The 63,042-nt window shown below is 38.1% G+C and overlaps 2 protein-coding genes across 2 annotated transcripts; both read right to left on the reverse strand.

Annotated features, from left to right (window-relative positions):
- Positions 1-42,342: 42,342 nt before the first annotated feature.
- Positions 42,343-46,622, reverse strand: LOC112823186 (myelin P2 protein). The gene is made up of 4 exons (XM_025870772.2): positions 46,535-46,622; positions 44,494-44,666; positions 43,842-43,943; positions 42,343-42,587 (listed from the first exon to the last, which is right to left on the reverse strand). Exons 1-4 carry the CDS (start codon positions 46,605-46,607, stop codon positions 42,537-42,539), a joined length of 399 nt encoding a protein of 132 aa, XP_025726557.1. The 5' UTR covers positions 46,608-46,622; the 3' UTR covers positions 42,343-42,536.
- Positions 46,623-57,026: 10,404 nt separating this feature from the next.
- LOC112823185 (fatty acid-binding protein 9-like) lies at positions 57,027-60,441 on the reverse strand. Its single transcript, XM_025870770.2, has 4 exons — positions 60,350-60,441; positions 57,906-58,078; positions 57,306-57,407; positions 57,027-57,143 (listed from the first exon to the last, which is right to left on the reverse strand). Exons 1-4 carry the CDS (start codon positions 60,420-60,422, stop codon positions 57,093-57,095), a joined length of 399 nt encoding a protein of 132 aa, XP_025726555.1. The 5' UTR covers positions 60,423-60,441; the 3' UTR covers positions 57,027-57,092.
- Between the last annotated feature and the right edge of the window lie 2,601 nt (positions 60,442-63,042).

Raw genomic sequence — 63,042 nt, forward strand, 5'->3', positions numbered from 1 at the left:
AAAAACAAACAAACAACTTTCCACCAAGAATCATATACTTATCAAAACTGTCCTTCAAGAGTGAAGGAGAAATTAAAACATTCCCAGATAAACAAAAGCTGAGGAGGTTTGCTACCACTAGAACTGACCTGCAAAAAATGCTCAAGGGAGTCCTGCAGGGTGAAAAAAAACCACGTTAGACTATAACTTGAAGCTGTGTAAAGAAATAAAGATTGCAGTAAAGGTTAAAAATGGACAGTTATAAAAACTAGTATTATTGTAACTTTGATTTGTAACTTTATATTTTGTTTTTTACATAATTTAACAGACTAATGCAGTAAAAAAATAATTGTTTTGGGACACACAGTACATAAAGATGTAGTTTTGTGATATCAACAACTGAAGGGTTGGGGACGGACCTATAAAGAAACAGAGATCTAGGGCGCCTGGGTGGCTCAGTGGGTGAAACATCCAACTCTTGGTTTCAGCTCAGATCATGATCTCAGGGTCATGAAATTGAGTCCTGCATCAGGCTCAGTGCTCAGCAGGGAGTCAGCTTGAGATTCTCTCTTTCTCTGCCCCTCCCCTGCTCATGCACACATGAACTCTCTCTCTCTAAAATAAATAAATCTTTAAAAAAGAATAAAGAAGCAGAATTTTTGTATGTTATTGAACTTAAGTTAGGATAAATTCAGGTTAGACTTATAAGATTAAAATGTTAAATGTAACTGTCGTGGTAACCACAAAGATAGCTATAGAATATACACAGAAGGAAAGGAGAAGGGAATTAAAATATTTCTCTATGAAACAATCAACTAATCATAAAAGAAGACAGTGATGCAGGAAATGTGGAGGAAATGCTATAAGGCATATAGAAAACAAATAATAAAATGACAAGTCTCTTCTTAGTAATTATTTTAAATGTAAATGAATTAAACTCTTCAAATAAAAGAAATTGGCAGAATGGATTAAAATAAATAGCCATGATTCAATTATATGTTGTCTATGTGGAATTCACTTTAAATCCAAGGAAACAAATAGGTTAAAATTGAAATAATATGAAAAGATATTTTGTGTAAATGATAATGGAAAGATATATGCATTTGAACATTATTCAGCATTAAAAAGGAAGGAAATTCTGACACATGCTACAACATGGATGAATCTTAAGGACATTTTGCTAAGAAATAAGCTAATCAGAGAAAGACAAGTATCATATAAATCCACTTACAGGAGGTACTTCAAGGAGTCAAAATCAGAGACAGAAAGTAGAATTATGGTTGCCAGGGACTGAGAGGAGGGAGGAATGGTGAGTTATTATTCAATGAGTATTGAGTGTCACTTCTGCTAGATGACAAGAGTTCCGGAGCTGGATGGTGGTGAGGTTGCACAACAGTATGGATGTAGTTAATGCCACTGAATTGTCCATTTAAAAATGGTTAAGATGGTAAATTTACTGTTATATGTATTTTACCACAATGAAAGAATTAAAAGAAATACTCTGATTTTTTTTTCTTAACCCTTCTGCAGATAACTTGTACTGAAGGTTTTAGTGGTAGATGTAGTAGCAGGTTGAACGGGTTGTGCCCTGACCCCGAGACAAATTTGTAATAGAAGCTTTTCTGAACATATCTTATCAGCTTTTTGAGTGAATATTTTGCTCTTTTCCATAAATTGTGAGGGCCCAGGGGGAGAATAGTTGATATTTCTGGTTAACTTTGGCTCTACTTATGTGACATTTTCTTGCTTCTTGAAAAAAAATTGCTGGAATTAATGGTTAAAACGTGCTTTTAAAAAAATCAACCATGAAACTTTTGCTGTGTACTTTATATGTAAAGAATGGAATTAAGGAAATAACCAGAGACAGAATCCTTGCCCTTGGGGAACACATATTGAGCTGGTGTATGGTTTTAATCAGAGGTCTTCAGTTTCAGTGACAGAAACCCAATTCAAGCAGACTTAAGGAAAATAGGGAATTGATTGTTCAGTTCCCTGTGGACATCCCCTCTGCTCTTAACCCTCCCATTCTCACTGGCTTGACTGCTGATTTCTAGCACCTGTGACTCTTTGCCTGCAGGCTTTTTTGGCCTTTTATAGGAAAGGCTAGAAGTGCGCTAGAATTAACAATTAGGAGCATTCGTCAACCAGTGACAGAAATTGGTGAATAAACATGCTTCTTAGGCAGGTTAACTGAAGCATGTGTTCTATATAGGGTCCCAGAGTGCCCCGATAGGATGAGTTCCAGTTGCCTAAAATGGCAGCTTGCTTGATATTGCAAAATTTATTGGCTTTTTTTCCTCTTCCCTACCTCACTTCCCTACTCCCCTACTAGTATTTTCTGGGATCAATCTCTAAATAAATCATTTACAATATAATCCCTATCTCAGAAGACTAGTTCTGGGTGAACTCACATTAAAATAATTGGCTTAAGTGAGAAGTCCAGTTGTAAACTTCAGGCACTACTGGATCCAGGGGTTTGAATGATGTCATTGAGAGTGTATTTCTCTCGTTTGGCTCTTCAGTCCTTTACCTCTCATTCTTACCTACCAGATGTAGGCCATATTCCCTCAGACACACCAACCCCAAAGGAGCTATTCTTCCTTTATTCTGAGAGGCATGAATTCATTGACCTGAAATTAGTCCATACATAACTCTAACTTAATCATAATGAGGAAAGGGATGAAATACACTGACTAGATTATACCTGGGTCATGTATCTAACTCTGGAGCCGGAATAGAGTCAGGCAAATGTATGTCACATTCCCTGCAAATGGAGAGATTGGTTTTCCAAGGGAAAACCAGGTCACTGTTTACAGAGAAAAAGATAATGGATAATAGAAAGATAAAACTTACAAGGAAGCAAGCTATTTATATTTAATGACAAAGTACAAAGCAAATATAGATCTCAAATATGTGACCTTAACAGGGAGGATTATTAGGGTTTGGGAATGGCACCAGGCAGGGGAAGGGAGAGAGTGCTAATTCTTATTAACCAATTGTTTTGGACTGAATTGTATCCTGCCTGACCGACTACCACTTCAGATTTTGAAATCCTATCTCTAATGTGATGGTATTTGTGGATGGGGCCTGTGGGAGGTAATTAGGTTTAGATAAGTTCAAGAGGTTGAGGCCCTCATGATGTGACTGGTACCAGAAACTTCTCTCTCTCTCTCTCTTTCAATCTTGTTCTTGCTCTCTCTCTCTCTCTCTCTCTCAATGTTTAGAATACTTTTAAGGATAGTACTCATGTGATGGAGCTTGTGGAATCCACAAAATACTTTAATGTATTTCTTATCTCTCCCTGTCTTATGTATGGAATTGAGAAAACTGAAGGCTGTTTCCCCTAACAACCTGATGACCCCCTTTGGTGCCTGTCCCTCTCGATTAGACAGAGCAATATCTTTGCTGATAATGTTATTTTATGAATGTTTGTGTACTCCCAAAGTCCATATGCTGAAATCCTAACCCCCAAGATGATGGTATTAGGAGATGAGGCCTTTGTGAGGTGCATAAGTTATGAGGGCAGAGGTCTCATGGATAGCATTGGTGTCTTCATAAAAGAGCCCCGAGAAAGCCCCCGGGCCCTTTTTGCCATGGGAAGGCATGCTCAGAAGACATTGGTCTATGTGTAAGGGGGTTCTCCCCAGACACCACATCTGCCTGTGCCATGATCTTGGACTTCCAGCCTCCAGAACTGTGAGAAATAAATGTTTCTTGTTTATAAGCCACCCATTTTATGGTATTTTGTCATAGCAGCCTGAGCAGACTAAGAAAGTATATCAAATTTCCTAGCATCAGAAGTTGATCAGTCGCTTATCTGTTAAATGGGGACACTAATACCACCTGATAAATTTATTGTAATACATATGGAATTACCTTATGCATTTTCATAGAAGAGTTGTCATGCCTTGTATCCAAAGACAGAGATAACTATTAAAAACACAAGTAGAAAATCTGTTTCAAGGCAAAAAGTAGACATACAATGTGCTTACTGCAAGAGTAAAATAATTGCCATGATATGAATTCACATTCGACTTAGAACTTCTTGGTTGTCAGGGCAAATGGGGAAGACAGTAAAGATTTAATATAGTATTTATTATCAAAGTGATCTTCAAGGGAGATTGTATGTCTGGGTATTTGTGGGTATGTGTATGCTTGTGTTTCCTAAGCCCCGAGTCAGCTCTGTGTGCTGATTATTCTGCTGGGCAACTGGGCAATGTTTTTATTGTTTTTCAACAGTTTTTGCAGGTTTGGTTTTATATATTTAAACTATCTTCCTGCATTGTTTCTGAGCCATAGTCCCATTCTTGCACAGTCCATACACATCCACGTTAATGTGGTCGATTGCTTGGTGTCTTTCCCCAAATGCAGAAATATGTGTTATTTGGCTATTCTGTTAGGGGAAAAGGTAATTTAGACCAAGTATTCGAGATAGCCAATAGTCTATTTAGATCCAAAGAGAGACATTAGGATAATCGGAAAGGTAGATACTCATGGTCTAAGTACCACTTAGTACCATTTTATTCATATAGACCTTTTTTGGGTTTTTTTTGTTTGTTTGTTTTTAAGTATGGAATAGCTAAAATGGCATAGCAGAAGATTATAAAATCTCAAATTATAGTTTGGAGTATTGATCTTTTCTACCAATATTTCTATGTACTTTCTGTGTATATAGGGAGGACAAGATGTGTATTGGGGAAGGAAAGGATCTGGAATTGGACAGACCTGCGTTCAAATCATGGCTCTGTCATTTATGAACTGCGTGAACTTAGGGTCTGTAACATTCTCAGATCTCTGAGCCTCAGTAGCCCGCCTTGTCAAGATGGTTTGACAACACCTCTCACGAATTTGTGAGGTTTAAATGAGATGATGAATTTATAGCACCTGATAGTACACAGCTCAATAAATATTTTTAAATGAATGGGCCCTTTTAGAATATGATTATGATGATGGCAATGATGATTTTTTTTAAGAGACAAATATTGGCTGAAGAACAGAAAGAGAATAATAATTAAATAGTAAATTTCAACAGATCCACAAGAATTTGGTTTGTTATCTTCAAAAATGTTTTTTTAAGTAAGAAGAGACTATAAGAAGTCTAATTTAACTCAGAATGCTTGGCATAGTCCCACTCATCAAAGTCAGTCTGACAATTCATTTGCTACTTTGCAGCAATTAAAATGAATTAGAATGATTAATTTTGCTCAAAAAGAAGCAAGTACACAATCATAAAGAAAGTTCCCTTTGTGGGAAAACAATGTAACCTTGGCTTCCTTGTCCCTCTTGGACATAGAAAATATGTTTTTGGTGGCTCTGGGCCATTTTACTTTATTCCTTATAGGGAAGAAATCTGAACTAGGAAATCTTTTCAAAAATTCTGGCCTTTCTTTTAGTAGCTAAAACACACTTGTGGTGTATTTCTTCTCAAATATCTGATACAGATATTAGGCAAATCCATCGCTTTAAGAAGAGAGTAACAAAGTCATTCAGAAAAGTCTGATAGTAAAAGACCAAAGGCAACCCAAACAAATACAAAAAACAAAAAGAAAGAAAGAAAGAGAGAAAGGATTGTCATATTTATAAGTCAAATGAATTAAATAAGGCAATGGAGGGAATTTTATAGTGTTAAACATTATGATGCACAATGAAGATACGTGTGTACCGATTAACATAGCATTGCATAAATCATAAGTTTAAAACTACCTGAACTGCAGGGTGCCTGGGTGGCTCAGATGGTTGAGCGTCTGCCTTCGGCTCAGGTCATGATCCCACGGTCCTGGGATCGAGTCCCGCGTCGGGCTCCCTGCTCCTTGGGAGCCTGCTTCTCCCTCTGCCTCTCTCTCTCTCTGCCTCTCTGTCTGTCTCTCATGAATGAATAAAATCTTTAAAAAAAAAAAATAACAGTATTGTTAAAAAAAAAAAAAAAACTACCAGAACTGCATGGAGAAATGGATGGAGATACAGTAGCAGTAGGCTCTTGTAGCACATGGCCAATCAACTCATCAAAAAACATGTAAGGCTATGAAAAACCTAAGTCCATAAAACAATCACAAAAGTTGACCATCAATTTTGCTACAAAGAAAATCACGATAAGTTCCCAGAGGTAGAAAGAGTACAGAGAACATTATTTGATCAGATTGTAATAAAATAAGAAATTAATCACAAAACAAAACAAAAATACTAATACAATAATCCTCATAGTCTGAAAATTAATATAAAACTCAGACAAAAGAGGAAATCAAACCCCACATTAAAGAATCTCTATAAAATACTATTAATAAAACTATATGCACCTGAAGCTATGGGATAGTTCTAAAAGTGTTTAGGGAAAAATTGCCTTAAAAATTATGTTGATAGGGGTGCCTGTGTGGCTCATTCGTTAAGTGTCTGCCTTCGGCTCAGGTCATGATCCTGGGGTCCTGGGATAGAGCCCCGCATCAGGCTCCCTGCTCTGCAGGAAGCCTGTGTCTCCCTCTCCCACTCCCTGCTGTGTTCCCTCTCTCGCTGTGTCTCTCTCTGTCAAATAAATAAATAAAATCTTTAAAAAAAATTATGTTGATAAACAAGTTAAAATGAACAAGTGAATCATGTAGCTAATTCAAGAAATTTTAAAAATAAAATAAGAAACTTGAAACAAGAAGAAAAGATTATTAATAAATGAGAAATCAATAAAATACTTGAAAATGGGAAAATTAACAAGTCAAAGCTCTGGTTATTTCCAAAAATAAGACAAACTAGTACTTAATAGTTTCAATAGTTAGATTAAAAATGATTAGATAAGAAATAAAAATGGCAATATGGGGCACCTGGGTGGCTCAGCTGGTTGTGTCTGACTCTTGGTTTCAGCGGAGGTCCTGATCTCAGGGTCATGAGATAGAGTCCAGCATCGAGCCCCACACTGGGCTCCGCACTCAGCATGGAATCTGCCGAAGACTCTCTTTGCACCTTCCCCCACTAAAATAAATAAATAAATATTAAAAAAAAAGACAGTATAACTGCAAACACAAAAAGAATATATATCATTAGAAATATTATGCTTAATTTTGTGAAAATACATTTTTAAAACTGAAGTGAATGGATAAACAAGGAAAAGAGAAACTACTAAAACTGGACCTCATAAAAAAAGAAACTCTAAAAGACCAGTTATAGAAAACAGAGAAAATTGTCAAAAAGTAATACCTTACTTCACACCCCTCTCATGCACAAAATGGTATTTGGCGCAGACATTTAGGAAACAGATACCCCCAAAGATAGGGAGACAGTTTTGGAACATGGAAAAAAGATGGAAAACCTCCAAAATCTTTTCATAAAGTCAACATAATACTTATAACCTGACAAAGAAAGATCTGAATAATCTCATAATTATTAAATGGAAAATGCTATTTACAAGTCTTCCATAAAATTTCCCATAAAGAAAAAATTCAGTTTCAAATAGTTCTACTGGCAAGTTCTACCAATGACTGAAGCAGCACATGACAGACATCTAACAAAAACATTTGTAGAGCATGAGAAATAGGGAACATCTCCCAATTTGTGAGATTAGCATATCCTTTACACAAAACCCCAAACAGTACAGGAAATATGTATTTTAGATCAAGGTCACTCATGAATTCACATGTATAACCTTAAACCATTTAAATACAACAACGTGTCTCTCTCTGTGTATAGGAAACACCCCAACCCTCCACCCCTGCGCTTGTCAAAAGTTTGTGTTAGACTGCTTCACTTTTATGAAAGACCTACATTCGTACCTGTTTTCCCCAAATGAAATAAATCCAAAGAGGAGTTTTTGCTTTTTTCTTAAAAAAGCTGAAAAGTGAAAATAGCATTCAGCCTGTGTTTTGCAGTGAGCTGTTATAGAGACAGCTTGCACTTGAGCAGTGAGAGTGACCTGCCAATGTCCTTTCCTGGGAACTACACTCAGCATCTCAGTATCAATCAAGCTGCCTTAGCTTTAAACTAGGTCTGTGGGCATCTGTGCTTTATTTTGACTTATTTTATACATCCTTTAGCAAGATGCACCCTAAGGTAGCAAAAAAGCCTAAGAGAGATTATTTTGGGGGTCTGGGAATGCTCAGACATTTTTCCATATGAATTGCTGGTAATTGCTTCTTTGCTTTACACCATTTTGGCTTACAGAGGTTTCATAGGAATCTTTGACTCTCAGATAGCAGGGGAAAACCATATATACATATACCCACAATTGACCTTGAACAACTTAGGGGTTAGGGGCACCAAACCCGTGTGCAATTAAAAATCTGCATATAATTCTTGACTCCTTAAAAATTAATAGCCTACTGTTGACCGGTAGCCTTATTGATAACATAAACAATTAACATATATTTTGTATGTTATATGTATTACATACTGTATTCTTACAATAAAATAGGCTAGAGAGAAGAAAGTGTTACTGTGGTGCCTGGGTGACTCAGTCTTTTAAGTGTCTGACTCTTGATTTCGGCTCAGGTCATGATCTCATGGTGGTGGGATCAAGCCCAGGGGTCGAGCTCCACACTCAGTGGGGAGTCTGCTCAGGATTCTCCCTCCTCTTCCTCTGCCCCTCCCCCTGCTCATGCACTCTCTCTCTCGCTCTCAAATAAATAAGTATTTTTTAAAAAGAAAACATTACTAAGAAAATCACAAGGAAGAGAAAATACACTTACAGTACTGTATTTATTGGAAAAATTCACGTGTAAAGTGGACCCGTGCAGTTCGAACCCATGTTGTTCAAGAACCAACTGTATTTAAAGCATCACTGATAAGTCAGTTTCATCCAAGGAATGCAAAGTTGGTTTAACAGTAGAAACTTAATTGATTTAATTCACACCTTAATAGATGATCATATCATCATATGCAAAAAAATATGTTTAATAAAATTCAGTATCCAGTCATGATTTAAAAAGATGAAGAAGAAGGAAAAGAAAAAGCTCTTAGTAAGCCAGGAATGGGGAGGAAACTTTCTTAACCAAATAAAGGGTCTCCAGAAAACCTGTAGCCAAAACCCTAAATAATGGTGACATATTGAAACCATTCCCTTTAACATCAAGAATAAAGTAAGGATACCTTCTACTGCTACTATTCTTCCTCAACATTCTCTGCTGGTTGTCCCAGACAATGCAGAGTGTAAGAAAAAGATATTAACAAGCACCCAGATTAGAAAGGATGAAGGGACAGACCGTATGATAGTCTACGAGACCATGCAGTATCTGGTCCTACTCTGACTTCATTTCTCTGTGTCCTGCCCAGCCTTGCTGCCCTATTGCTGTCTTTCAAAGAAGCCAGTCAAGCTCCTGCCTCAGACCCTTTTTACTTGCTGTTCTCTCTGCTTACAGCGCTACTCCAAAGTTCTCCAAGGACTCACTCCTTCAGATCCTTGCAGAAATGTCTATTTCTCATGGTGGCTTTTTTGGACCACCGTATTTAAAAATTAAACCCTTCTCTCTTCCTCTTCCTTCCAGCATTCCCCTTCTCTCTTTCTTACTTTATTTCTCCAAAGCACTTCTTGCCATCTAATGGCTGTATGTTTTATTTGTTTATTGTCTATCTCGCCCTAATAGAATATAAATTCCATTTCACTGGGGATTTATTTTTTTCTTTTTTATTCACTGTTGAATCCCCAGGATCTTAAAGAGTGCCTGGAACAGAGGAGGCATTTAATAAATATTTATTGAATAAATGAATAAAATCTATGTAGGAGACTCTAAAGATTCTATTATTAGAGTGATTAAGAGCTTAGAAAAGTTGCTTAAAACAAAATCAATATGGAAAGTTACTTGAATTACTCTACAACACAAATCAGCTAGAAAACAATTTGAAAAAAATATTTTTTATAAAAGTAACAACACATTTTAGGGCTTGTAAGGTAAAAACTGTAAACTATTGTTAAAAGCATAAACAATGTAAATAAATGGATAAATATATCATGTCCCTGGATAGAGACTAGTATGATAGATTTCATCGTTCCTCAAACTGATCTTCAGATTTGAAGCAATTCCAAAACAATTCCAACGGGATTCTTTTAAAAGAAATATGACAAAGTCCTTTTAAAATATAAATGGAAGACAAAAGGGCAATGAATAACCATTTATCACAAAGAAGAGGAAGACTGAGGACTTTCTGTTAGGGGCGCCTGGGTGATGTAGTCAGTTGAGCATCCAATTCTCGGTTTCGGCTCAGGTCATGATCTCAGGGTCCTTAGATTGGCCTCTTGTGCTCAGCGTGGAGTCTGCTTGAAATTCTCTCTCCCTCTCCCTCTGCCCCTTCCCCTACCCCCGGGCACTCTCTCTCTCTCTCTCTCTTTCAGATAAGTAAATCTTTAAAAAAAAGAAATCATTTTGAAGCTATTGTAATTAAGACAGTTTGATATCAGTCAGATAAGGGAGAGGCGAGTAGAAAAACAGAACTGTGGAGAGCTCACACATATTTAGAAAATGGATCTATTAATGTAGATCAGCGAGTCAAGGATGTACTTAATTTTAATGTAGTTGAATTTATCAATATTTTCCTGATAATATTTGTGCTTCTTCTTTCTAAAGAAGTCCTTTAAGATTGTAATAATAAAGGTATTCTCCTAAATTATCTTCTAAAAGTTTTATATTTTTTCCTTATATTTATATCTTCAGCCTATTTGAAAGAGATTTTGTGCATGATGTAAGATAGGGTCCATTTTTAATTTGTTCATTTGTTTGTTTTTCTGCAAGGGAGAATTAATTGTTCCAGTCGGTCTTTGCCTAACTGATTTGCAGCGCCCATTCTGTTGTAGTTAAGGTTTCCACATATGTGTGGGGCTGTTCCCTGGGCTCTCCATTCTGGTTTACAGAAATATGAAAGATGAAGAACCTATAGGGTTTTACACTAAGTGAAATAAGTCAGACAGAGAGAGACAGATACCACATGACTTCACTTATATGTGGAATCTAAAAAGCAAAACAAACGAACAAACCAAACAGAAACAGACCCATAACTACAGAGAACAAACTGGGGGCTGCCAGAGGGGGGTGTGGTGGGGGAATGACAAAATAGGTAAAGGGGATGAAGAGGGAAGAAGAAGAAGAAAAAAAAAATGTGAAGATTCCCTACCCCATTAGTCATAGAAATGCAAATTAAAACTATTTCCTCTCCACTAAGTTGTCAGAATTAAAAAGGTGGATAATATCTGGTGTTTACACAGATATGAAACAACCGACATGTTCACCCATTGCTGGTGAGGGTTTAAACTGATAAAATTATTTTTAGAGAAGTTTGGTATTGCCTAGTAGTTTTGAACTTTCTGACCCAGCAATTCAATTCCTAGGTATCTTCAGAAGAACTCTCCCACATGTACACCAGGACACATATACAAGAATGTTCACAACAACATTGATTGCTAACTAAAAACCAGGAAATAAACCAAACACCTGTCCCCAGTTGCCTGACTAAATATATTCATCGATACCATGGAAGACACATAGCGGTGAAACCGAATTAACTCCAGTTACATGAATCAACACGGAGAAATCTCAGAAATGCACCATGAGTGAAAGAAGCAGTCACCAAAGAATACATAAAGTATGAAGAATAGGTCATTTAGGGACATATACAGTACTCATGAAACTATAAAGAAAGGCAAGGAGATGATTAATTTTAAAATGCAGAATGATGGTTCTCTCTGGGTGGATTGGGGTGAGAGGGAGATGAGATCAAGGGGTTTTAACCTGTATGATGGGAACATGGCTTTTTAAAAATTACTTATTCTTGGGCGCCTGGGTGGCTCAGTTGGTTGGGCGACTGCCTTCGGCTCAGGTCGTGATCCCGGGGTTCCGGGATCGAGTCCCGCATCGGGCTCCCTGCTCGGCGGGGAGCCTGCTTCTCCCTCTGACCCTCCCCGCTCTCATGTACTCTCTCTCTCATTCTGGCTCTCTCAAATAAATAAATCTTTAAAAAAATATAAAATAAATAAATAAAAATTACTTATTCTTTATACCTATAAGATATGATTTTTCACATACACGTGATATGTTTGACAATAAACACTTTCAAAAAGGAAATGACTATAATACAATATAATAAATGCTACCTAAGAATTATTTTTTAAAAGGTATCATGGAAGGAGATTAGAATAATGGAACAGTTGCTAAGAAAGAAAATCAAGGTTTGCAGTGGGCATGGTGAGCCAGGACTATCAGGGCTAAGGGAGTTGGATGGTTTTGTGGTTTGTGCCAGGACACTGAGAGCCAAGTGACCCGCCCTGCTCACAGGACAACGGACTGGGTAGTCAGAGGACACAGGACCCCAGGTAGTCCTAATGATGCTCTGGCAATTTTATTACCTAATTTTTGCGTGTGTGGCCTTCCAGAGGAAGACCATTTATCCTTCCGTGTGCACTTATTATTAAACTATCACTCTTTCTTTATTTCAACATAATTTCAAAACAAGCTAAAAGTCTCACGTTCACAGAATCATCTTCACTCATTACATTTTCATTTGCTGGCTTTAGATAAAACCACCTTAAAGTTTTCCAACAAACATCTCCAAAGTATACCATAAAATTAGTTCTTTCTTATATTGCCACAAAATGTGGAGAATCTTGATTTTTGTTGTTGTTAACACAAAGTTACTTCCTCATCATCCCTAAATTTAGTCATTTATCGCTTGGCTTAGTCCTTGCAGTAAGTAAAGTCAGTTCCTCCCCATTCCCTTGAGACTGCAGTAAACTTAGTTTGATCTGTATCAGAGGACTATTTAACTTAAAGATTTCCTTCTCAAATTAAAAAAAAAAAAGTTTACAAAATCTCAGTTGTTTTTCTCTCTCCAAAGACAGGTTCAATTTGGTACTGGATCCGTTTTTGTTTTTTGTAAATAATCTGCGTGCCTCAACACTGTCGATTAAGACAGTTAGTTGGTACTAGTTTTTACACATCAGCTTCTCCAGCGTTCTCCAACACTGTGCCCTGAAGAAGAGGATATGACATCATAGTTCTATCTCCCTCTGTCCTGGCAACCTGTCACTCTCATCCAAATCATGTGGTACAAGGCTGTCCATCTGACTTCACTTATCTGCCATCCACTACTGCGGGAATAGCCCGATTGTATTGGACTACATTTATGAACCATGAGTTCTAATGATACCGGAACCATCCTGGTGATTCAGCTTCAGGCCTTCGTTGTTTGCTTGATTTCATTCAGAAGCAGGGTACAGATGCTGTGGATACTGACTGTCAGCTCCTTAGAGCTTTTTTCTGAATTCACATAGTCTTAGCCTCTTATTTTTCTGGGAACTCTTTTGGGATAGAATGAGCAGAATAAACAACAAGGAACGGAGCTAAGCCCACATTCTGATTCTGAGAAAACCCTTCCCCTGTGGCAAGAATTCAGGCATGGGGGCAGAGTGGGGAGGAGAAAGAAAGAAGCAAATTGTTCTACCAGCTCTCTACAATTTTGAAGAAAATGAGATATTAGCAGAAAAAGAGATTCCTTTAGCACATTGGTACATTTTCAGCTGAGGATTCAGGCTATCTCTCTCTCTTTTTTTTAAGATTTTATTTATTTATTTGACACAGAGAGACACAGCGAGAGAGGGAACACAAGCAGGGGGAGTGGGAGAGGGAGAAGCAGGCTTCCCGCTGAGCAGGGAGCCCGGTGGGGGGCTTAACGACTGAGCCACCCAGGCGCCCCCAGGCTATCTCTTCATGGCAGATTAGCTGATGTATTTACTGAATCTCCAGCATCCATATTTAGCCACTTACAATAATAGTCTTTGTAGCATGGACATCATCACGGTCCCAGGAAAATCTGGAAGGAAACTTGAATTGGTCAAGTGATAAAATCTACTCTGAAAAAGGACAACTTCTCTTCATGATTTCCTTCATTTGATGCTAAAAACATGAATAGGTGATTTTAGTCTCTGGGGCTATTTACAAATAGGCTATGTCCAAAGCATTTAAGGAACAATCAATGTGTGTTTAGCAGGAATTACATATTGCTGCTGGTAGAAATACACTACAAAAAAAAAAAAAAAAGTCTCTGATATTGCATTGCTAGGAACCCTATCAAAAATTATTATGAACTAATGCAATGGAAAAAATGTAAACCAGGCATGAAAAATAAATTCATTCCATTGGTAGGTCCTATATTAAATCCAGAGAAGTCTAAATAAAATCAGGCAATGAACATGATGAAAAATGAAATTTATCCAATGCATAAGAACCAAACTACAAACTTCCAAGTAGAAATCTTAGAATATGAAAGGCAGTGACTTACTTTCTTAAAGCTCAGTTTTTGGAGCTTTTAAAATAATAAAATAAAGACTGATTTTATTACCTTATACTCTATTAAATTAAAAAACAAAATTATCTGCCATTTTTCTTAAATGAACAAAACCAATGTCATACTTATTACCACATGCTACTCTGTGGAATTCCTTAGAGATTCCAGTTTTAAAGTGCTTTTAATTCCTTTTTCGTTTAGTTTTCTTGGAAGTTTGTATTTGGGGGAAAATGTAAGACAGGAGGCGTTTAAGAAACATTTACTGAGCGGCCACTAGTCAAATGAAATCATAGGTTCCAATGCTAGATTAGACACAGAGGTTAGAGACGAGGGCACAGGAAAAGGGAGTAGAAAGGAATGGATGTGGTTAGAAAGGGGAGGGGACACTGATAAGTATGGGCCCTAGACGTAAGCATTGTGAAGCGACGATCATTTTCAAAGGTTATTTGAATTCCTAAAAAGTTGGTTAAGGACAGTATGCGGCCCCCTGTGCCCTAATAAAGCCAGCTCTCTCCCCTACTTCCCTTCTCCCCTGGGAAATTATGGTATGCACTGTCTTTTTTTCATTTTACTATTTTTGAACAATAACAAAAAGCACTGGGGGTGTGTTTTGATTCTGCAGCTGCCGGAGCATTGTTCTTGTCCACTTGATGTGATGATGGATACTGAGTTCAATTGCCGTGATCGTGATGACATCTGGCAGGCAGCTTTAGAGAGACCTCTGGGCTATGCGTGACACAGGACATGTTTTTCTGAACCAAAGGGAAGCACGTCAAGGTTTTGTTACCTCACCTTTTGAAAAAATGTCCTGTCGTGGATACAGAGAATGACTGGAACTAAAAAAAATGTATATTGAAAGAGCTATGGGCTATTTGATTACAAGACACAGAGTAGTGGAGGGTAGTTGTCACAGGGAAACAGAGAAACTGACTTGTGGCATTGTTGTAAAAAAAAAAAAGAAAAAAAATCCAAAGGAAATGGAATTACTCTCTGGTGTTGCCGTGAAATGAGACAGATGAAGGAAATCTTAAAAATACTTAATAAGGTGTAAGAACTCGAGGCTTTTCTTCATTTGGGAAGGCAATATTGATCTATTTTTTTCGAAATGGTAGGAAAAGAAGAAGGACCCCAAACCTCTTCCACATTTCCTAGATTTATTTTTGGTATTGGCGTGGAAATCAGCCAATCCACATTCCAGATAGAGCTGGCGGGAGCAAGGACTCACCTCACACATGGGACTGCTAAAAGAATTTTTAAATGCCAGATATCTCATCTTCCCCCAAATATCTCTCCCACCAAGTGTAAATCCCCAATATTAGTATTAATAATGAATTAGATAGGTATGTCGTCTCTGTACGGTCACTTGACCCCTCTCTAATCAGTTTATCCCAAGAAAATGATTTCTAGGAGAAAACAGGACATTATCAAGCCCCGTGGAGAAGTTAGGCCCTGGGCCAAAGGGTGATCTCAGTGCGTGCCTAGGAAGAGAGCAGTGGTTCCTGAGGGCACTGGGTGGGGGGATCCGTGAACGCTACCAACATTGTTTTGCATAGTTTCAGTTCCTCCATCGCTCTCTAGTAAATTATAAATTTTGGAATTCTGTATTATTCCAGTCTTTTGTTGTTTTCTTTTTTGTTGTTATAGATATTGATTTTTTTTATTTTTATTTGATTACAGGTGACACAGTGTTACATTAGTTTCAGATGTACAACATAGTGATTCAGTATCTGTACACATTATGCTATGCTCACAAGAATAGCTCCCATCTAGGGACGCCTGGCTGGCTCAGTCGTTAAGCGTCTGCCTTCGGCTCAGGTCATGATCCCAGGGTCCTGGGATCGAGCCCCGCATCGGGCTCCCTGCTCGGCGGGAAGCATGCTTCTCCCTCTCCTTCTCCCACTGCTTCTGTTCCCTCTCTCTCTGTGTCTCTCTCTGTCCAATAAATAAATAAAAAAAATCTTAAAAAAAAAAAGAATAGCTCCCATCTGTCCCCACACAACACTATTACATTATCATGGATTATATTCCCTAAGCTGTGCCTTTTATTCCCATGAGTCACTCATTCCACAACAGGAAGCTTGTATCTCCTACTCTCCTTCACCCATTTTGCCCGTCCCTCACCCATCTCCCCTCTGGCAATCATCAGCTTGTTCTCTGTATGCAGAGGTTTGATTCTGCTTTTTGTTTGTTTATTCATTTGCTTTTTTAGAGCACATATGTTTTCACTCCTATGTGGAATGAAATCGTGTGGTATTTGTCTTTCTCACTCTGGCCTATTTCACTTAGCTAACACCCTCTAGGTCCATCCATGTTGTTGCAAATGGCACAGTCTCGTGCTTTTTTATGGCTGTGTGATATTCCACTGTGTGTGTGTGTGTGTGTGTGTGTGTGTGTGTGTGTGTACACCACATACATACATACACCTTATCCATTCATCTGTTGATGAACACTCAGTTTGCTTCCTTATCTTGGCTTTGTAAATGCTGCAATAAACAAAGGGGTGCATATATCTTTTCAAATTGGTGTTTTCGTTTTCTTTGGGTAAATACCTACTAATGGAATTATTGAGTCATATGGTTTTTCTATTTTTAATTTTGTGAGAAACTTCCTCCTGTTTTCTACAGTGGCTGTACCAATTTGCATTCCCACCAGCAGTGCACAAGGGTTCATTTTTTTTCCACATCCTCAGGAACACTTGTAATTTTTTGCCTTTTTAATTTTAGCTACTCTGGCAGGTATAAGGTGATACGTCATTCTGGCTTTTATTTGCATCTCCCTGATGGTTAGTGATGTTGAATATCTTTTCATGGGTCTATTTGCCATCTGTATGTCTTCTTTGAAAAAATGTCTATTCAGGTCCTCTGCCCATTTTTAATCAGATTATTTGTTTTTATTTGGTGTAGAGTTATATAAGTTCTTTATATATTTTGGATATTAACCCCGGATCTAATATATCATTTGCAAATATCTTCTCCCATTCAGTAGGTTGTCTTTTAGTTTTGTTGATGGTTTCCTTTGCTGTACAAAAGCTTTTTATTTTTATGTGGTCTTAATAGTTTGTTTTTGTTTTTGTTTCCCTTGCCTCAGGAGACATATCTAGAAAAATGTTGCTAAGGTAGATGTCAGAGAAATTACTGCCTGTGTTCTCTTCTTTTCTGGTTTCAGGTCTCACATTTAGGTCTTTAATCCTTTTTGAGTTTATTTTTGTGTAAGTTGTAAGAAAGTGGTTCAGTTTCATTCTTTTGGATATAGTTGTCCATTTTTCCCAGCACCATTTATTGAAGAGACTTCTTCCCATTGTATATTTATTCCTTCTTTGTCAGAGATTAATTGACCATATACTTATGGGTTTATTTCTGGGTTTTCTATTGTGTTCTATTGATCTTTTTGTCTATTTTTGTGCCAGTAACATACTGTTTTGATTACTGCAGCTTTGTAGTATATCTTGAAATCTGGAATTGTGATACCTCCAGTTTTGTTTTTCTTTCTTAAGATAGCTTTGGCTATTTGAGGTCTTTTGTGGTTCCATACATATTTTAGGATTATTTGTTCTAATTTTGCAAAAAAAAAAAAAAAAAGCCCTTGATATTTTGCTAGGGATTGCACTGAATTTGTAGATTGTTTTCAGTACTATGGATATCTTAACAATATTCTCTAATCCATGAGTATGGAATTTCACTTGTTTGTATCCTCTTCAATTTCCTTCATCAGTGTTTTATAGTTTCCAGAGTACAGATCTCTCACCTCTTTGGTTAAGTTTATTCCTAGGTATTTTGGGTGGGCGCAATTGTAAATGGAATTGTTTTCTTAATTTCTTTTTATGCTACTTCATTATTGGTATATAGAAACACTACCATATATTACTCCAGTCTAAGAAGGAAAAATTTCTCATCAAGTTTTGCTCCTGGGAAATGAAATCTAGGCTTTATCAGGGGGGATAGTAAAGAAATCACACAGCGCTATTTTAGATCCTGAAAAAAGCATTCCTGAGCTTGAGTTTCCATTCAGATAAGAAGTGGCCAAGAGCCAGTTCATTGGTTCTACACTAAAAACCCCCAGGTCATGGAAAATCTCCAGTAATGACAGTTTCTTCCTGCACATTATCAGGTATGGGCTCCACCCTGCTTTCTGTTCAAATGGCTTAGTTGCTAAAAACACACACACATACACACAGACCCCAAAACAAAACAAAACAAAACAAAAACTAAAAAGGAACCTGTGAAAAGCATTTGCTTGCCTTCTCATTAGGCCTTAATTGTGTATCTAAAATGAGGCCAGGGCATGAAATTCCCCTAGGTGGGAGTATTATAGTGGAGCTAGATGGTGAGGTAGTGAACAGGTGCATAGGTGAGGTATTGAAATGGTATTGAGAATTTTATGAGTGTAATCATGCATATATATATATATATTTGTATATATATATATACACACACATACATGTATGTCTGTATATACATATGTATATATAGTACATGCTCTTTCTGTGGGAATGAGTTCATATTTTTCATCAGCTTCTCAAATAGAACCATGATCCAATGAAGGTTAAGAACTATCATAGAAGATTTAAAATTTTGAGCAAGTGACTGCTCTGAGGAGAAAGGACGGTAAAGGGAAAATTTATAATGGACAGTTTAATAATGTCATCTGGTGCAACACTAAATAAAATGACACTAGAATGTACAATTGTCATTAGTTTGTGGCATATCGCCAATATGCACAGTCCCTTGGCTCCTGTGTGGTATACAGAACTACATCTTGATGTAATTTGCACAATGTGGGGCATTTAGGGGAATGGATGCTGATTAGATGCCTTACTTAAGGACACTTCTCTTAGCAGGAGTTAGGAGTGTTCTTAAAGATGGTGGGGTCCGAATAGTGTATTTTAAGGGAAGAACTTTGGATGAAATAAAAATTCCTACTCCTTTCACGTTAGTTTAAATGACTGCCTGTCTGATGCCTCGCACTAAAATATAAATGAATTATAGAATTTCTAGCCACTTAACTCCTCCCAGACCTGTTCATTTGTGTTGGTTTTGATGATTAAAAGAAAGCTGGTATAGTTTTAGCAGAAGGTGCAATAAGCATATTGGTCAAATCCTGAATAAAGTTACTTATAATATCATCCTCCCATCTTTCCCCTGGTGTAGCATTTAATATTCTAACATAACAACATTTCGTGATTATTATACCCTTTAACAGAGGTTAAACGGGAAAATAATATGAGGACAGATATGAAATTACTTATTATCTATGTTTGTAAAACCACTTAATAGAAAACACCAGTGGCTTACTTTTTATTTACATTACTTTTCATTTACATTGCTTTTCATTTAAAAGGGAAAAATAAAAATTTTGGGAGTTAACAATTATTTAGTAATGTAAGTTTTATTCTAAGTAATTATTTCCAATTAAATTGTTCTATACATGTGAAATAAAACAGAGATTCTGTGGGTAGCATGGGTATTAGAAATTCACTTCAAAATACGCAAGTTTGAAAAGAAAACCAATTTTATCTAGACAGTCAACTTGACAAATCGGGGTTTGTTGACTAATTTAATAAATAAGCCAGAAGAATTAAAAATAACAATATTTTGAACATTTTACTATAATGCCATCTCTTATTCAATAATTAAAAGCATCATTAATGCTGAATGGATGTTTTTAACAACTGTATTTTATAAGCATTTCTTTATCAGAAAATATAGCTTAGTTTTTTCCAACTACTTTTATCAAAAGCTTTAAGACCTAAATACTGTGTAGATAAAAGTGTTTACTTAGCAGTTATTGCATGATGATGATATGCACTACCATTCAATGGCAACATACCTTAGCTACTTAGTTTCCCAAGATAAATGTGTTTTCCCAACAATTCTTCATTTAAAGAAAATCCACACACATAAGCCTATCAAAAGATAAGCAAGGAGCCAATTATGACCACTACTGTTAACTGTATTTGGCTCTCACATTTTATCCTATGTGCAGAGTGAATAGAGTAATATGGTTGAATCAAATGCTAAATAAGTAACAAGTTATTAAAGAATTGGGGGGGATTGAGTGGCTGAGATGACATTAAGATAAAGGTATTAGAGCTTAAAGAGTTGGGGGGGGGGAATGCCTCTTGTCTAGTAAAAAGTGGCAGAAGGTTTCTAGCTTTGCAAGATCTGGGTCAGCCGTAAGACTAAACTCCCACATACTTGTAGTTTCAAATATAGGAATAATTATATATAGTGCTTTAAATTTTAAGAGTGCTTTCAAGCACGTTGTTGCATTTGACCCTCACAATGGGCTTTAGGCATTTTGAGGACAGGGTCTATATTTTGTTCGCTGCTGTTTTCACTGTGCCTCATATAATGTAAGTACTCTGTAATTTCTGAATGGATAAATGAAAGAAAGGTAAAGTGATTGGTCAAGACCACCAGTGTGTAGAGGAACTTGGGTTCACTCTTGGTTTTCTGATTCCAAATCCCTTGTCCCTTTTATAATTTTAGTTTGCTTTCTTTTTTCTACTGAGAAATAGTCAAATCTCTGTTGTGTTCGTTTTCCATTTCTTTCAGATTTCAAAACAAAATCTTATGAGTTCTTTAGAATTCATAACCTCTCATTTAATAGTCAAGTTAGGTAGTTTAAATCAGGTGTCAACAAACTTTCTCCATAAAGGGTCAGTTAGTATTTTCAGCCTTTTGTGCCATATGCTCTTTGTTGCAATGCTTCAACTCTGCCGCTGTGGGATACAAATAATCATAGACGAACGAGTGAATGATTGGGCGTGGCTGTGTTCCAATAAAACTTTATTTATGAACACTAATATTTTAATTTCATAGAATTTTCTGAGTCACAAAACATTCTTCTTCTTTTTATTTTTAAAAACTATTTAAAAGCGCAGAAGCTATTCTTGGCTTGTGGGACCAGCAAAACGGGCAGCTGGCTAGGTTTGGTTCACAGTTCTGAGTTTGCCCATTCCTGGTTTAAATAATGATGGGAAGAAGAGCTCAACTTCCCTGGGTAGAAGTTAATTAAAATCTGTCTGACCATTCCTACATTTGGGAATTTGGGTATCAAGGAAAAGGATATTTATTTTCATTTTCTGGTGGTTTCTCTTTAATGCCAACTAAGTGGCAGCAGGTTAGAAAGCTCTTGATGGGACAGCATTATGTCCTTTGGGGCACTGAGTGACAAATGGTGGCAGGGTCATAATGAGAAAAAGAATTTTCGAAGTATGCTTCTGTCCATTTCTACAGTCTGGTGATTTGAACTTGGTTCAGGATGATGTCAATGTTCAATCTATTCAGGACTACTGGAAAGGAACTGCAAAAGGTACAAAAGGAAAGTTTTCCTACCTGAAAACACAAAACATACTATGTTTATTATTTTTTTGTTTTTTTTTTAAAGATTTTATTTTTTTATGTAACAGAGAGCGAGCGAGAGAGCGCACAAGCAGGGGGAGGGGCAGAGGGAGAAACAGACTCCCCACTGAGCAGGGGGCTCAATATGGGGCTCATCCCAGGACGCTGGGATCATGACCTGAGCCGCTTAGCTGGCTGAGCCACCCAGGCGCCCCCAAACGTACTATTTTTAAAAAACAAAGTATTTTTTGTTTGAAAACTAATGTGTCTATCCTGGCATATTTACAATCAACAGTAAGAACAAGTCAAGAGACTAATATATGCTCTGGGGAAAACATAGAAATCATGCTCTATTTCTATAGGGAAATGAGGAGTCTATTCAATGAAAAGGGTATCGAATGCTACTGAAGGGAAGGAGAAGGAGTGGTGGAAGAAGGGAGAGATTTCCGAAGTTAAAGGGACAAGAAGATAAGGCTTAACCTGATGCAGAAAGAAAGGCGCTGGCTTTCTCCTTGGCTGTGCGTTGCAGTCGTGTACTGTTATAAGTGCTTGTTAAAATGCTCATGCACTGTCAGGGCATGACTATAAAATAATCTGCATGAAATTACATGAAAAATGGAAATTGAGGATAAGAATCTTTGCATTCATTCAATCACAGCTCTCTGTGGTTAGAGGGAAGCTGAGAAGAGAGCGACAAAGTTAAAGTCCTAATCATTTCATTATAAGGCCCCAATTTTTTGTCAGTTTCAGATATGTTTTCAGTCCCATTCATTCACTGCAACTCTCAAGGAGCATAAGTTTATCTCATCTTGGTGAGGAAAATTAGAATCTGAAAGGCCTGAGGGCTCAGTTTTCGATTATTTCCCTCGTTCCAGGGAGGACATACCTGTTTGGATTAAAAACCTGCTGCTAACTAGACAATTACTTGTCATCCTGTTGAAATTGTTCTACATGTGGAACGATAGCACCATATTCCAGTGAGAACCTGGTTAACCATTCTCGTGGGAAACATACATTTTGTGTGAGAAACCAGCAGGCATCGCCTCCAAACTGACCTTTGATCTCATGGAAAGACTGCTGTTATTCCAATCCGCAAATCAGGACAGGCTGAGCTCTATCAAACATTCCTGCTCATCTGACCTCAAACTTTTGTGGTGGTTTCACTCAATAGGAGGTAAGAGATGAAAACATGGCAAGACACAAGTACTTTTCAAACACTCAGCAGAGTCTGAAAAGCTGCATGCCCAGTACAATGTTTATATTTAATTTTTGAGTGTTTACTTGATTCTTGTATGTAAAGCCTCGACCCTTCAGTGTTGATTTTGGAAGTCATATAAATAGTTCAGATTAGTTCAGATTTCTTCTTGCCATTTGCAGATGTTCATTTCTGAAGAATTGATGAGGGCATACTTCCTGTGTGTGTTGTAGAGGTTTCTGTTTCGTCTCCTTTCTCCTTGAACTGCAATATTAGACTATGACCCCCGGGTTTTGTCTTCTTGAGCAAGTTGTGCATCTCCTCAGGAAAGACTTCATGAACCAAAGGGCATTTACTCCATTTTTGCACAAGTTCTGGTTTGCAATGACAAAACACACTGGTTTATGTTGGCTCTACCTTTAATTGCTTTGAAATTTTGAGATAGTCACCAAATATCTTTCAGCTTTTTCACCTGTTATGTGAGCTACATTTCTATCAGAACAGGCTTGGTTTTGCTGAGGTAACCAATATGCCCCAAATTTCAACTGTATAGAAGAGCAAAGGTTTTCACATGTCTCTCATGGATTAGCAAGAGATCTTGGGTCTGAGTAGTCAGCCACTTAGCAATTTAGACTTAGTACTTCATTAAATGCTACCCAAAGCAACCAACACATGCTACTAGTATTCAGTTTTTAAGCCTCTTCCCAAGACCTTGAGTTTATTAAGTACATCATATGCTTCCAATTTATTTCAGGTAAGGATTTACTAAATGTTTTGCCACTGAAAAACCCAGAATGCCATCCTTTAGGCCTCCACTATAGTTTCATTATGAAACACTTCTTGGTTCCTAAACCAAAGCTGTATATTTTAGTATGGTGCTCTACCCTAGTTGTATATACTAATTTCTACATGCTGAGACAGTGAATAAGAACCAAAAAAGTTAGTGGCTTTAAAACAACAAAGGCTTATGTCTCACTCAGGGCACATTCCTTTAAGTGCTGGTTGGCCCTTTACTCATTGTGGCCCTCAAGGATCCAAGCTCAACAAAATATAACCACTGTGCCAAGCACTTGGTTGCTACTGCACCAGTGAGCAAACAGAACTCTGGAGGGTCTCACACCAGCAACGAAACACACAGCCTGAGAGAATCACATGTTCCTTCTCTTCAGAACTCAATGACGAGAAGAAGTACCATTCCCTCAGCAAAGTACTTGTGGGACCAGATGGGGCAACTCCCAAATGTCTGATGAAAAGCACCGATGGTGATCACAGGCTGGTCCCTTCTAGTCATAAAATTACATGATGATATTATTCTGCCTATGGTTCAAAGAAATCTTTGGGTGACAGCCCTATGTCACAGAGTGATAATCATTATGCATGCATTAAACAATTTAATATTTAGAGAAATATTCCTGGATCTGTAAAGGCTGTGTAAGTTTCAGCACCTGAATAAATGAAGATAGCTAATCATGACTCTCACAGAAAGTATGCTAACTCTGTTTGCATTCAGCTCATACCTCCTTAGTTATTCCTTTTGTACCATGGTTTCTCTGGGACAAACGTAGTCAATTCCAGTGAAGCCTGAAGTCAAGGCTAGGAAAGTTACAACATTTTCAGCTCGTTCTCCTCCAGTGTGTTGGCCAGCATTGACAGCAGTGACTTTGTCAGCAGTCAGTTATTCCCCTTACTTCCGTTTCCCAGAAGTTCTGAGGTGATTGCTGAGCCAGCACTCAAGAACAGAGGCAGTTTTGTTTGGCAATAGTGTAAGGTTCACTGATTGATGTTCAACCTGGAAAACCTATACCTTCATTGTGCAAAAGTTTGGAAGCCCATATTTTGAGGCCAAAGATGGCTAGTACAATGGGTAGCTAGGAATACTCTCCAGTTCTGTCATCCCATTGTCCTTGTGCTGCAGGGAAATGGACATGAACAGGAAATGAGATAAAATAAATGTCACATTCTGTGGTTAAACATGCAGATGGTAATAGTTATTAAATTTCAGGTAAAAATAGAAAATTTTTTCCCCAAACGTGCCCCCACAAGCTTGCAGGCAGAGTAATGCAGCTAATCACTTTCAATAGGACAAAATACAGCCTCAGAATTTGGGGAAAGGATAGACTGGGCTGTGGTAGAATATTTGATGTCCGTGTGGCCATAGCTGTGACCTGTTTTGGAATCTTCAAGTTCCTGAAATCTCACATGTTCCTGACTTACGATTACATCTCGCAGAAATTTCGTCTTCCAGACTAGGAGTTCTAGAGTCATCTTTGATAGCCTGGCTCTGCAGCCTTTCAGCTATAGAACCTTGGGGAATTATTTAATCTCTCTGTGCCTCAGTTTCTCCATAAATAAACATGTTATCAAATCACCTAGTCCATAGTAAGTATCTAAACCACCTTAGCTTGTGGGTTTGGAAATCATCAGTTTCTGAGAAATATGATAATATCCAGGGCAACGTTACTTTTAAATTGTGAATAAAGAAAGTTCTCAAAGTTTATTAATTTAAAGATGTCCTTGGAACAGATAACAGCTCCTCCAGAGTTTTTTGCAAAGGTTTGACTTTAAAAGCCTCAACATATTTCTGTGTTCTGAAACTTAGCAGGTGTGATCACAAAGAGTCAATTTCAGAATTCTCTGTATCCCAGAATATTCTAAAACATGGAGGTCATGTTTCAAATACTTGTCTCAATATTTTTCTCAACCTTCTTTAGGAGAAAAGATTTTTCTATTACTGAAGAGCTGCCCTCAACATTGAAACAACTCTTCCTAATGAAGCCTAATCTGAGAATGCAGTCTTAGACCCTTTCCAGCTCTTATAAAGTAACTCCATGACTGAATCGGAGATATCTCTCTTTCCAAGACATAATCCGTTATTGTATTTTTGGAAATACCCATAGAATTCCAGGAAGAATAGAAGACTGGGGTGGGGTGTGGGGGGGGGGGGGGGGGAAGCAATTTGAACTTAAAATCAAGTAAACTCTTCCTTTTAAAATTTTGTAAAAGATATATAAGAGAATCCTGTGTAGGTATATTACTTGGAATGTAGATTTGGCAGCTGTGATAAAGAAGGTGGACATTTAATATTAATTCATGTTGAGGTCTAAGCCACACGGCAGTTTTGTCCACAAAGTCAGCAAGGGGTGCCAGGTCCCTTCATCTCCTGTTTCCTTTATCTGTAAGATCTTGCCCTCATCACTATGGTATAAAACAACTCACAGCCAAGTCCTCATTCCAGACACCAGGAAAGAGTTAAAGAAAAGGGAAGTCACACCCGTTCTTTTAATGATGTGTCCCCTTTAGAGAAGATGGGCCACTCTTACTCCACCCCATTGGCCTTCACTTGGTCACGTGGCCATGGAAACGGGCAAATGTTATCTTTATCCTTGCAGATCAAGTGCCCAAACTAGGAACTGAAAGAAAAGAATAGATACTGGAGGAAAAGGAATAGCCTCTGCGTGGGTAGGAGACTCAGACGCTAGAGCAGAAGCCCTATATGCGTCTGATATCCACAGTATTTTATGAATTACTCCTTGCATATGTGTGTGCATTATGAATTAGAAAGTTATTCCTGATCCCCTCTGAGGAATCACCTAAGCTGTGTCTAAACCTCAAAGTTTATTAATTTGAGGTTTGCAAAATGGGGCAATCACATTAACTACAAAAAGGCTCAAGAAATATTTGTTGACTTGATGAATCTTAAATCAGAATTTAAAAATAAGTGAAATAATCTTTAAAACCAACTCAATGGGGCACCTGGGTGGCTCAGTCAGTTAGGCACCTGCCTCTTGATTTCAGCTCAGGTCATGATGTCAGGGTCATGAGATGGAGCCCTGCCTGGGCTCCCATGGGGCTCTGCTTGAGATTCTCCCTCCCTCTCCCTCTGCCCCTCCCCTCCACATGCTTGTGCGCGTGCTCTCTCTCTCTTTCTCGCTCACTCACTCTCACTCTCAAATAAATAAATGAATAAAATCTTAAAAAAAAAAAAACTCAACCATGGAGTTAACATTATTTTTGTTTTCAAAGTAGGCTCCACACCAGGCAGTGTGGAGCCCTATGCAGGCCTTCAACTCACAGCCCTGAGATGGAGACCAGAGCTGAGATCAAGAGTCAGTCACTTAACCAACTGAGCCATGCAGGTGCCCCAAGTTAACATTATTTTTGAAAATAGTTGATTTTTTTTTTATTGCTTATAACCAGTGGTTAAAAATGGAATGTTTTCTTCTTTACCAATACCTGTATCCCTTGGAGAAAGGTGCCTGTTTCCATTTTAAAGTTAGATTTCAGAATCAAAGGGACTATTTATTTCTCAAATTCAGGAAATGCTTCTCAGGCTATAACAGTCATGTTGTATGATAGTGTGTATGTGTAGGTAAAAGAAAGTTTGATGAGAAATTTGGGTTTGGTTTAAAGAATAGTAAAGAAAGTGAAGCCAGAAAATCTTTAAAGCCTTGATATTAGGACTAAACAAATAAGGAAAAGTCAAACGTCCATTCACTCAGTCAATGTGTATTTATTGAGCACCTACTTTGTTCTAGACTAGGAGCTGGGTATACAAGGATAATAAAGGTAGACAAGATTCGGGCCCTCAAGGCTTTGCATGCTGCTGGGAGAGACAGGCAATAAACAAGTAAACACAGCATATGTAATAATGGATAAGACAATGGTAACTACTTATGAAATAAATACATAATGTATTTTGATAAATAACAGGGGACATGTACTTTAGATAAAGCAGTTGAGGAAGGTCTAAGAAGGCAACATTTAAAGAAGAGACCAGGAGGAGAAGCCACCAAAAGTGGAAAGAGGAGAGAGAAGAAAATTTCAGACAGAGAGAGCAGAGATCTGGCACAAAAAATAGGTTGACCTGTTCAGTGTAAATGGTAAGGTTCATAATAAGTGCCAATATATTTGTTTGCAGTATGACTCTCTGAAAAGTATCCATGGTTAGAATTGTTACCTACGCTACCTCATGGTTCTTTCTTTTTATTAGTTAAATAATAGAATTTAAAAATAAATGTGATTGATGAGCACTGGGTGTTATACACAACTGATAAACTATTGAATACTACATCTGAAACTAATGATGTACTAGATGTTGGCTAATTGAATTTCAATTTTAAAAAGTAAAAAATAAAAATAAAAAATAAACCAATAGGTATCTATTATAGATATTTAGGTATTAAAGTTTGATGGCCAAGAGGTAATATATGTAAGTAGAAGCCACTAGAATGAAGTATTCCAGAAATGAATAGAACAAATTACTAAAAAGAGAAGAGCAAAATACTAGAACATGATTAATTTTAAGTTTATTTGGGAACTCCTGGCTGTTGCCAGTTTTTAACTGAGTACTCCTAAAACAGATCGCACCTGAATGTTATGGACATGCTGTTACTCCCATATTTAGCTGGGGATGTGTTCCCTTTGTAATTGGAAGAATTATCCATTCCTAGTTCTGCTGGATTTAAAGCAGGATTGTTTTCTCCATCTTGAACACAGGGCTCTTGTCCAGCTCGAATCCCCAGGGGGAGGCGCGCATCTATATCGGGAAATCCCATGGATTGCTGTGGCCTCAGCCCTTCCGTGCTTTCAGTGCATCCCCCTCACTTACCGAACAGATGCTTGAGATATGGTTTGCAATCTTGACCACCCCCTTTGCGTGCTGACCTTTTCTTTCTTTAAATATTAAGGAAAACATTTTGCAAATTGTATCAAGAAGGTTTGCTTTCCCAAATTTACTCAGTAACATCCTAAGTCACCAAATCATCTTTCACCCTGAAACTCTTAAAAGGAAAACCTAGAATTATGCTGAGCGAAATAAGTCAATCAGAGAAAGACATGTGTCATATGATCTCACTGATATAAGGAATTCTTAATGCAGGAAACAAACTGAGGGTTGCTGGAGTGGTGGGGGGGTGGGAAGGATGGGGTGGCTGGGTGATAGACATCGGGGAGGGTATGTGCTATGGTGAGTGCTGTGAAGTGTGCAAGACTGTTGAATCACAGATCTGTACCTCTGAAGCAAATAATACATTATATGTTAAAATAAAAGAAGATAGCAGTAGGGGAAGAATCAAGGGGGGGGGGAATCAGAGGGGGAGATGAACCATGAGAGACGATAGACTGAAAAACAAACTGAGGGTTCTAGAGGGGAGAGGGATGGGAGGATGGGTTAGCCTGGTGATGGGTATTAAAGAGGGCACGTACTGCATGGAACACTGGGTGTTATACGAAAACAATGAATCATGGAACACTACATCAAAAACTAATGGTGTAATGTATGGTGATTAACATAACATAATAAAAAAAAAGGAAAACCTAGAGAGACTTGGTGATGAAATTTGTTTTTTTTTGAAAGATGTTCTAATTCTTTTGTCCTTTAATGGATGATCTGCCCAAGACATGCATACAGAGCCCCTGGGCACAGACGCTCCGGCCCGTGGAGAAGGCGTTGGACTTTTCCTGCAGCCCCAGACACGGTGGGATGCGTGCCCGTAAGCACAAGATCAGCAACCAGAACCAGAAGTGGCTTTGGCAGAGAGACTTTTCTTGGAAGAACTTGCCTATGTTTTCCTAATGAGGAAATCAAAAAAAAAAAAAAAAATGAAGCTGAAATGTTTCTGTTTTGGAAGCATAATATATAAGCTTTGGGGGAAAAAATCACGCAAATGCAGAAATGTACATGGAATGCAAATTGGCTTTTGCCTGGAAGGAAATCTCTTCAAAAACCACGATGGTCATATGGCATCTGATTGACTGATGCGGACTAGGTGAAAAGGGGTGCCACATGTTTCCTAGGGGACCTATGTTGGGACTGCAGCTTGCCCGGCTTTTCGCCACCGGTTCCTGCTGCTGTGTTTGTGAGAATCGCTGGCCTGGAGGGCGCTTGCGCAGCACAGCTAGTTTTCCTCTCTTCCCTTGTTTATGATTATGTTTAGCTCCTAATCAGGAAGGGGCTGAATATCTTTTAAAAATATAGCCGATGTGTTTGTAGATCCTGATCCTCAGGGAATGAAGTCTTAGATAGAAGGTGGTTACAAATTACATAATCAGTTTTCCACCAACTTTTTCCAGTGATTTCCACCTCTATTTTGTGTCCTGAATTTCTTCTTCTCCCCTGCCATTTCTGTTTTCAGATCTTCTGTCCAATCATCATGGTGTAGTAGCAAAGGCGTGCTAGACTTGGAGTCAGAACACTAGTCATGTGTGATTTGGAACAGGTCGCTTCATATCCATCAACCCTCATTGTCTAATTTATAAAATGAATTCTAACACTTGCTGACCTCTCAAGGATACTGTGAACATCAAGTGGGTTTGATTATGAAAGTGTGTTGTAAATTGTTAAAGGGTTAAACAAACGTTGGTTTTTTCTCAGTTGTCTTATTTTGGCTTGGGGGAAGAGGGTTTATTCTCCATTGTGATTTTTTTGGATGACAGTGAAGATAATAGCCATGAACATACCGAAAGAGATCAATGTCCTATTTCCCTGTCAGCAGGACAAAGTCTAGCTTTAGGAGGATGCCCTATATACTTCCACATGCACAGGAATCACCTGGACAATCTTGTCAAATGCAGATTCTAATCTGCAGATCTGAGTGGGGCGGGAGAATCTACGTTTCTTCAGTCACCCAAGGGATGCTCATGTTGCCTCCTAGACTGCACACTGAGGACTGGTGGATCAGAGAATGGGGTGAAGGGAGAAGGTAACACAGGTAAAGGGAGTGATGAAGACAGAGCCTTCTTGTCTGCTGCCCCTTCCTCTTGGTACCATACCAGTGAAACGAGTTAGCAGAATAGTCACTTGTTAAGAAATCTTTCTGTTAATACTGTTAAGGATCTGAACATGAGTTGTTGTTCTGAACAAAGCATATTTCCTGGGGAGTAAATCTAGTGCAAGAGATACATGGAAGAAATTGTGGCCTAACTCAGAACATACCAGCCCTGCTCAGGATCTTCTACTTACATGGTAAGAAACGAGGGAAATTCAGTTTGTAAAAGAAGTAGTCTGTATTCTGCCAACTGGGAACCGATCCAAGGCTGATAAGATCATTAACCCCTGTGACCTTAGCTGTATTTAAAGAATATTCTCTTGGGACCCTAGTATAACATGTCTTGATTGGACATTGTAAACTAACATCCTTGTCATTCTCATTTAGAAGCAAATGACTTCCTTCTAGCATTTTCACAGCCATTTGGTAGCCTGCCATGATATTATGCATTGTTCAAAATAATTTTCCATGTTACTGAGGTTGATTCCCCTGATTTATAGCCATTTGTGAAAGTTGGCTCTCCAAAGGGGTAGAAAAGTCAAGGAGAAAATAACTTTATTTCTTTATTTATAAAGAGCAGATGGTGAGATTCTTGAAATACAGTTAGATTTCTGTAAAGGAAAAGGCTTATGATACATAGCTCTCGCTGACCCAATTCAAATGTATAACCATTGTGCTTTTCTTTTTTGACACAAAATGATATCTGACTCTTTGTTAGCTACTCAAATAACCACTCCTGAAAATGTGCCGTTGTGATTTGCAAGAAAGGTACACAGGCATAAACTTTGTTAGGCACTATTCTCAGAGGTTTGCTGCTTACCTGGTCACTCGGCTTACATTAGCGGAATCTTGCTTAAAATTATCTATAGAGGAAATATAGGGAAATATCTGTTTATACCAATAACTGATGGCATCCTTTAGCTCACTATTCGACACTGAAAAAAGAAAATCGGAAGGACTAATTTTGTTGAGTGATTCTCAACTATATAATGAGAACTCTAACTTAGTTCTCTACTTTGGTTTATTGTAGAGTTTTTAAGATCATTAATATGCAGAGTTAAAGAAAGCAGAAATACTCAATGGTTTGGTTCTATTATTTATTTCCTATTTCCTTTAAAAAGATTTCCTCAGGGGCACCTGGGTGGCTCAGTCGGTTAAGCATCTGCCTTCAGCTCAGGTCATGATCCCAGGGTCCTGGGATGGAGCCCCACATCAGGCTCCCTGCTTGGTGTGGAGCCTGCTTCTCCCTCTCCCTCTGTTCCTCCCCACTGCTCACTCTCTCCGGCTCTCTCCCTCTCTCAAGTAAAATAAATAAAATCTTAAAAAAAAAAAAAAAGATTTCTTCAGGCTCTTAGCTAAGTGTGGCTAAAGGGCAGATCTGTGCCGTGTTGCAATCTAGTTGTTACTGGTACCCAAATCCATTTCAAGTTCGACATTAGGCTTTTATTGCTCTGGAACGATCACTTCCAGCTACAAGGATTTTTAAGAGGAGTAATGAATTCTCAGTCTTCTAGTCTGTAATTGCTCAGAGGTCAAGAACTGAGTCTTCACCAAGTCTATTTCTAAAGTTTTAGCTTTCTCTGTTCTTCACTACACAGAACTTAAAGAGGTGCCTTATCCCTCTAAAATGCATTGTGGGACACTTGCCAACAATTTTTTACTACCTGGGATGGCCTCTCCCTGTCAATGTTTCATCGACTCCGAGGGTCAGTGACTTCGCTGTCCTTCTGAATTTGCACTTAAGTGGCTTCGCAGCCCAATGCAGCTTGGTAAAAACAGAAAAGACCCATACTGAGTATCATAAGCGTTTCTGCTTTACCCCAAAATAGGAATTGCCTGCTATCTTCTTTCAACACAGGCAGATGTCCCATGTACCTATAGAACTCCGAACTTGCTAGATCTGTTTGATCAGGATTGGTGACGGGACTGCCAGCGAAACAAGTAAGAGACAGTCCTGAGCATGAAGACTCTCGGACACCCTAGTCTGTGAACACCAGGGCGGGGCAAGGAATTCACCCTATTTATTAGGTCCTCCTGAGCCACATAGCAGTCCTAAGGGGAATGTAGATGTAAATGGTTTTAGGAATGCCCCAGTTATTGAAATGCCAATGATATAACCTCTAATGGGTCTCCTTAGCCCTTCAGGTAAAATTCTTAAGGAAGGAGAGTGGATGACATAGCACAGGACGGTTCAGTGTTTATGCTTAAGAAGATCATATCAGTGGGGCTCCTGGGTGGCTCAGTCGGTTAAACGTCTGCCTTTGACTCGGGTCATGATCTCGGGGTCCTGGGATACAGCCCCATGTCGGGCTCTTGGCTGAGTAGAGAGTCTGCTTCTCTCTCTCACTCTCACTCTCACTCTCCCTCTGTGCTTTCTCTCTCTCAAATAAATAAATAAAATCTTAAAAAAAAAAAGATCATATCAAGTACCTTCCTTAAACCTATCTTCAAAGAACAACATGACACTCATTACAGTTCTGGTTTGGGTCCTCAAACTCCCTCCACGTGTTTCCGTCCTTCCTGTTCATCCAGCTTCCTACTCACTAAGGAATTCCTTAGCCACTTGAAGGCAGGGCCTTTTCTCATTGATCTTTCATGTTTGTTGAGTGAGTGAGTGACTGCCCATTGAATTAGACTGGGATTTGCTGAGCAGGGTGCTTGTTTAGGGTGGTGTCTAACGTGCTGTGGTTACCTATTACTGTGTAAAAATGAGGCATTTTTCCACCATATTCATTGAGATCAAGAAAGCAGTGTGGGTGGAAGTATTTGGTGTTCTTGTGGCTTATGTACCATACTTTCACTTTCTGGATTACATGCTGCAAATACTGATAAACCTAATTGAATATTTGATATTGCCGCCTTTCTACTTTCCCCAGGGAGGAGAGCTTCCTTTACCAAAATAGACTTCTGTTCCTTTCGGTTCACCTGGAAGTTATTTCAGTGTTTACTGGGAGTTATTTCAAACACCTTCTCTCCATTTCTCACCCACTGTCTACTGATAACCACAGAGTTTTGACTGAAAGAAGGAAAGATGCTTCAATTTAAACATTTGATGATGGTAGAATGGTCTACAAGTGATCTCACACATCTACCAGCTGAATCAGCAAAACAGATATAAATCAGCAGGAAGACTGTGTGGATCTCGTGAACCCTGCAGGAATTCTAGATTTGTGGAGTTACAAGTACAGTTTACAAATACACAGAGAACCAAAAGGGTTTCCTTCTGTGCTTTTCTTATTCCTTGTGTCCTCTCCACCCAAATGTTCTTGCACTCACGTCAATAATTCAAAAATCTAAAATCAACATGAATTCTATACAAGATAAATACAGTGTGTGCAGTTAGAAATCGTAGATCTAATCTATATTCCATGTTACAACAGAAATAAATCTTAATCATATTACTAATTCACGGACTCACCTGTCTTTCATGAGTTCTAAATAAGAAAATCCCTTAGCTTTTCTGTGGAACCAGGAATTTAAGAGGAATCCTGTTAAATAGGGTGTTTAGTCATCCCTGGGTTATGCATGTGACTTACCAGAGAACAGAAAAGCAGACAGATTTCCTGTTTATAGTTTGGCATTCCAGACCTAACCATTTCAAGAGGAAAGACGGGAAAGTTCAATGTGACGGCATATTTTAATGGCGTCTCATTGCTCCTCATTGTCTGTGAAATTCTGAGTAAAAGAATTCACCTATCTAGTCTGTGTAAAAGCTAGCATGGACCGAGGCTGCATGAGCAGGGTAGTACGGCAGAATTGTGAAGTGGTACTCATTCGTGCCCTCATTTACTCAGCAAACATTTATAAAGCCTCTTCTAGGAATCAATCAAATTAAGAAATTCAAATTTCTTCACTTGAGCTTTCAATCAGAATTAGAGATTTAAATACATGGTTATATTGCATTGGAAACACAGTGGAGGGAATTCTTACTCTCCTCCTTGGAGGCAGGTCAAGGAAGTTAGCATGGGATCAATGTCTCTTGAAGGTGATGTTGGATGGGAAGCAGTGTGGGATGCATATCTCTGTCTACATGGAACTTCTAGAAATTGGGGAAGTTATTAAAATAGAAAAGTTCACAAATATAATAAGGTTATTTCAATATTAAAGAGCCAATCCTATTAGATACAGTGATATAAAATGTAGAAATAAGTGAAATCTTAAAGATCATCGAGATCAGCCCCTCCTTTTAAAGACAGAGAAACTGGTGCTTTGCAATGGAAATGAGCTACAGAAGGTCACCCAGCTGCACGACAATAGAACTGGATTCAAGCCCATGACTCCGGATGCTGAATAATACTCCATTTAATAGTATCTTATAGGATCTGTTTCCCTTTATTAATGGAATGAATCAAAGTTGCAATATATTTGACTTTATTCAACTTTTTTTCCAATATCTATTCATTTAGGAGCCTGACAAATAGGAAAGGTTCTACATACAGTCATTATTTGGGGGTACTTCTCATGCATACACACACACACACACACACACACACACACACACACACCAAAACAAAAAAACCTATATGCTGAATAGAAGGATTTATATGTGTGATGTAACAATGGACATAATAAGAATATTTTACATATGAATAACGCATTACACTTTACAATGTGCTTCATATGCGTGAAAGTTTTCTTCCCCCACCAACTGTGTGAAGTAGCCATTATTGTCCCCATTGTACAAATTAGGACGTGGCAAGTGGCAAAGCCAGGGTTCAAATCCTTATGTTCTCGTCCCACTTGCAGGATTCTTGCTGTTACATTCCCATTGCCTCTCTAACACATGAAATATGCAATAGATGTCTTGCCCCTTCCCGTATCAGGTCAATAACTAACAGTCGCTGGGACCTAGCACTTTCCTGCAAGCCTTCATGGACACAAAGCAGTTCAGGATTTGGGGTGTCACCTTCAACAGCAAACTATCAAAAGTTTAGAAAAAAAAGTAAAACCAATGAAGCACTGAACTAGTAATTAGTAAAAGTTTATTGTGTATACACCAAAAAGACAGTTTGCCAACCAGGAGCACCCAAACCAAAACATGGAATGATGCTCAGAGGTGTATTGTTATAAAGCAGTTCACATAATATGGAAGCAATAACTGTTTATTCTTCACAGTGACTGGTTATAATATTAGAATTTTCTTAAATGAAAGGGAATTGGTTAGTGGTTACCTCATATCAGTTTTGGGGTACCATTTAAGTTCTGCTTATAATCATCACAGGCACAAGCAAGAAGCAACCCAGGTCAAGTGAGCCTCCCTTGTCTTGTAAAATGAGCTAAATTAAGCTTTTATTGTATGACTGAACTGCTTTTGTTTGCTCAGGGAATTTTCAAGTCTGGTCTCTGTGTTTGACTTTAACAGTGCAGTCTAGGGGTGCCTGGGTGGCTCAGTCAGTTGGGCGACTGGATTCTTGGTTTCAGCTCAGGTCATGATCTCATGGGTGGTGGGATCAAGCCCCACATTGCTTCATGCTCTGCCAGGAGTCTGCTTGAGATTCTCTCCCTCTGCCCCTCCCTGTGCTGCACACCGCCCCCCCCCGCTTGCTCATGCACACTGTCACTTTCAAATAAATAAATAAATCTTAAAAAAAAAACAGTGCAGTCTAGCTGAGGGAAACGGGATTGAGATGAATAAAATATGGTATAACACAAGATAAGTTTTAATAAAAATCCAATTTTTTAGATTTGGCTGGCTTTAAGTGCAGTAGGTATTCTCCAAATGCCAAATTACATTATGGAAATACAATACAAGCCCACCAATGATTTATTTTGGAAATTCTAAATCTGAATGCTATCATTAATTTACTCTACATTATTTATTTTTAAGATTTTATTTATTTATTTATTTCTGTTAGAAAGAGCAGGAGGAGGGGCAAAGTGAGAAGGAGAGGGATAAGCAGATGCCAAGGGGAGCGTGGAGCCTGATGTGGGGCTCCATCCCAGGACCCTGAGATCATGACCTGAGCCGAAATCAAAAGTCAGACACTTAACCGACTGAGCCAGCTAGGCTCCCCTACACTATTTATCTTACTTGATGCAGCTTACATGCATTGATGTTGCATTAATAACTTGAAAACAAGTGCAATTATAGAAAATCAAGAATAACTATACTCTAATGTCAAATGCAAGATGGTGCAAAAATTCATGTCCGTCTTTAATTCCAACAAAGGAATAATATTATTTGGTCGTAATGAATGTGAAACTTAGACTTGTCACATATCTAGTTTTCAGAACCCTTTAACTACAGAAGCATCAATCCTTTGGTGTTGCTGGGCTATTCACTTTGTACCAGCAGACCAATTAAAACTGTTGCATAGGGGCGCCTGGGTGGCTCAGTGGGTTAAGCATCGACTCTTGATTTCGGCTCAGGTCACAATCTCAGGGTCATAAGATCAAGCCCTGGATAAGGCTCTGCATTCAGCGGGGAGTCTGCTTAAGATTCTCTCTTTCTCTCCCTCTGCCCCCCCTACTCTCTTTTTCTCAAATAAATATAAATCTTTTGAAAAAAAGAAAAAAACTGTTGCATTGCAGTTGGTTACTAAGGGGAGGACTTCAGATAGTGCCCAAATTCCGATCCAGGTAACTGAGATCTGAACACTTTGCATGTCATCACTGATTATTTTAATAGCAAAATGTGCAAGGTGCTATTTCAAAAATTAGTCCCATACTACATTTTTTGAGTAGTTTGAACTTGTTTCCTAAATTCTGCTGAAAATTAGTTTATATTTTGCAGCTGTTTTAGCATTACTTTATAGCTTTGTTTTCCCTGTTGCTCCACATTTTGCTATTTTGAAACCTTCACTTTTCCATATGTCATGGATAATGGCCAATTGTGTTGCCTTCTGGTGGAAATAAAGATAAGAAGTAAACAGTTGCTTTCCTAACAAAAGACTTGATTACATCTGAGTTGATTTTACCATAGTATTTTCACTACGTACTGTTATTTTGTGTCACGTTGGGGACATTTTGTACTCCTGATTTTGATGACCTTTCGCTCCGTTTTAATGGATGGCAACGTGATACTAGCCTACATTAAATTTCTAACTTTGGAAGACTTTGGCACAGTGGTTCCCAAACTGGCCACACATTGGAATCACCTGAAAAATACTGATGCCTGGGTCTCACCCGTCACCCATAGATTATGACTTAGTGGGTCTGTGGCACAATCTTCGTATTGGGATACTTAAAACTTCCAGACGATTCTAATGTGCAACCATATTTAAAGAGGTACCACTTAGTTTAGAAGAAATATTCCCAAAAGCTAAGCCAGAGTGACTTAGTGAAAAATTAGAAATATTACAGTCAACATGAAGCTAAAACTGTTACTGGTGAAATCTAAGTACTGTGCTACTTCCAGGCAGTGGTGTGCTAGTAAGTAGGTTTCTTGGTTGTTTTTACGCTTATGTAAATACTATTCTTTTTTTTTTTTTTTTTTAAATTTTTTTTTTTTTTTTTTTGGGGGGGGAAAATGAGAGACAGAGAGCACAAGAGGGAAGAGGGTCGGAGGGAGAAGCAGACTTCCTGCTGAGCAGGGAGCCCGATGTGGGACTCGATCCCGGGACTCCAGGATCATGACCTGAGCCGAAGGCAGTCGCTCAACAAACTGAGCCACCCAGGCGCCCCTATGTAAATACTATTCTTAATAAATTTAGCTACATTGTGTGCAAATCAGTATCAGCAGCTCTGAGATCTTGTGAATTCTCTTCATTTTGAGGTAGAATAAAATGACCTATTTGAACGTCATGTATGTTACTAGGTAAATAATAATAACAAAAGACATTTCTCTAATGCTTTTCCAATGCCAAGGACATTACATATTTTGTTTATCCCTCACAACTCGTTGAGGTGTGTTCTATTATTATCCCCATTTTTACGATAAAGGAGCTGAGGGACAGAGAGGTTACTTGCCCACTGACACGTAGCTAGTAAGCAGCAAATTGGAATTTGAACTAGGCAGTCTCATTGCTCTTAGCCCCTATGTTCTTTCTTTCTCTCTCTCTCTCTCTTTTTTTTTTATTATGTTATATTAATTACCACCCCATGTTCTTTCAAAAAGAACTTTTGGTTCTATCAAGAAGAATTGAGCATCAAAATTATATTCCGAGATGATTTTTTAAATACTGCAGAACTCCAGCTCCCTCCCCGACTTCTGGTTGTTTGAAAATCTTTTTCAAATCTAGCAACACGTAGCACCTGCTGAAATGATCATTTTGTCTTTCTCATTATCAGTTTAGTTCCACTTTTCCTGTTACAAAAACAGAAACTGCTCATGACTTTTGTGTAATAGAGCAATTATGTTTATTGAGGAATACATTTTATTGCAAGTCGTATTACTACAACCTCTAAAAATAGCACCACAGTTTTAAAACTCTCCTTTTTTATGGGTTTATCTGGCTGGAGCCAAAAAATAAATAAATAAAAAACCACACCTCGGTTATCATGCCTCTCAGACACGTGTTGATTAAATGCCCAGGGGCAGAAAAGGACTTGCCAAGTATAGCTTTAAAAAATTTTTCTGTTGTTGTTTGGAAATAACTTTAAACTTGCAGAAAGGTTGCACGAACCAAACTGTTACAAAGAAAAGACATATAGGTTCTAGTCAGATTTGTCTTTTAAGTTTTACCCCCATTTGCTCTATCAGTTGCTCTCACTAATATATATTCACACACACAAATACACATCATTTTTTTCAGTTTTTTAAAGTAAATTGCATATATTATGGCCTATTACCCCCAAATACTTCAGTGTGTATTTCCCAACAATAAGGATATTCTCTTGCATAATCCCAGTACACTTCTAACCTAATTTGTCATCTATATTTCAACCTCTTTTTTACTGGATTTAGTCATCACATATTTTGAATGTAATTTAATCTAGAAGATTTCCACAGAGCCTTTCTTTGTCTTCTGTGACGATGACATTTTTGAAGAATTCGATCAACACCACCCTCCTCTTTTTTGATAGAACATTCCTCATTTGGAATTTGTCTGGTATCTCCCCATGATTAGATCCAGATAGGGATTCTGGACTGAAAAACTACATAAGTGATGTTCCCTCTCAGGGTATCACATTTGAAAACACATGTTCTTCTGCCCCTCTTTGGTGATGTCAGGGCTGATTACCCAGTCAAGGAGTTGCCCAATTTTTCACTGCATAGTTAAAACTATTATTTCTCTTCATAACTAATGAGCAATCTGTGAAGAGATACTTTAAGACCAAACTAATATCCTTCTCCTAATCAAAATTTCCCTCTAGATTTAGCAACCACTGGCAGTTCTTGCCTGAACTACTGTGATACTTGAAAAATGATGACTTTCCATTTCTAGCACTCCTTTCACATATACCGGTCAGCCCATGGTATTCTGCTATAAAGAAGACTGTTCTCTTTCTCTCTATTATCATTATGGATTCATGGGTCCTTATTTTTCCTTCAGTGGCTTATAAGTTATTATTTTTTTCTCAATTATTTTATTTTTCAAATTGTCTCAGTCTAAACCAAGGGGAACACCTCCAAGCTGGCCTCCATATTTTGGCATGCTTCTATTATTTTTTTAAACCCTTCCTTACTTTCTGGTGTAACAAGATATTTCAGGCTCATTTTGTACCTACCTTGACCCCACATTAGAATTAGTTGTTTCTCCAAGGAACTCTCATTCCTTTTAGTGGGGAATGACATTGGACACCAAAGTCTGGGCGGTAGGTGGACTCACTCCTACTGAGGTGTCATTGCTTCTAAGCTCTTTGGGCAGATAGATCTGGGAAATATATGGGTATATATACACATACACATAAATACATGTATATATACACACATAAATGAAGGCAGATATGCATACACAATTACACACACATATGCACATATATGCACATGCCTTGGAAACCACAGATTTACATCTATTCCAATCCATTCTCACACGATTCTTTCTTGCTTCCCTCATTCCATATTTGTATGTTTCTCTTCCACAGTGAAAATCCTGGCCCCTAACAACATCAGCACGTTTGTCATTTGCTCAATCATACAATACATCTGAAAGAGTTTCATTATTACTTGGGCACAGTAGTCCCTATTCCTGCCTGTCAAAAATCAACTAGACCCAGTAACTCAATGCCCAGTTATTTATCCAAAAGAAAGGAACTCATATGTCCACCGACAACCTTGTACGAGAATGTTTATAGCAGCTTTATTCATCAAAATATGTTTGGCCAAAATGTTTTGGCCAAAAATATTTGACCAAAAACTGGAAACAGTCCCACTGTCTTAAGAATGGATAAATGAACTGTGATATATTCATGCAATAGAATACTACTCAGCAATCAAAGAGCAAACTACTGCTGCATGCAACAATATGGACGAATTTCAAAACCACTATGCTGAGTTTAAAAAGGCAAACAGAAAGAACACATAATGTCTGACTCCATTTATATGAAATTCAAGGACAGGCAAAAATAATCTCTAATGGCACACTTTAGAGATTTTCCAAGAAACAGACATGTTTCTAATAGACAGGTGTGACCAAGGAGACAAAATAGAGTAAAGGTTTGGCAAATGAGCTCTCTTCATTCTCTACCACTTGGGGACTTTGCACAAGTTATTCTATACTGTTTCCTCTTTTATAAAATGGGGATAATAATAGTATCTACCTGATAGGGTTGTTGTGTGAAATTATATTAAATATGGCAACATGGCATGAAAATTGTCTGGTAGAGAGTCAATGAGCTTGGCACACAGCACACATATGACATTCGGTAGCTGTTAGCATCAGTATAGGACCTGTGTTCATGCATTGCCCTATACAAGTATACTGCTGATCCCTCATTACAAACAACACTGAGGAAAGCAATACAGAAATATTCAGTAAGAAACCATCCGGTTTTCCATATTCTTTGACTTACTAATCCCTCTCCTGGAAAAAGTATTCAGCACAATCAGATATATACATGAAGGCAATTTTTGCCAAATAATCTGTGATAACTCCGAACTGGATATAACATAAAAATAGAACCGTTATATTATAGAATCATAATAAATTATGGTATAGCACCTGTTGAAATGTGGAAGAATCTTTGTTAAAGTCACTTTTTGTTAAAAAGCAGAATGTAAGACAGTATGAGCACTGTGGTTGCAGATGAGTATGATATGTTCACATGTGCAAGTGATGGCTCATACCATGCAGAATGGGAGCAGTTGTTTTCCTCTCCAGGATTTAAAAAAACTTCCTGGTTGCCTTTTCATTTAAAAAATGTATACTTTTTTTGAATTAAAAATAATATTATTTGTATAAAACCCTGCATATTAAAGAAAAGTGTGATGTAAAACCCAAACGGTAGAAACCAAATGACTACTTCATCTGGTGGAGGTGGGACAGGGCAGGACACAGACTGGGAAGAGGCATGAGAAAACTTTCTGGGAGTAAGGAAATGTACCATTATTTTGATCAGGATGTGAGTTATAGGGGTGTGTGCATTTGTCACAATGGCTTGAACTCTACCCTTGATATCTGTGCATTTCACTGTCCATAAATTACCCTTCAATTAAAAAAAATATTGGCAGCAGTAGAGGCTGCCCTTTTAGCAGAAATAGAACTCTGATTTAAAACAGCTCCTAGTTGTAGTTTGTCTCACTTCTGATCTTCCTCCCCACCACGCTGGGGCTACTCAGACCAATACATTTACTTCCTTTTACTATCCAGTTACTTGCTTTACTATCATTTCGATATACAAAGTACAACATAGGTTAGAATTTCACAGATAACTAAATGACATTACCAACTATTTAGGTCTGGCCAATATACATACTTTAATAGAGTAAGGAAATGCATACAAATTGAAAATGTTTAAACAACATTGAATTTTAGATTAATCCTCAGTTTAGGCCTTTACCTATTTGATCTATTAGGACAAAAGCAAAAACAAACAGATAAATTGCAGAGTAGTCGGGCCTTGCCAACGAAAACCGTTGATTTCCAACATCAAATGATCAAATATCACTTCAATGAGGAAACAATTTTCTCAGACCTTCTCATAAATTCTGGTGCAGACCACGCCCTTCATTTTACATTCCTTAAGAAAAGAGAGAGATTCATTGAGTATCTAAAACTCAAACTAGGAACAGCGAATTTGCACGTAGCAACAGAAAATAAAAACAAGCTCATAAGATTAAGCTTAGAAAGGAGTAGAACATCAGTATGTCAGTCTCTGACAATTCGGAATTATGACCATTGAAATAGGAGAAACAGTTTTGAAGTCAATCTATGTTACTATGAAAGAATTTTCTTAAAGTGGCAAGTTTTTATGCATAATTTGTGTGCATTTAAATCTAAAAGTGGATTTCAAAACTATATGCATATTTGCATCATCTGAGGAGCATTTAAAAATACTGATGGTTCCTTCTCCCCCAAGAGATTTGCATTTATTTTTTATTTTTTAATTTTTTTTAGATTTTATTTATTCATTTGAGAGAGCGAGAATGAGAGAGAGAGAGAGCACATGAGAGGGGGGAGGGTCAGAGGGAGAAGCAGACTCCCCGCTGAGCAGGGAGCCCGATGCGGGACTCGATTCCGGGACCCCAGGATCATGACCTGAGCCGAAGGCAGTTGCTCAACCGACTGAGCCACCCAGGAGCCCAAGAGATTTGCATTTAATTAATCTGTGTTGGGGGCCCCATATTGGTATTAACTCCCCATGAAAATCTGTTTTGTAGCTAGGGATAAGAACCTCTAAACTAAAGGAAAAAACATTTAAAATAACATGAATCTATATTCAATGTATGTATTAGTAAGCACAGAAGCTAAAACTTAAAAAAAAAATCATTAGACGGCATCTCATGGAACCCTGCTCATCCTTCATTATCTGCTGACTAAAAGGTCTCCTATGAGCTGAGCTTAAATTATTGACATGGTGTAGTCGAAGTTACTTTGGATTCTTGAAAGCAAAACACTTAGATATCTATAAATACTCTCTAATTGAGCCGTTCGGGGTTTGTTTTGCTTTTAAAACTTAGACTTGCTTTTCTCTTTGTGAGTCCAAATTGGTAAGATTTACCCATACTTTCTTTGACTTTGCTGTTATTTTTAGGTGTTGTTATTTCTAAAATAACAAATGGGCTTTGTTATTTCTAAAATCTTGGACCTGTACTTAAAGTACTGTAGATGAGTCTTCATGGTTGAACTATCATCTAACCATTAGCTCTGACTTTATCCTTAGCCATTCTTATCCATTGGTATTGCAAAGAAAAAAGAATATTTTGAAAATAATATAACCAATTTCTCTATTTAAATACCATATTTTTGTATTTAGAAGTGAAAATACTCTTACCACTACCATTTTCCCATCCACCAACTTTCTTTTTATTGTCGTCTCCTTGCCATCCCATTTCTGCACTTGATTCAATGAGCCTCTTGACGAGGTTACAATGCTCTGCAAAGACAAATTCACATAATTGAGTTGCTTGGACTTTGGTTGATTAAGGAAGCAGTTCATTCAGTATCGAATTGTTTTCATAATAGATGTCTCATGAAGCACATTCATTTTCTATTTCATTTCATTTCATTTCATTTCATTTCATTTCATTTCATTTATTTATTTTTACAGTAGGCTCCACACCCGACGTGGGGCTCCAACTCACAATCCTGAGATCAAGCAAGGCTCCCCCAAGGCACATTCATTTTCTTTTTATTTTATTTTATTTTATTTATTTATTTGAGAGAGAGAGAGAGCACACAAGCAGGGGGAGCAGCAGGCAGAGGGAGAAGCAGACTCCCCGCTGAGCAGGGAGCTCGATGTGGAACTCAGTCCCAGGACCCGGGGGGATCATGACCTGAGCCCAAGGCAGACACTTAACCGACTGAGCCACCCAGGTGCCCCAGTTTTCAATAGAATGGGGTAGTCTACCCTTATGAACACTAACAGAAATCATCCTCCCAAGCTGGAGAACGAGCCAACTTTGAAGAGAAACATTAAAATTTACCTTTGTTTTCCTGTTGTCAGCTGTGGTTTCTTCAAATTCCTGACCTAACTTAAAGGAGATCTCCGTATTTTTAAACGTACTTTCAGTTCTTATAGTTATAATATCTCCTTTCTTGCTGATGATCACACGGGGTTTGGCCAAATTTCCCAGTTTTCTGGTGGCTAACCCCACACCTGTAGATCAAGATAGTGTTAGAATTACGTTGACAAAGAGATGTACCTAGAGAGACTATGCATGTCTGCATTCTATGCTCAGGTGTGGAAATCGCAGGTAGTATCACTGACTACTGAGGACCTCCTCCCATGTTTCACCACCTAATGGAAATACATGTCCATCGGCTTAAATATTTTAAGTTTTATTATTACAAGAGTAATGTCTGCAGATTTTAAAGATAAACGTGCTTAGCCTAAATAGTGCAAGTCATCCCCTCTTACCACATCCAATCCCACAGTCTTTGAAAATCACCAGTGTTTTGTATGAATCATTCCAGACATTTTAGTTTTTACATATAAATATTCTAGGTATTTTTAAAATGCAACTATGACAGATACATACTGTTCTATGAATTTTTTCTCCTCAGTAATACATTATGTATATAGAAAAGAACTCTCCCCACATCCTTTTTTTTTTTTTTTAAAGATTTTATTTATTTGACAGAGAGACACACAGTGAGAGAGGGAACACAAGGAGGGGGAGTGGGAGAGGGAGAAGCAGGCTTCCCGTGGAGCAGGGAGCCTGACACGGGGTTCACTTCCAGGACCCTGGGATCATGACCTGAGCCAAAGGCAGACGCCTAATGACTGAGCCACCCAGACGCACCTCCCCACATCCTTAATAGAATCATATTTCTGAAATTTTGTTGTGGCCCCTAAGTTTAACTGGTAGGGAAAATCTATCCATCTCCTTTCAAGATCTGTACCATTACACGTAATCATAAATAAACTAATTTTTTAAAATGTTCGCCATCTGAAAAACAAAACAAAATTAGACTCTCAAGTTTTATTACTATTATTACTAAAACTATAGAAATACAGGGAAAAGGAGAAATGTCAAATGAGAGAAATAAATGAAGGAAAAACTACTTTCATATAAATATATGAATATATATATTATATATAATCTCTGCAGTTGAGCCTGAGAATTTACACTATACCAAACCCCGAAGTGATCTTATGCATTCTAAATTTGAAAAATGACAGAATTAGGGAGTCCTTCATTGAGGCTCTTATATTTTGCTTCTTCCTCAACTGTAAAGACAAGTCCATAAATCTAACCAACCTCATAGTATGGATTTGTACCCATAAATTCTCATAGTGTTCTGGGCAATATGACACGATTTTGCTCATTTTACCTAAAAATACAACTCTTCTCTCGAGCTTTCTGAACAGCTAAGTAAAGTTACAGGCCGTTTGTCAAGCATAGCAACCTGGGTCATTGGCATCACTTTCTAGCCTACTTAAATAGCTCTGGAAATTTCCAAAGACACTTCATACCTGTTGTGCTCATATCATGCAACATTCTCTAGAAATAGTATAAGATGAAGTTGATAAAACTATTGACTGGATTTTCTGTCTTTCGTTCATGGCTCCAACTCCAGGAAAGTAGTGTGAACTTGTGGTTTGGCTAAACACCAAAATTTTAAATTGAGGCTTTCTATTAACTTCAGTATTTTCAACTCCTTATCTTATGAGCACTTCAGCTTTTATAAAACGAACCTTCAGGAAAGCCAGAGGATGGGTTGCCTAAGCCTCTAAGATTTCTTTCCTCTGAAAGCAAAGCCCTGCTGATACGAAACTACCTTTGAAATCAGTGGGAGTTCCACGCGATTAAGCGGCTCTTAGGTTAAAATCTCTTAAAATTTCCACAAACAAAATGCAATAAACTATTGGAATGACACAACAGAAGTTTAATTGCAGAAAAGGATTGTACTTGAGCCTGTGCAACTTCCCCAGAGTCCTGAAAAAGGAGTTAGCAGGAAATAGTCATGCAGCTTTCACAAAAAAGGATCTTCCCAACCAGAGCTACAAGGAACGTTTCTTACCCAGAGCTTTCATGTAATCATCGAAGTGCTCACTGGAGACAAGTTTCCAGGTGCCCAGGAATTTGTTGCTCATTGTGATGGATGAGAATTCAACACAGCTCTAGGTGAGATTTAGGAGACTCAAATGAGATGCTAAAGCCTCAGAAGATCTTTTCAAAGATGTCCAAAGCACGTGACTCTCACAGAGACCCAATGGGGAAAAGCAGTGTCAGGACCGGGCAATGAATCACCCGTTAGGACAAAAGAAAGCCCACATAATGTTTCCGTTTAGTGTCCAAAAATTTTTATAAAGATGAGAGTACTATTTGAACCTTCAAAAAAATTTTTGGTCGATCTTAAATTTTTAAGAAGTGCTTAGTCTTTAATGCTTTGGAAAAGACTCCAGAACTGAATCCTATACCAGACTAAATTATATGAGCATGAATGAGAGAAAGTGTGTGTGTGTGTGTGTGTGTGTGTGTGTGTGTGTCTGTGTCTGTGCGCGCGTGCGCACGCGCATTCAGGCATCTTGGTCACTCTCAATCCTGAGTCTGCACAATTAAGAATTCTTACTGAAAGAGAAGAAAGAGAGGAAAATGTCCATGAGTATTGTGATAACCGCCTCAAATATGTTGTGGGAGAGAAATGCAGGGAAGCAGTGTGAGGAAGTATTCATAGGTAAGGGAGGCTTGGCATAGTTCACATATCCCAGGCAGGCAGAGTAGGCAGACAATACGGTCAGTCTATTACAGCAGAGCACAGAAATCGTATTCATGGGACGGCTAAGAAGGAGCGCTAGAACACGATCTTTGGCCACAGCAAAGATTTTCATCTAAAAAAAAAAAAAACCTTAAGTCCAAATTACGCAGGTTCTTAGTTGACACAACAACTCTGAGTTTAAGCCCTTTCAAATAAATCTTCAGTTTTATAAAGAGAAAGATTTTCTGTATAAATAATACTAATGTGTACTGAGAGCTCATTATGGGCCAGTCACCCTGCTAAGTGCTTATTACAGATTATTTCATTTAATTCTCTCAACACCTCCAAGAGTTAAGTACTATTATTACATCCATTTTACCAATGAGAATGTTAGGTAACTTGCTCCCAAAACTTGAATGAGGAGAGGCAAGGTTTGAACCTGGCATTGTTCTCCAGCCCAGACTTAGGGCCATTATCTTACCCTATTCCCTTTGTATCACATGTGCACAGTGGCCTTGGCCAAAGGTCAGGTGATACTGACACCACCATGTGACTAAATAGAGATAGTCCTTTCTGCCCCCAGATCAAGAGTGGTGAAAGTCAAGAGATGAAGCATCCAGGCTACAAGTACAGCAGAGCCGCAGTCTTTGACTGGGGGGAGCAGACATAAAACCACTTCAAATGTAAGTGTTGCTCTTGGGAATACCTTCTTGCCGCCATACCTTTTCCTAGTGGTTTTCTGTATTGGCATCAGTCCTGACTATGAGACGAGCGATATTACTAGGTTGTTAATATTTGTACACAGGTTGGCAGTCTTCACAACAATGGAGTATTTTCCCATGATCATAACAGGTAGAATTGCTGGCTTTCTGGGCTCGGGTTACCAATGTCATAGTTGAGCCATAACCATTGCATTTATGTCCTTAGGGTCCAAGTTGGGTCAAAATGTGGAATCATATACCATGAGTCCGAGTCTCACCTTACATTACTCGTGCGTGGATAACTCAAAGTGGGAATGAAACAGTGACTAGAAAAATTCCTCTGCTAATCTGCTAACCCAGTCCTAGACCCAAGAGAATATAACTGGAGGAAAGACATTGTACAGGGATAGAAGAAAAAGCTATTAAAAAAAAGGGGCTTTGGATTAGAGAATGTACTATTTTCTTTTTTTAAAGATTTTATTTATTTGTTTGTTTGTTTATTTGAGAGAGAGAGTGAGTGGGAGGGAGAGGGAGAGAGAATCTGAAGCAGACTCCACGCTGAGCACAGAGCCCGACCCGGGGCTCAATCCCACAACTGTGAGATCATGACCTGAGCCATGACCTGAGCCAAAACCGAGTCAGTTGCTTAGCTGACTGAGACACCCAGGTGCCCCAAGAATGTGTTATTTTCTTATCCAAAACCTTTAATAAAAATAAATGATGATATCAGTTGTGTCCTCAAAAATATTTTTTTGTGACCAAACTTTATTGAGAAGTGTAGCATTCAACACTTAGGTGTTTTGCCTAAATTTGTGAAGGACTCTTAAACCACCCAACTTGAGCTGAGCCCTTGTATTCAGAGAGACTGATATAGGAGAGCTGTATGAATTTTCAGCAGTCCCTGTATTGCACATAGGAATAGCTGTAGAGTTAAAATATAACCATTGAGCTATGTATTGGCAGGGCTTATAACTTTGAAGCGATTTTAAATAAAGAAAAGAACTTTCTATTTTAGCTTATCAGCAATGTATCTGACTGCTGGAATGAACCAGATGTATTCAGCCAAAGACAAAATTCTGAGGCTCACATGTGAGTCAAAGGCACAGATCAAAGCAAAGAGCAAAGATCCAGACTGAACCAGGCTTGAGACATTAAGTCACTCCTAGCTAAGAAATTCATCAAAATCCTAGTGAAAAACAGTGGATAATAAACACCAGAACCATATTATAACTAGATACATATATTTAGACTTGAACTAAATATTTGTAAATGGATATACAATAGTCTGTTTACAATATGGATTCACTTTTCATAGATTTATTGCCTATGTAAATTCTCATGATAAGGGGAGCTACTTGAATCATACAATGAAAAGAACACCCAGAGGTCCAAACAAAATAAAGAAAGCTTGCTATATATAACATGTCATGTAAATATTCCTCACATATTATCTTCAAGCTACATCCAGTTATATATTTGAAAAAGTGATAGCCAACCACCCTATAGTAAATGAACAAAGACTTCATGATCATCCACTTGAGTGCTGAAGATCTGATTCCATTTTAATTGCAAAAATATTGAGAGCCTACTAAGTGCTAGGCACTGTTCAGGGTTAAACATCATTGAACAGAATTCCATACCCTTTTGGAACTTACTTTCTCTATTAAAATTATTATATTTGTAAAATAGAAATACTGTGATCATGATTGGTGGCATGAAATAATGTGTAAATCTATAAATAACATGGTCATTTTTAAAAAAAATAACTGAATAAACAAAAATGGACTTTAGAATTTTTACTTCCTTATGATAGATGGGGAAATCAAGCTAACTTTCCAACTATGACATCCTAGAAAAAAACAGATGGTTTTTTTTTTTTAAATTTTTCAAGGCATCAGAGAGATAAAAAGGCAGAGAAAAATTAGGATTTGGGTCTAGGATTTGGGTGAAAAAGGCAAGGCCAGAGAAACAGTCCCAATATTTGGGGCTGCTGTGGCTCTAGGCATTTATGAACCCTGCAAAAGGCAGATGAGAGGCAAAAGTCTGAGGAACGTTTATGACCATGTTATAAGGTTTAGGGGAACAATGAGGGAGAATTCCTGGTTAATCGCCACGATTTGGTTTGGGACTTTGAAAGGTTGCAGCATAGGGAAAAAAGTGAATTAAATGGGCCCATGCTAATATCAATTCAGTTCTTAAAATTAGTTTAGTGTGATCTGGACAGCCAGTGAATGTAGCTACCAGTCAGAAACAAACTCTCTCCGAAAGAAGATAATGTCACCATAAATCTAAATTATTCCCACAACTTTTCATGTACATTGTTAATCAGAAATAAGTAGAGGGGCACCTGAGTGGCTCAGTCGGTTAAGCGTCAGACTCTTGATTTTGGCTCAGGTCATGATCTCGGGGTCCTGGGATTGAGACCCACATGGGGCTCTGTGATCAGCATGGAGTCTGCTGGAGATTATCTCCCTCTCCCGCTGATGATCCCCCTGTTTGTGCATGCTCTGTCTCTCTCAAATAAATGAAATCTTAAATAAGTAAATAGAGCAAAGAGATAGGAAAATACGCTCAAAAAGCGAAAGAAACAGGAGTTCACAAAACTAGATGATCGACAGAGCAGATATTAATAAAAACAAGCATGTTATAGAAAATATCATCAGAACCAACAGTTTTTTTAAAGACTAATAAAATTGAGGGGCACCTGGGTGGCTCAGTCAGTGAAGCATCCAACTGTTGGTTTCAGCTCAAGTCATGATCTCAGGGTCGTGAAAGCGAGCTCCGCATTGGGCTCCCTGCTCTGCAGTGAGTCCGCTTGGGATCCTTTCTCTCCCTCTGCACCCCCCCCACCTGCTTTCACACTTGCACGTGCTCTCTCTCCCTCTCTCTCAATAAATAAATAAAATCTTTTAAAAAAGAAAAAGACTGAGAAAATTGTCAAACTTTTAGCAAGATGGACTTAAAAAGAAAGAAGGCAAAAGTTATTGATTGCAGGAATAAAAAAGGACATATCCATATATCCTAGTCATTAAAAATTATAGTTATATAACTTACAGTAGTTAAAAAGATCATAAGAAAATAATATGAACTACTTCATGCCAATAAATTTTCAGATTTAAAAGCAATTTTATAAATTCCTTAGAAAACACAATTTACCAAAAATAATACAAGAAGTAAAAATGTAATTACTCCCAAATCCATTATTATTGAATCTATAATTAAAATTTCTCTCAAGAAGATACTCCAGGCCCATAAGCTTCACCAGTGAATTCTTACAAATATTGACAGAAAAAATAACACTGATTTTACACAAAATCTCCCAGAGAATAGAAAAGAAAGTACTAATTTCCAACTTGCTTCTACCAGGGTCTTTGCACATGCTCTTCTCCTTTCCTGGAATGTCTAACCACTCCCATATGGTTAATCCTTAAACCTCAGCTCAGTCATACTTGCCTACCTTTGGGTTGACATCCTTTAGATTTCAACTCAGTCATCTTTCTTAACCTTTTTCTAGTATAATATCATTGAACAGTTACTGCAATGGCAATTTTTATTAATTTTGGATATCATTTGATTAATATGTATATCGCCCACTGAGGTCTTGATTCCATATAAGTGGGGACAACATATGACTTTCCTCGTGTAGTATCCCAAGTCCATAACACCATGCATGGACACGGTCAATAAATATTTGTTGACTGACTGAATGAAGAAAATACAAGATTTCCTACTTATGGGGGTTATTGTTTGCACTAACTCATATAATATTGTGAAAGCATCTAAAATCAGTGCTTATGATCAACAATATTATTCTCCTAAACTTCCTTCCCTCTTCTCCCTCCCCTGCCTTTCCTTTCTTTCCTTTTTCATACCCACTGGAAGCAAGAAAAGGCACTGGCTGTGGGTCATATCTAAGTGTGAAACTTAATCACAACACTCATTCCTTCATTTGGTCACTCTTTCAGTCAGTGGTAAAAGCAGGTGATTCTTTCCATGTTCAGGATGACATGATCGTAGTATACCACTAGGAAAGCACATGTAAGGTAATTCCAAGATTCATTGCACATATTCTCACCTGCATGCGTGCAGACAGTTCCTCAACACAAATTGATTGAACTGAACTAGCAGGGAGGGAACATGGTGAGTGAAGAAGCAACAGTTCCTGCCCATATGGGCCTTATAGTCTAGTTAGGAAGATAGACATTAAACAAATATTCAGAGACATATTAGAATATTCAATTGTTATTTTCCTTTTTTCCCAATTATTATTCTCTATCATTTGCAGATGGAGGTAGTGAGGATACCATTAAAGAGCCAATGAACCATTATGATGTAGAAAGATCCCTTATGGAATTGTTTAGACACCAGATGCTATGAGCCTGATGATCTGATTTATCTTCAGAACTCAGCCACTGAGGCATCTGGTGCCCCCCAACAGCTATTTGACAGAACGTGACAATAGCACTTCAGGCTGGATATCTTCCTATTACAGGTTTCTTGTGTTTTTCTCTACGTTTAACAATACTGAGATTATAGGGGCGCCTGGGTGGCTCAGTCGTTAAGTGTCTGCCTTCAGCTCAGGTCATGATCCAGGGTCCTGGGATCAAGCCCTGCGTTGGGCTCCCTGCTTGGCAGGAAGCCTGCTTCTCCCTCTCCCACTCCCCCTGCTTGCGTTCCTGCTCTCTCTCACTCTCTCTGTGTCAAATAAATAAATAAAATCTTTAAAAAAAAAAAAAAGAATACTGACATTATAGTTGCTTTCTTAATGCAAATCATGTCTTAGTCACCAGTGGATAGTTGACCTTTTGGTTGCTATGGTGACAGTTGCTGTGACATTTATGCTGCCCAAAGGTAGTTAATAGCTTTTCTTTTGTTGAATGTCAATAAAGAGAGGGAAGTGGTTTTTGATTCCTCCAAACAATGCATTAGCTTTGTTTTTACTAGACTTCAGGAGACATGGCTTCTTTTTCAAAATCTAGTCTAAGATTTCAAATCATTATTCCTAATAGAACACCTGAGAATTAAAGTTCCTCATTCACTGGGGAGGAAATAGAAGACAATTTCTGCATTTCCATTTCTTTTGTTAGTCATTATAGCACATACCAAGCTGGCCACAGTTTTTCTCTTCGATTTGCATTTTTTCCCTCTTAGCGAGAAAGTGACATTCACGGCATTAAAGAGGCTGTAGCATAAAGAGCCATCAGAAATACTTTTTAGGACTCAGCCATCTGCTCCCTTACATCTGATGGGAGAAAGGAATCCCTGAAAAATAATTCACTTGCAAAGCATAGTGAGAAGCGTCTGTGTCTAGCTTTCTTTCATAAAGAACAAATATAAACTCATAAAAGTTGAAGTGATTTTCTAATTGTGTGTTATATAGGTAGCCTACATTATTTCCTACTTTATTTCTTGATTATATCTTATAAATGCTTTCAATAATTGAGATGGTAAAAAGGCCTTGAGAGAAAACATTATTTACACACACGTATACACACACACACACACACACACACACTGTATTTTCTCTAAGTATTCAATTTAGAAATCTTAAGACTTTGGGATTAGGTTATTTCCTGATATCTTACCCTATTTTCCATCTAGACAACTCTGTCAAGTAGATAGACTCCATTTTGCAAAGGAGAACACCAAAGTGGCTAAGCAGCTTGCACATGCTCACATAGGTGTCCACAGCAGAAGCAGGATTCAAGTCCTGCTCCCACTGGTTCTCAAACCGCATTCATTCCACTTCACTGTGTTGTGCCTCTGGGGTAACAGACAAGTCCCATTCTAGCATGGGGTGGTGTCTAGATGGTTCCTCCCCAGGCTTGTCCCTCTCCAAAAACTACACAGGATGTAGCTATCAAACTTCAAAATGGACAAACTATATTTTTCCTAAACTTCAATTTAGAAATCTTACCCTGTAGCTTTGGGATTAGGTTATTTCCTGATATTTCATCCTAATTTTCCATCTATTCTTGGTTATTGTCTTTGGAATAGTCAGTTACCTTGTTATGGCCAGTGAAGAAAAGCATGGACTTTTATGTTTATTGCATTTTTGTGCAAAAAGTATGACAATTAAATACACTAAGAATGTTCAAAACAAATAATTTTGTCAGTGATTTACTAAGTAGTATCGGGTAGCAAAAAAAGAAATCTGGTGAATTATTCTTTGGTAGTAGTATTAATCATGATTTTAGTATGACTGATCTTTGGATAATTAATACTTCCCCACAAACTTCAATGTGGATTTGAAATATGATGGAATGTGACTTACTACTAAGTCATTTAGGTTAAAAATATTCAAAAAATAAAATATATTTTCCTGTGTGGCTTATAAAAACTACTCTCACTTCCTTTATTTCAAATCCCTTTGGAAAGTGAATAAATAATGGCTTTTTATTGCTTAGGTCACTATAATGAAAAGTTCCATTATTTCCAACACAAGTTAACAAGTGTGACATGCTATTATATAATTACAGAGAGATAACGATAAACCCAGTACAACTTGACAAATACGGCATGTTATCATTTACTAACAGATAGACAATGACTTTTGAAGACAAGTCAGATATACCAGGAGACTGATCATGTGAAAGTCTTTAGCAAAGTCTTTAGCAAAACTTCAGTGAATTTTTTTTCCTACAGAAATTTTGACATGAGTTGACTGAGAATAAAAGTAAAAGCAATAGGGTTTCAAGATGTCGGGCTACTTATAACGTCAAAAGTTGTGAACTCCCTGCCTAACATGGTGCTGTGTTCCAGCACCTAACTTGGTTTTGAACAGTTGTCAGAGTAAGAATTTGTTGAGTGAATGATTTCCTCAGGAGTAGTAGGTTTGATTCAACCTAAAAAAGTATTAATTATCCAAAGATCAGTCATACTAAAGACTAAACATCAGGCTTTTGTTTCATTTAGGCTCTTTGTACCTTGAGCTGTGGCATAAAGAGAAGAGAAATAAGTCTTGAAAATTCAGAACTATATTATTCTTTTCTTAATTATGCCTCTGTAAGGGCACCTGGGTGGCTCAGTCAGTTAAGCATCTGCCTTCATCTCAGGTCATGATCTCAGCAGGAAGCCTGCTTCTCCCTCTCCCACTCCCCCTGCTTGTGTTCCCTCTCTTGCTGTGTCTCTCTCTGTCAAATAAATAAATAAACTCTTAAAAAAAAAAGGAAAACTGCAAGACACTATGATATTAAAAAAAAAAAATTAGGCCTCTGTAAATCCGAAGATTTATTTTTTAAAGAGTTTATTTATTCGAGAGAGAGCGAGAGAGCATGCACGTGAGCGCAAGTGGGAGGAGCAGAGGGAGAAGCAGACTCCCCACTGAGTGGGGAGCCCAACATGGGGCTCATTCGGGCTCAATTAGAGCTCAATCCTGGGACTCTGGGATCATGACCTGAGCCAAAGGCAGACGCTTAACCAACTGAGCCACCCAGGCATCCTATAAATCCAAAGATTTAAATGAGTAAGTGCCTAGTGCTTTTTAGAATAGTATCCTCTTCCTGAGGGTTGCTAGAAACGCTTCAACCCCTACTCTGAGGGGCACTGCTAAAGTGGCTGTCCTCTGTATGCACCTTGCCAACTGTCCTCTGATTAAAGAACCATTGGCCCATGTTCCTCTTTGTGCAAGGACACGTTGGGGGTTGAGAGGCTGACTTCTGGAGAAAAAGCATGGTTACATTTTGTATGCACTTGAGTCCTTTAGGAAGGATGGGCACAAGTCATGTGGGAATGACTGTCACTGCCCACATCCAGCAGCTGTGTGGCCACCACCAAGCCCATCACTTCAGGTGCACAGCTGTATGCTTCTGGTTTTAATATGACAATCCTAGTTCCTTTCCTTGACCCCCTTACTTTCCTTGATTCATTTCTTGCCCCAGGCCCATGCTCAGTGCTTTTGTATATTACCTTTCAATTTCATCCTACTAAGGTGGCCATTCCCCCCAGGTTGCCTAGGGCAGTTCCCATTTATGCCTGTTGTCCGAATGTAATTACTGATACAGCCCCTTTCCACTATATATTTTTTTAAGATTTTATTTATTTATTTGTCAGAGAGAGAGAGAACATAAGCAGGGGGAGCAGCAGGCAGAGGGAGAGGGAGAAGTAGGCTTCCTGCTGAGCAAGGAGCCCGACTGGGGACTCAATCCCAGGACTCTGGCATGACCTGAGTGAACCGAAGGCAGACGCTTGACTGAGCCACCCAGGCATACCCCCTTTCCACTTTAGGCAACAAATTACATGGACGTTCTACTTAAGCACATCTTAAACATAACTCTTAGGACTCATTTTTGATCAACTACTATCTATTTTTAAATTTAAAGTACAACATGATATTTACATAATTCTTCGTCTTTCCTTTTTTCCTCCCCTCAGGTTTTCAGACTTTACACTTTAATTTTACCTATATTACTCTCTTTTGCCCTAAGCCCTGAGAGTACTTCCTGGCAACAGTCCTTAATGAGATTATTAAGGGACTTTGTGTAGCTCTAACAAATATATTCCAACAAGGCATTTAGAAATTCAAGACTGGCATTTAACATAATGTCATTCTGCAAAGACTCATCTGTAAGTAGTGGTGACAGATGCCCTAGCATGATTATTTTAAATGGGCTTATAGGTAAGTAAGACAATAATTATTTTAAATGTTCTTCCATAATAATTCAACCACAGTGTATGAGGTTCAGGCTCTATTTTGTGTTTCATCTATCCCAATGACTTTAAGCAGAGCCGCCTTCTGCAAAAATCAAAAGTCAGCAATGTTGGTGTTCAGCATCTGTGGTGCCCAAAGTAGTTTCCAGTGATTGTATCTCCAGTGTGTTATACCCTCTCTGAGGTCACAGGAATTTCCACAGAGCACTCTTTGACAGAATGTCTTAACCTAAATGGAATAGGTCCACTGGAGGGAACTCAAGGACTATGGAAGTCAGGTGGACAGAGGCTTAAGGGGACTTCAGTGCTCTTATACTCAAACCACAAGTAAGTAGCTTCTTACCTCACCAATTAATCCGCTTCTCCCCAACCCTCACTATCACACAGCTCCAAAACTGCACTTAATTTGTTGGTTTTATTGAGCAAATTTATGTTGAACAATTTTTTTCAATCACCGGCCCTGAGGCATATCTTCTTCAAGTCCCAGCTTCCTATTAGTGAACAAGTTTCCACTGATGTAGACACTTCCTTCATACCTTTTCATAAATTCGAGTACTGACAGTTTTATTCATGGTATATGCCTAAAAACAAAAAGGGATCTATTAGAGTTGGCAGATGACAGTTTAAACTTGCTCTGTCCCTCCTTCCCCAGACTCTCAATTCAGGATGCACAGCAACTGAGTAACTTGAAAGGCATACATCAAAGAGGAGTATCTAAAAAATTCAATTCATCGAAAACTCACCACTACCATTTTCCCATCTACAATTTGTCTTTTGATTGTTGTCTCTTTGCCAAGCCATTTTTGGACGTGAATCATCGCACCACTGTTTAATGTTATGATGCTCTATAAATGCATAGAGGAATCAGTTAGAAATAGTAATTCACTACACTCTAACCTACTGAAAACTAGACATCTACTTTTTCATTTCTGTTTTGACATTCTTTTCCCCCAAATTCCCCCCTCAGTTCTTGTCATAATTTAATATCAAACTAGAGAAGACTCAAGAGATTATTCAATTAATGCTCTTCTTCCCCAGATGAACAATACCTAAACTGTTTGTGAATAATTGTTCTCTTCTATATGCTCTTTTATACAGTGACAAAGAGAGATCAGAAAAAAGTGAAAACATGTCAAATTTTTTTGGCCCTGTTAACCATCAGAATAATTTGCAAAGGGATTGGCTTTAGAGATGTTCAGCAGTAATCAAAAAAACAAGCCCAACCTGACTTGGTAATTAATCAAATTAGATATGAATGAACCATGCTCAACCACCTTCTCGTTTTTTTTCTGGGTTATCTAGTTTTTTTCTGGATTCTTGCACCAGGAAGACTTAGTTCTTACCTTTACTTTCCGGTTGTCTGCTGTGGTTTCATCAAATTCTTCCCCCAGTTTGAAGGAGATCTCCGTATTCTTGAAGGAACTTTCCGTTTTGATGTTCACTTCATCCCCATTGGCACTTATACTGATTCTCGGCTTCGCTAACCCTGCCAGGTTCCGGGCTGCTGTGCTCATCCCTGTAAGGCAACATGCCTTCATTAGACATTTAGGAAGTGCTAACAACCATTTTGGGAAGCAATTTAAAGAGAATACATACTTTTCTCCGTTCAGGTTTGGGGTAATGTGCCATAATTTCTTCAGTGCTCACTGTGATAGTGGGGTTGAGCCAAACAAGCCCATTCAGAAGGTATATCTAGTAATTACACTTGACATTTTGAAAAGCTAAATTCACTTTTTGAGGCTATTGTGCCTCATCTAAAATCTTCCAGACTCGTGCTTCATCTAAAATGTGTATCTGTATGGTGACTTTCAGGGGATCAGAACTCATGCTTTACCTCATGGGGTGTTATAACAGCAGTGCAGAGGGTGTAATTATCCCCGTTTTAGAGATGAATACACAGTGTCCTAGAGACGTAGAGAGGCTTAGTCTAGGTGGTGTGTCTGTTAAGTAGCAGAGCTGAGATTTAAACACAGGTTTTCTAATAGTCTAAGAATTTTAGCACATTAAAAAAAAACAAACTAAGAAACACAATTTTTGGAGTATCTAAACTACTCTAAAAGATCATGACTTATAAAGTCCAAGCTCCAGGGCGCCTGGGTGACTCAGTCGGTTAAGCGTCCGACTCCTGATTTCAGCTCAGGTCATGATCTCTGTGTTGTGGGATTGAGCCCCGTGTCAGGGTCCCTGCTCAGGGTGTCTGCTTGGGATTCTCTCCCTCTCCCTCTGCCCCCCACCCTGCTCTCTCTCACTTTCTCTCTCAAATAAATAAATAAATAAATAAAATCCTTAAAAAAAATAATAAAGTCCAAGCTCCTCTCTTATTTGCAGATTACATTCAGATCTGGCCAAATAAAGAAGTAGACAACCTAGACAATTTGGCTTAGAGCCTGGCCCTGTGGCTGGGAGTTGTCCACTGTCAAACTTGATTCCCGTAATGGGTAGGCAGAAGAACTGAGTCTTCTCTCTCAGTATCAATATCGAACTCGATTTCACATTTAGATTGTGGAACTGACAAGACACACCTGACTACAAAGAGGCAGCATTAGCTGCGGATCACAGAAGAGAGAAGAGTGGGGTGGTTACAATGCGGGCTTTGTCACGTGTGAGCTTGGCATGTTACTTCCCTTCTCTAACCTTCCGCTTTCTCAGTAGCGGAGCATGGATGACTGTAGTACTTGCCTCCTAGGTGTGCCAGGAGGTGAAGGGAAAGGAATTAGCATGGCGGTGGCACACAGTAGGCACGCAGCTCTTCTTCTCTGCCTAAGCCCAGCTCCCAATCAAACCAAGTGCTACTCTTGCCATAAGCCCAAAGTTTCCTAATGCCCCCAAATTTAAACTCAAAACAGGCGAGTCTATGAATCCATGAAGAAACAGGGAAACATGTTTCTTTTAGCTCCTGGAGAAAGTGAATACTGAGTGTGAAAAAGGGACAAAAGTTACATTATGAACACAGTGACTTATTATGCTTTGATCATTTCCGCCAAATTTAAAGAAAATTCTTGGCTTTATATACAGTTTATTATTGCAAGGGACTTCTCTTAATTAAATCCTAAAAATTACTTAATCAAATATTAAATAATTACCATTTTTCTAGCATTGGTGAGAATAGTTTAGTTGCTATAGGTCTGAGTCATTATAATTAATGTTTATTCAACTTGAGGATAGAGCTAAAGGATGAACAGGGTTTACACTTCTGAGAAATATTGTCTCTTGATGAATAACAATCAATTGTTGGTGAGACAATCGATGAGTAAAAGTGTTCCATTTCTCCAATAAAAAATTCAAAATTTTTCAAAATATTTTTAAAATATCTCCCATATGTATGAAGACTCTAAATGTTAACCAAATTTCATTTGTTGCTATTGTTCTTTTGAAGTCACAACTTAAAGCAAACCTTGAAACAAATTTAGCTGATAAATTTAATTATAGATATGATTATTACCTGTAAATTTGAAGCTAGGAAATGCTATTAGTTGAATTGATGAAGCTAGAGATAAACTCTATCCAGGGCTTAGGATGAAGAAGCATTTTCAAAAAGGATAAATGGACTTAAATACACAGAAAATGACTAGAAGGAAGTATCTGTGAGCCTCGTATTCCAAAAAGAGACAATTATTACTAGTAACAAAAAAAATCAAAAGCAGATACATAAACTTTGTTAATCTTATATGACTATTTCCTAAGATCACAAAAGAGAGAATTGTAGGAAAATTCATTGTAAAATGCGAACCTAACCACATCACAAAATGTGTTGCCAGTTTCCAAATCTTGTAAGGGTATTTCTTACCCAGTTGTTTCATGTATTCCTCAAAGTTTTCACTGGAGATCAGCTTCCAGGTTCCCAAGAAGGGCTCAATCATGATGGAAAGCTTGCTGAGAAGAGGCAGTCACAACCAAAAGCCCAAGAAACTTAGGGAATGCAGTGCTACCAGTATCTTAATTTAAAAGGCATCTTCGTCATGTGATTTTTCTGAAATGACCAATGGGCAGCAGCAAGACCAAAGATTCTAGTTACCAGCATGACTCATTTTATTTACCTCCAAATTGAGAAACAGAAAATCAACATGTAAAGTTGAATTTAAGTCAATGATTATAGCTTCTAGGAAAGAGATTTACACCAGCAAGTCACCTGATAAATATTATTTGTGGAATGGAGACAATTTTCAATATATCAGCCCTTTGAAATTTGAGTGCTGAGTCAACTCTGAAGGAATATCCCAACAAATGTCCAATAAACACCTGACTAAGGTTGTTTTCCCACCTGGTAACAGAAGTACATCCTCACTTTGTCCATCTCAGCTGTTTTTTGTTTGGACACGTCATGGTGCCAGAGCACACTCTTCATTAAAATAATATCCTCCCCTCCCCTCCTTGCAGGGTTGATGAACTGATATTAGTTAATGTAACTGAAGTGTCTTCAGTTGCTTGGAGTGAGGTATAGAGTATTATTAATATTATCGTTGTTGTTCATCAAGAGTAATTGCCCACTGGGAGGAAAGGTGACAATTACCACTGAATGGTGTTTTGTGACGTAAGCCCTAAAAAGGAGGTGGAGCTAATGCTTAGAAAATTCATCTTTTAGGCTTACAAGGTGATCTTGATTGTTAAGATACTACTTGAAAAAAAAAACATCAAAGATATGGCTTGAAATTGTGAGGGGAAGTTTTAGAGAGAAAAACAGCATTTTGGTATCTGCATTCTAAAAGACAAAGGCAGTAGAATTTAAATCTCTGTACAATGACTTCTGAAATCATCTTCTGTAACCCACATAATATGGGCTTTGCAATTTTGCCTTTACTGAAAAGGATTAGATTCAGAGGCTCTAGATTTATATCTCAGCTTTGAATTCCAGTTGTTTTGAAAAAGGCTGGAAAATTAGGCACCAGAAGAAGAATATTCATACTATATTCTGCCTGTGTCAAATATTTCTTCCATTCAAAGAAATATTTAAATCATCTGTTTGTGGAAAAAACAAATTTTTAAAAAGGTTGATGTTTTGGCGCCATAATGTTATAACTTAAGTGGGATAAAGAATTTCTTTTGATGACAACATGTGAAGAAGAAATTTACAATGCAGTATCTTTAGAGATGGAATAGTTACTAAAATATTTGGAGGGCAAAACAGGGGAAGCAAAAACTCTAGAATCAGTTTCAGGTAACTGAGACCTCTCCCCAAAATACGTGCCTTAACAGTTGAAAGTATACTCGGAGGTGATGTTCAAATAAAGAACAAACGATCAGATCTTGCTTTACTGGTTCTAGATGGGTATTTACATTATCTGCTTGAAAGGATAGCACGCCACGCCACCATGGCTATATACATCTGCCAGTGGGCTAAGGTACATTAGTATAATCATCCTTGCTCCAATTTCCCTTCCATTGATTGATTCAGAAATCAACCCTTGTGGTCCATTTAGAGAACTCAGTTGTCCCGTGAGACAAAAGGGAAAGTAAAAATTCTGGCCTCCATAAAATTCCCTTACCCCTAAAAGAAAGAGCCAGAGGGACCGTTTCTCTTCTCCTCTGCACATTTTGCTTTTTTGTATGATATTTAGGGCTCCTGCCCCACTGTGTTACCAATTCAAAGATGAAGCCAAAACTGAGGATGGCAGAGGGGAAAGTGGGGAGGAACTAAGACCATTTTATTTCTGGAATTTTGAATTTGTGAATTAATAAATTTCATTATTATTTAAACCACGGTGTGTCTGAGTTTTTGTTACTTGCAGCTTAAGCCTTTGTAATATGCCTTAGTAAATAGCTTTACCTAAATGATTAATTTGGACTCTCAAAGCAACCAATTCCATGTATCCTATGATATTGGCCTCATGCATAGCAACTCCCACCTTTCCAGGTCTGACTCAAACATTTCCTTCTCTGTGAAACTTGTTCAGAGCTAATTGATCCCTAGTATGTAATACAATTAAACTCTAACAGAAGTGTATTGGAGAACATTTCTCATAGTATTGGAAGTAGTTATCTTCCAGCTGTCCCCTGAATTATTTTACAAGTGCATCAAGCAAAGAAAATATTTCTTACTCACCTCCACGTCCCTAAGACAGTGCCTGGTATACTGTAGGTGGTCAATGAATGTTTGACGAATGAATGACAAAAGCAATAAGCGGTGTTTATTTCATTTTAATTGACAGTTCCCTTCATTACTGATCTTAGTCTCTCTAACAGTGACTATAGGCAAGCTTGTAATACATTGTTCTCTCCCGACCTGCTCCTGTAATAGGTCTTTCATTACCGTCATCAGATGGTAGAGGGATTCTCAGACTTTCTTTGTCTTTGCTCCGTGTCTCATTATTACCATACAAGTCTCTCTTCTCAACTAAGAAAGTGTTCTGCTAGTTCTGCTGCTTGCACCACTAGCCTTTAGCTTTTCTTGTTTGATTATCAAAACAAAACAAAATGAAAAACACCATTCCCTCAAGTAAAAAATTTTTCAAGTGAGAATGTTCTTTTTTTTTTTTTTTTTTT

Source organism: Callorhinus ursinus, unplaced genomic scaffold, assembly GCF_003265705.2.
Source record: "Callorhinus ursinus isolate GAN/ISIS: 27379988/994484 unplaced genomic scaffold, GSC_fseal_2.0 scaffold5, whole genome shotgun sequence".
Lineage (NCBI taxonomy): Eukaryota > Metazoa > Chordata > Mammalia > Carnivora > Otariidae > Callorhinus > Callorhinus ursinus.

Excerpts from the sequence above, each read along its gene's own strand:
- LOC112823186 (XM_025870772.2), bottom strand. The coding sequence starts at position 46,607 with ATGAGCAACAAATTCCTGGGCACCTGGAAACTTGTCTCCAGTGAGCAC. Across the intron at positions 44,667-46,534 it reads TGATTACATGAAAGCTCTGG|GTGTGGGGTTAGCCACCAGA; the intron begins GTAAGAAACGTT and ends CTTGATCTACAG. Across the intron at positions 42,588-43,841 it reads TGGATGGGAAAATGGTAGTG|GAATGTAAAATGAAGGGCGT; the intron begins GTAAGAGTATTT and ends TCTTTTCTTAAG.
- LOC112823185 (XM_025870770.2), bottom strand. The coding sequence starts at position 60,422 with ATGATTGAGCCCTTCTTGGGAACCTGGAAGCTGATCTCCAGTGAAAAC. Across the intron at positions 58,079-60,349 it reads GGAATACATGAAACAACTGG|GGATGAGCACAGCAGCCCGG; the intron begins GTAAGAAATACC and ends GTTGCCTTACAG. Across the intron at positions 57,408-57,905 it reads CAGACAACCGGAAAGTAAAG|AGCATCATAACATTAAACAG; the intron begins GTAAGAACTAAG and ends ATGCATTTATAG.